Source organism: Kogia breviceps, chromosome 9 (assembly GCF_026419965.1).
Source record: "Kogia breviceps isolate mKogBre1 chromosome 9, mKogBre1 haplotype 1, whole genome shotgun sequence".
In the NCBI taxonomy this organism is placed as follows: Eukaryota; Metazoa; Chordata; class Mammalia; order Artiodactyla; family Physeteridae; genus Kogia; species Kogia breviceps.
Genome location: NC_081318.1, coordinates 55,154,736 through 55,219,864, shown reverse-complemented (window position 1 = coordinate 55,219,864; position 65,129 = coordinate 55,154,736). Strand labels below are relative to the sequence as shown.

The following is a 65,129-nucleotide window of genomic DNA, read 5'->3' as shown; positions in this document are numbered from 1 at the left end:
AAGAGAGACATACTTGTTATCTAAATCCAAACATTAGCATGGACTGCACTCTTGTTTTTTCTGGGGACCCAAACCGTCTATAAAGGAAGCTTCTGATACACAACATGACAACTTGCTTCACCTTCTTCATTCTCAGCCCCAATTAGGTAAGAGTGAGCAGAACTTAAAGAAAAATCCATTGCACCCTCACAACCACCTTTTAAAAGAAGTAAGGTGGGGCTTCCCTGGTGGCGCAGTGGTTGAGAATCCGCCTGCTAATGCGGGGAACACAGGTTTGAGCCCTGGTCTGGGAAGATCCCACGTGCCGTGGAGCAACTAGGCCCACGCGCCACAACTACTGAGCCTGCGCGTCTGGAGTCTGTGCTCCGCAACAAGAGAGGCTGCGACAGTGAGAGGCCCGTGCACCGTGATGAAGAGTGGCCCCCGCTCTCTGCAACTAGAGAAAGCCCTCGCACAGAAACGAAGACCCAACACAGCCATAAATAAAAAATAATAATAATAAATAAATAAATAAATAAGAAGTAAGGTGGATGTTACTGGTCTCAAAGTACAGATGTAGAAACTGAGAAACAGGAGCAGGGATTTTCACATGCCTGCACAAGGTTGCCCACTTAGTGAGACAAGACCTGGAACTATAGAGATCTCAGTGCTCCTGACTCCACATCCAATGCTCTCTCTGCTACATCCCACTGGAACAAATTAAGAATTTCAAGACAGCAACCAGACTATTAAACCAAGGGTAGAACCCTGCTGAGCACAGGGCCACAAGTGACTGCACAGGTCTCCACGTGACTGCGCAGGTCCCATGAAGCCAGTCCTGCCCTCATGGCACAATGCCTTCCAAAAGCACAGATCCAGCGGGAGCTGGGGGAGCGCAGGGGGGTGCTTCTTATATGTCCTTGGTATAACTTGTCTCTATGCCACAGTAAAAGCATTGCTAATTTCTCTTGGCAGTGAGAGTGACTTTGCTTCTAACAAAAAATTCAGAGGCATCTGTAGAAACAAAAACAAATATATAAACACAGGGAAAAAAAGGCTGCCAGTCTCTTGATAAGTGACTGACAATAGCAGGCTTTCTAAAGATTATTTTTCTTTTTTCTTTGTCATTTTTCTCTTTGGAACATCTTAAACTTTGATTCTTTTACTTCCTTAACAATCACATACTTTTGTTCTGTGAATAAACTGAATTTCTGTTCATCATTCTTTCATGGTATCACTTCTAAAAGCAAGAATTTCACTTGAGCTGAACTATAGATAATTCTCATTTACCACAAGGTGTTAGGTCTTTCTTAATTCTTGCTCTGTTCCCTGTCAAAGCTAGTTTAATTCCACTGGCATTGCGGTTCCACCCCGGGGTGGGGGTGGGGGTGGGGGGGTGGGGAGTGGGGGGGAATTTACTAGTCTCTCCCTACTCCACTTTAGCATTAATGGCTTTCTCCACCTTAGTGCCTGACAAGTTGTACAGGCTGGGTGTGGAGAGAAGCAACCTAAAAAGAGTAGGGAAAGTTGGCTTCTGATGCTTTCCATTGCTGAGCCATCCACTGCCACCTGCCACTCCCGTCCAGGGTCACATTTTCTGCTATGAATCTCTTTTATTCCCCAACCAAGGAGCTCAGTGTCCTTAGGCTGCTGCCCTCTGGGCATCCTAAGCCACCTAGCTTGCCCCCTACAGGCCAAGTGTTAGGAAAGCAACCAGATTAACTTTACTGCACTGTAATATGAATACAATTCAGCTTCCCTCTCCCAACGCTTATCTCACAATTGCTGCCACAGGCTTTTATCTTATTTGTTCTACCAAAGGGAGGTATTGCTTATCAACTCAACAGCCTAAAGAGTCTCAGAATCAGCTATTTCCTCATCTACCTAGGAAACTATCAGTTTTATTTTCTTCCTGAAGGGCTGACCCCAGAAATAATTGGATGGCTAGATAAAAACAAATGATTTTTTTAAAGGTATGGTTTAGCTGTTCCTGGTAACCAGAGAACAACATAACCACTATGTATATCAGATTGACTGTAAATGCATTTAACATCTATTCCAAACTCCATGAACTCTTCAGTTTATTTCCCTGACAACAAAGGCAGTCACTTATAACCTAACCAGAATTAGAGAGAACTCTGCTCCCAACCTAAGCTCAGATCTTTCTCACCTCCCACCCCCAACATACACACTTCAGATTAGGCTTTTACCACATTTTGGCAAGAAATATTCAGCACTTTCCAAGGGAATCTGGGATCATGAGAGAGATTTTTTTCTGACATGGAGCAAGGAAATCTCACAATACCTCTTCGTAGTATAAAAACAAATATTCCTCAAGATTGCCCCCCTTCATTTGCTTTATGCTCTTTGTATTAGTCATTTATTGCTGTAGAACAAATTGCCCCCAAACACAGCATCTTAAAACAACAATAAGCATTATTTCACACAGGGTGTGTGGGTCCGGAAGTTGGGGGTAGTTTGGCTGGGTGATTCTGGCTTGGGATCTTTCAATCAGGTTGCAATCAAGATGTTGGCCAGGGCTGCAGTGATCTGAAATCTGCTTCCAACATGGCTTTCTTACATGGCTGGCAAATTGGTACTGGCTGTTGGTAGGAGGCCTTGGTTCTTCCTAAATTAACCATAGGGCTGTGTATGTCCTCACAACATGGCAGCTGGCTTCCCCTCAGAGCAAGTGATCCAAGATAGAGAGGCAGAAGCTACAACATCTTTTATGACCTATAAGCTCAGAAGTCACAGGCTATCATTTCTGCAAAATTTTATTGGTAACACGTCAGCCCTGTTCAGTGTGGGATAGGACTGCATAAGGATATGAATACCAGGAAGCACAGGGATCATTGGGGGCCATCTTAAAGGTTAGCTATCACATTCATCATGCCATACAGGAAACATAAATTCCTTGAATAAGGTATGTAACCAACCTAGAGGTCCCTGAGAAGGGATATTCCCTATTATTTATTCTTGAATTTGCATTGTTACACATTAGACTTGTGAGATAGTGTCAATAATTGCTAAAAGTCTGATCAGCTGTGTACACAGTGAAAAAAATCTTTCTAGATAACTTGTGTGGCTGTGCTATGCCAGGCAGTTTGTTTTTCCTGGCTTTATATTCTTTGATGTACTCTTATCTGTTCTACTGCACAAGACCTACCATTCAAACTTAAAACAAGAGTTTAGACTCTGTTCTGAGAGGTAATTGCTGAATTATTTTAAGTAGAGGAGAGACTAGGTCATACTTGCATTCATTAGCTTCCTTCTGTTGTCTGTGTACAGGATGGGTTGGTGGTCGGGAGGGACATAGAGCAATACTAGAGGTAGAGAGACCCATTAAAAGTCTATTTCAGAGAGTCCCTTTATCACAGATAAGGTTTTACAGCTCTCAGCACTTGCTATAATTCCCAGTTTCCCAGGGGAGGAGGGAGGAGGGGAGGGAGGGAGGGAGGGAGGAGGGGAGGGAGGGAGGAAGGGAGGGAGGGAGGAAGGGAGGGAGGGAGGGGAGAAAAAAAAAAGGAAAAAAAAAACCCAAACTCTAACTTGTAGCATTTGTCAATTTCTGCAGCATCAATACTTCCACCATGGCCAATTTCAAACTACCAACATGATGTCACTGGGCAAGGAGTTGGGAAGAAATGTGCACAACAGGCCAGTACCAACGGGTTCCAGCATCCACTGCTACCTTGGAGCTGTTAAAGCAGAAGCAGCCAGGAGCAGGTTAGCAGGTCAGAACAAGAGCCAAAGCCCTCATTCACATGGCCAGCAAGGGGAAAGACAGGCTTCCTAGGCACCTGCTCACCCCAGAGGGGTACTGCCAGGACCCGGGGTCCCCACTATCTGCAGAAACCTCCTGGTGCTATAACCTCCCTACCTGGACTGACCAGAACACAGGATTAGCCTGAGAGTGAGGACAAGAAAAGGGACATGGGGAGAGAGGCAAAAATTATTTTTAAATTTAAATGAATTATCTGGATTTATTCACTAGAAGTACCCTTTCAAACTTAAAGAGTGAATCTTGGAGCGAGGCCACTATATATAAAGCAGTTGAAGTATCAATAATGCCTTTTCTCTCAATGAGAAGCTGTTAACTTTTTTCTATAAAGCAAAACCCTGGAGACATGAATCTATATTTTTTTCTATAGAGGATTTTAATGAACAAGGACCACTCAAAATCATGATTACTACATTCCTGCTAACAGGACTCAGTCATACTGGGTTTTTCATACAAAATAAGAAAAAATTTCTCTCCTCATTCACCATCTCATTTTCTTCGTCAAAATTTGCTGAAGGATTTGTTTCACATAACAGTCTGGAAAGCTGGCGTATATCCAAACTAACACAAACCCCAATTTCCTGTTAATAGCAGATTTGGATATGACTACTAGGCAGGCTATAGTTGTGCTTTTTCTCTCTGAGTTCCACAGTCCTGCAGTGAGGTTTTAAAGTGCTCTGGCATGCTATGTCACTGACAGAGAACTTCCTGGGCTGGAGGGTGGTGAGACACCCACCAGGGACAGGGAGAATGACCTTCTCCTAGAAAGGTTACTCCAGTGTGGGGGAGGGGAAAGAAGGGGAGATAGCCCTTAGGCTAACCTATCAGTATACTTCAGGATCGAAGATACTGCTAAGCAATGACATGGGACAGCTAATTAAGATCCCATGAGTCCTGTGGTTCTGTCACTTTGATTTACATCTCTTCTGCAAGGACCTTTCCTTTTTATTTTTCCCAGAGAAACCTGACACAAGCTCTTCAAATTCTCTCCTAAAAGAGTTACTGTAGGAAATATTTTAGAGACAACTTAGACTGTAAGGTTTTATGCTTTTCTATTAAAATGAAGAGGTGTGAGATCAGGAGAGGTAGAGAAGGAGGCAAAAAGTAAAAGTGGAACTGACAAACTGCACATTTCCTCAAGATTAGTCTCAAGCTATGTATTTTTAATGGAAACACCACAAAAGCAATGATCTGACCTTCTCGTTGCATCATATTAGAAGGTGCACGGTGTTGGTTTGTTGTATTGGTGATAAATTTAATCACTTGGTTAAGGCTGTGTCTGCCAAGTTTATCCACTAATAAAGTTACTTTTCCCTCCGATGTTAGTAATTTGTGGAGCAGTATTTTGAGACAACGTAAATATCCTCTTTCTCATCAAACTTTCATCAACTAGTTTCAATTCTATTGATGTTTTCCCAAGTCCCTCTGTTTTTCCATACTTATTATTTGGTATTTTACTGTAAGAAACAACTTTTCTTTCTTCCTATTTGTATCAGTAGGGATGCATGGATTTTTGCTTTATTCAATGCATTATAACCCATTACTATTATTTATTTTGATGCTCAGACTGTCCCAGATTTGGCCGGTGGGAACCTCTTTAAGCCAGCTTCTGTGTAATTGGATAAGTCCCCATCATTCTTTGACCATTTCCTTTACGGAAGACGATTTGCTGGGCTCATCTTGTACTTTCCCTACCCCAGGAGTGGAATCTCTCTTTTCTCCAAGGAGCTCTGTGTAGGGTGTATTTTTAAAACACTGGTCTTGGATAGTGGTTGCAAGGCATCTGTATTTCTCACTTCTGGTTGGTAAATCAGACTCTTGTGAATTTGGTTAGCATGAAGAGTTTCTCTAGCATTTCAGCCACCCTCAGTGAGACTGTGTAACCAAGGGGCAGACTCCGGACTGTGGTGAGTTAGTATAATCAGCTATGGGGATGGCCAGCTTGAAGCAGCTTTGGATTTCCAGTGCAACGTACGGCTCTGGCATCTAATGTCCCACCAGAGAGCCTTGGGTTCAGTGAGGAATGCTTGTGAATGCTCTCACCAGGAGGAAGAAAACTAAGAGCTCATTCCAGGCTCCAGAAATTGAGGTGACTTACCTGTTAGGACTGCTTTTCCTGTTAACCTCGAGTTCTGAAGAATAAGGAAAGATCCTCCCACTTAACCATTTGAGAACTCCCAATCTCCAAGATCACAGACCGCTGAAATACTCCACTGATGAGGCAAGTCTGGCACATTTGACTTTATTTGGTGGGTTTTTTTTTTTTTGTGGAATGTTGAAATAGTCCAGTGAACTCCTAAGATCACTCTTAGAAATGAAGGGTCCTGATGCTTCTGAAATAATAATGCCAAGTTTTCCAATTCTGTTCCAACTGCTATTCTACAGGGCTTTAAAGGTGCTGTGTCTTTTTCAATTTGCACATATTTGAGAAACGTTTCTCGAAATATTTCAACTTAAAGCACTGACGAAATGAGGATAGAAACAGAAACTTGTAAAAATACATCTTTTAATAAACATCAAGTACAGTGCAGTTTTATCGAGGTTTTACATTGCAGTTTACAGCAAACATAATATCTATTATAGTGTATATTTATTTACAAGTAAAGTAAGCTCAGGGTTTATTTTCTCCCATGGTTGGATAAACCAGATCTGGTGGATCATACTACATTTAAGGTTTTCCAAGCTTCTGTAAAAGGCCTTTAACATTAAGAGACTTGTAACAACAAAAAAAGATACCCCCCATCACAATGATAGACTGATGAATGCTCAAAAGTTATTAAAAAGAATTATAAATACTTGATTTCCTTTGATGGCTTTGAAGAATAGCTCCTGATAGCAAATCTGAAATATTAACGACAAGGGAAACAACTGTTCCTTTTGCCAAGTGAATCTATAATAAATACTAATTAGAGGCTACAAATTATGAAAAGAATCCGAAAGATTCTCACAGGAAAAGTTTAACATTTTATATACATGATCCCATGGACTAAAAACTGTCTAGAATATTAATGGCTGAGTCTGCTTTTACCATTGTTTATACAAAGAATGATGGAATTCTTGACACTTCTGGACAATTTCAGTGAGAGAGGGGACAGAAATTAATTAGCAAAGGGGGAAATTAATATTAATCTCAAAATTCTACCTGCCGCTGTCTTGGAACGATCAAGACTCAGCTATATCTGAGAAGAATTAAAAGAACTGAAGAAATCAGAAGCTATAGCTAAGAAAACCATAGTTTTGCATGCTTTCAACTGATGGCATTTAAAAATTATACAACTGTATTTACTTGCTATATACATAAACTAGTGCTTGGAATTAGAAACAAAAGTACCATTTACATCCACAGAAGTACCAGAAGCATACTCAGATTTGCAAAAGAGGCACAATAATCTGTTAGCCATGCAACTAGCTGTCTGTGAATTTTGTGATGGGTAACAGAACAAAATCCCCATGAACATACTACTAACGTGTAGCAAATTACATCAAATAAACAGCTCAAATTCATAAGGGTAAACACCCAATATCCCTGAATTTCTAAGCATTCATCTCGGTGTTAACATGGTTTCCTCTAAATGTTACCCCATTAGAAGAGAGACTTTAAATATTCCTCCCTCTTTAATACATCGTCATACTTTCAGAGGTGAAAAGGGAACTATTTAATCTTTACCACTTTTGCCCATCCATTCTTATGAATCTGATATCATGTTATTACAGTGTCTAGGCTAATGTAGGTGCTCTAAAGGATCCAACAAACTGAATTTCTGGGTTCTAAATATTGCTGGTATTGTACAATAAGCCTGTCTGCCAGAAAGCCATGTCTCTGGGTGAAATATATTCCTAGATCAATGACTGAGAAGACCAGCTGTCACTGAAGTCAGACTGTTCCCTAATTGTCAGATAACAGTTTGATCTTCTCTATTAAATTAAAATTTCTTAGTAGATGGGACCAGATCTCATACTTTGCATGTATCCTCTATAGCACCTAGTAAAATGTTGGGCAAAGATATATCCTCAAGGAAATAATCAGTGATGGGGGCAGGGACTGAATCAAGGGTGAATGCGGTCATGCTGAAGCCATGCCTCACTTCACCCATCACCCAAAAGGCACTCGCCAGAATGAATCTCTGATGTTGTCACTGAAGAACAGATGCTTGTCCTCTACCACTGTCTAAAGGAGAACTAACCACTCAGGCCTCTTTATTTCTTTCTCTTAGTCACTAAGAGATTATACGTGGGCATGAGTACCACATGGTGGATCATATCTGGAGAAAAGTTTTTCTGCCTCAGAGAAAGCACCAATCCATCACATGGCACATTTTAATAATACAACTTATAGAACTATTATCTTTTAAAATTATGTTAACTGTTATCCATACTAATAGATATTTTAAATGTTAGGCTTATTCTCTCTGATATCACTTAAAATACATTTTATTTTTAAACACAGGCATGAGGTAGAAGATAAGAACTCACAAAAGAAAGTCATCTTCAAAATACCGAACTCTGTTCAATACAATTAGCCCCGAGAAAAAAGTAAGAAAAGTTACAGCCTAAGCTGGTAGACTGGCTACTGTTAAAATATTACCCTTACCTGAAAAAAAATTTTTAAGTTGAAATTGCCCTTTTTTCCCAATTTAAGGTATTATAGCAAAAGGACAATACACATTCTGAAATACTCATAAGGATCGCTTATAAGAGCTTCTCTTAGCAATCATTTTTACTATGTTGCTCTAAATCACCTCAATTGAGACACAGGTCCTTTCCACCCAAGTAACTGATCAGATATCAACCTGGAGGTTAAAAATCCTTCTAGCATAAGAAGATAAAAGGAATGATTCACATTTAAATATTGTACTTTTCATAAAAACTAGCAGCACTTCATCCTACTAAGACATACTAATTTGGCTTCACTGACTGATCAGAAACAAAGGAAAATGTATATAGGTCCAAAATAGCTCCTTGCACAAGGGAAATGTGAGGCTACAAGTTTTCTTTAGCAACTATTTCCCCACTAGGTGGTGTGTGAAACTACTGGGATGTCGATTTCTATGGCAGAGAGGCGGGAGCGTGCTGAATAGGGCTGTGAATATGTATGCATACTGGGAGGATGGGAGTACAGTGGTTGCCAGAAAGGAGAAGGCAAAGATTTGCATGCACAGTACCAAATAAACAGTAGAAGGGAAGTCGTAAACAAGCCCCCAGCACTAGCAATAGTGACATACACTGCATAGTCAAACATAAAGACTGGCTCGAACTTCTTGTTCAGATGGATGTTATAAAAGATGACCCAGATGGATGGGGAGAGGCTCACAGTACCTGCCAGGAAAAACAGCAGCCCGGCCACCAGATGGCAGCCGGCACTATTGACCAGACACTTGGCCAGTTTGATGTTAGGCACCGAGGACCTGAAGGCAGTGTTACACATTCCAATCAGGCAGAGCAGCAGGGCCCCCGTTGCAATCAGGATGCTGAGGGGCAGGGCAAACTGGAGGACCCGCAGGTCCAGCTGGTCAACTGATGAGTACCAAGTAGTGTCGTACATCAGGCAGTCATTGCCCCCGTCGTACCGGGCACACTTCACCCACAGGCCTGTGTAAACAGTCAGGTTCTTCTCATTTCTGTTGAACGTGATCAGTCGTAATTTTCTCCAGTTGGGAAGCAGAGTCCCCGCAAAGAGGCCTGCTACCGAGGCGATTCCACACAGGAAGGAGAGGACCGTGGCTGCATGGACATCCCGACAGCCCATGGCAGGCAGGCTTGTGCAGTACTGCCAGTCAGACTAGGGGGTGACACACAAGAGGACAAATCATGAGGGGACAATAGGAGAGCATGGTGCTGACTGGAAACACAACCAATGACATCAATGCAAACAGGGAAATTCTGTCCCTTGTCTCCTCTCCATGTACAATATGAATGTATATAAGCACACATGCATGTGACCTCAGAGCACAGCTGCACACACACACACGATTGCTTATTACTGCCTGGGTCATATAGCAACTAAAGTCTTCACACATGAGTATTTTTCTACACAGTGAATCAGAGGAACAACGAAAATAATTTCAGATTCTCTTAACATCACATCAGAAATTCTCTCAGTTGTCCAAAATCACTCATTCAACAACTACATATCAAGCACTTTGATGCGTCAGACACTCAAATATATAGGGTCAAAGCACTCATCAACCGTCAACTACAAACAACACAAATGTGGCTTCAAATGCTCACGCAAATGTAAAATGAGACCAGCATAAAAGACAGAGGCATAGGGAAAGAAGCACTACAGGGCAGCAGAGTGGTTGAGGGCAGACTCTCAGCCAGACTGCTTGGGTTCCAATCCCCAATTACTCACTTACTAGCCAAGTGACCAAAGTCACCTTGGGTCAACAACAATACTTCTGTGTGCCTCATTTTCCTCATCTGTAAAATGGGAAAAGTAACTGTGCCTACCTCACAGGGTTTTCTAAGTATTCAATGAGTTAATATAACGTCAAATGCTTAAAGTTACATCTGGCGCCTTATAAGTGTGATGCAAGCGTTAACTACTTCTCAGCACTCAGTGATCAGCTCAGTGCTTGCTATCCTGGAGCAGTTCAAAGAACATCTGTTGAATAAACGTTAAATTAAAAAAAAGCAAACATCTCATTCCTATATACCAGGCATACCAGAAAATCACAAAACGTAAATAAGACTCCTCTCCAATGAGTTACTCAAACGAAAAAGAGAGAACAAAGGTCCCTGAAATTATTCTACTCATCTACTTCCTGACTGGTTCAAGATGACGGGCATGCATTTCAGGTTATTAAACTATTGGTTATTAGTTATTATACTAATATACTATGACTGGTTAGTCTACTATTATTGCTCATATAAGATGAACACAAAGATTTCTGAAGAAATGACAGCCTATCTCTATTAATGCTATTATAAGGAAAAAGAAAAAAAGTAGCCAGGCCTTTCATCTCAAATTAAAAGGCTGTGTTCTTTTTCTGTATATGACAAATTATAAAAACCAGTATATTATTCAGCTTTATTTCTTCAAGAGTTTGAAACTCCCTCTCCAAACACCACTCCAATGTATTTTCTCTGCCTTCCATCATGCCTCCTATGAGACAACAGAACAGACTATTTTAATTTACTATATATTTAATGCAATCACATGAACTAGGAATAATTTTACTAGCAGAAAACATATACGTATGTGTACATACCTATACACACACATATATATAAGTGTACAATATAAAAATCAGAGTTTAATAAGCACAAGTGACCATTTTTTAAAGTCCTCAAGTTAAGCATAACTAGTTCTAAGTTTCTCTGTTCTTAGTTTAGTACTTGTTTATCATGTTGTCTTCTGTCAATATTACCAAAAGTAGTAACTGTTTAAGAAAATGTTATGGATGAAAATACTTCAAACAGAGGAATTATGGTCCTAATTTATTTTTTTCCTGCAAATTTTAAATGCTTAATTTTAGCAACCAACCAACCACCTTAGTCCAACAATGGAAACTCTGGTGCAAGTTTGAGGATGTTTACCCTGGAAAATGCCACTACTGTTGTCAGTCTCTAGAATCCAGCTTCCTGTTGGTTTCTGCTCATTCGCCTGTCCCCCCAGTATACTGTAAGTAACTTGCACAATGCCTGGCACAAGAGTCATTTTAGGAATATGTGAATAAATAAATAGTGGGCACCGACCCAAGGCCACAGCAACTCACAAAGGTAGGCTATTAATGACGTAGAACTGGACAAGAAGTAGCCATTACTAAGCAATCATTCATTCAACAGGTATTTACTGAGTTATCTAGCACATGCAAAACACTCTGTTAGGCCCTAAAGGGACAATGAGGCCATTAAGATCTGGACCTTGCCCCAGTGTGTTAACAGTCAGACTGAGGGAAAGAATATGCTGTTTTATAAGAACTCAAAATGCTGACAATGAAAGAGATGTCTGATTATTACATATCAAGTGATTATTGTTAGATATTAAGCAAAGTGACCCGATAAGATACCTGTTCATAAAAATGTATCATTCAGTGTTAGAGAAAAACTGAGCAATGAAAGAGAATGAAGATTTAATCAATGTTGTGAAGACGTAAGAAAAAGGTTCCCCCCCAGTTTCTTTCAAAGCTTCAGAGCTCCTTCAGATAACTCATGCAAAGTCCTAACCCAATCACAATTCCTTCCTGCTTTCAGAGGTAGGGGACAAATACTTGGGAGTATCAATGTAATTGAGATTTCTTCAACCAAGCTGCCCTGTACCCCTGATTCCTACAACGCAAATGGAATGAGAAACAAGATCAGTATGAATGACTCTGTTATTGATAAATAAATTTCTGTAGTTCTTAGCCTACAGACTATCAAATGACACTAATAAACAAAGGTGGGTCAATAGTCAATATCTATTTCAGTATCAAGTGTGTTCAAATTTATCCTGCATCAAATCAGTACAAGTGTTATATCAGTCCCCTGAATTTGCATCTGCTGAAGTATTCTTAGCTCAGATCCCAGAGACTAACAGTCCTATTTGAGAGAGCCAACAAATATACCATGGCATTTTTCAGAAGGGAAATACTACTAACCTCTATTTAACTAAATTTCAGTCTCAGTGCTGGAATTAATGTCCCTGCTCTTTGTAACTTTCTTTAGTTGCTTTACTTTTTATACCCTGCTCTTAACTCCACATATGTATGATTTGATGGTAAGTAGTATATCTCACTAGAGGGATGAAGTAACATTTTATAGGGATAGTTGGGAGAAGGAATATGTTTAGTGATTTAAAACTGAAAGATAATGCTGATTCTTAGAGCTATACCAATTAATTTTGAATCTGGAATAATTTTTTCAAAGGCAAATCTGATCATTTCACTACATTTCTTACCATTCAATAGCTTCCTATTGAATCGCTTCCTCAGAATGAAGTTTTAAATCCTTCCTATAGTTTCCAAAGTTTTAAATCTCACCATTTGGTTCCTGCCAGATTCTCAATCTCCTTATTGTGTCATTCTCCCACCTTACATATTACAGTCTATGTAGCCATACTGCTTTTCTTTTAACTTCTCAAATTTTGTTTTTCAATTTGGCTAAGGGCTTTTCTCATTGCTGTTTTTCCTCCTAGAACTTTCTTAATCCCATCCTATTCTTTGCTTAGCTAACTCGTACTCATCTTTCTGGTTTCCAGGGAGGCTGGCCCTAAACCTCCCCTCTCCTCCCCCACCCTTCACCTTCCCCTCGCCCCTAGTTACACGCTCTGGCTGCACCTTCGTACTTTTTTTTTGGTAGCAGTGATTATGCTTATATTCCCTGTTCAGTGTTTATCTTTCTCACCAGACTGTAAATTTCAGAAGGACAGAGAGCCTTCTGTTTTATTCACTGTGTCCAACACTGGCACATAGAAGACACTCAATTATTTGTTGAATGAATGCACGAACAAACAAATGGAAGGTCCATGTGAGTATGGTCAGGACACAGAAAGTTAAAAATTTGCTCTAGGATCAGTTCCACTCATTTCATTCATTCATACTCTGTGTTTTGAAGCCTTCAAACTGCTTCTAGAATGTGCCCCTGCTTTCCATTCTTTATTGGCCAAAGCCTCTCATTTTAAAAAATAAAGTTCATTTTCTTCCCCCAGAAACTTCCTAAGAAAGATGAGGCCATTCCCAGGTATTTATATAGAGCCTATGCTTCTAGAAACACATATCTAAGTTTGGCAACATTGGTTAACTTCCACAGTGGTTAGAGATTCGATCAATTATGGCTCTGTTGATTCTCGTGTTTTCAACTTAACAGGTATGTTACATACGGGATTCGCCCCTTGCCATTAAGACTGGTTCATATATCAAATTAATGTCTGGTTATCAAAGTTAGCAAAAATTTATTATATTTTTATTGATATTTCCTCTTTAAAATATTTCTCCCAATGAGGAAAAACCATCTTTTTGCCATATGAAAACCCCTTATTAGCGACTGCAGCAAATGTGCAAGGCTAAGAACACACTTTAACAATCTGAGGAGCACCCATGAACACTAGCTGGCTGACAGTCTTGAGCTGGGTTGTATATACAGATGTGTCGGCTGGCTGTTTCCATCTGGGAGGCAGCTCAGTATTGTAACCCAGGCAACCCCAAGACTCATATGCCAGTCATAAACTACCATTTGCAAACTGGGAAAGTCACCTATGTCCTTTGCATCTTAAATTTCTCAAATGTTCCCTAAGGTAGCTGTGAGATCACAAATAGTAAAGCCCTCTGTAAAGCAGAATAGGGTCAGGAATTTAAGTCTGTAATGATTATTGGTAGGTTTATCTGAGAGCATTCTCTCTGAGAGTAGTTACTGACTAAATCAGACAAGAACTCTGTTCAAAATACCCACTTCACATTTGTCATCTAACTGTTCCACAATGACTTGCAGAGAAGTAGATGGATAAATCTTTGTACAGCATTAAAGGTTATCAAAGATATTTCAAATAAAAATATTTTCAAAAGAATATCTTTCCTGTGGTTTGGAATAGAGTTCAAAGAAGTTTGGAGCAGGAACAGTGGCTAACAGCTTAAAGAATTACCGGATCCATTATTGTACTTTTTTCAGGAACAATTCTAAGGAATAGCTACATAAGAACACATCTGTAATAGCAGCTACATTAATCCTTGGTAGTAACATTAGCAGTCCCTTCTACCGTAATTTGGGTTTTCTTAGAAACTGGAGATCATCAACATAGCACTTGCAATGGAGGTCTGTTCTATAACTTTATTCTGTTAAACAACAGAAAAAAGTGTCATCTGATATGTGGTAGCAAAAGAAAGAGATATAATCAAGGAATGTACTTACTCTTTGAGGTACTTGATAGTTCTAAAACAACTTTAATCAACTTAGAAGAAATATATGCACATCTGAACACACAGCACAGATGATCTGGACCTAAAGAAATAGGAAAAGTACTCCAGTTAATATGGTACTAGTTTAAAAACTCAATTTGAATTCACAGGGCATTAGGAGAAATAATTAGCAATCATCTGAAACCAATGAAACGTTAAACCAAAAAAGGTGGTCAGTGAGTTAAAAAAAAAAAAAAAAAAGGCAGTTTATTCTTAAATTCACACAATATCTATATGTGAGATACAGAAGAAAAAAATTAACCCTCATTTTGTGATTCGAGAAGATAGGAAAAATAAGGATAAAAGTCACTTTACTGTCCTGGAAATAGATGATCAATATTTAATGAATTTTTTAGATCCTTTCATGACTATAGTGAAAGAATGGAGGGCCGATGAAACACTGATTAGTTGTCTTGGCATAAACGACATTCATGATGCTTCTTTTATACCTTTTAAAAGGATGCTGACAACAAAACTAGTCCAAGTTGATTCACACTGTGCCTCCTAAAATTTGCATCTAGAATCTTTTTTTGAGTTTATAGCTCCACCAATAGCTCAACCCACCATTTAAACGTTTCCATATATCTTTCTTAAGCATCTTCCTCTTCAAACACTATCTACCTCAAAGAGGAGGATGAGAAGGAAAACTTGTAAACACCTGAAAACTTCCTGGGTTAAGGCTGTATCACTAGCCCTACTACGATCATTAAGTAGAATGATGTTCCCAACAGTCTGCACAGAAGTGATTTCAATCAGGTGGTTTTTTTGCTTTTGCTTTTGTTTTTCTCTTTTCCAGATGTATGTGTAGGTTGGTTTCAAGCACAACTGCTCACTCCAAAGTTAAGTGAAATCATTTTTATAATAGAAAACACACAACAGGATCTCTGAGCAATCTTTTTTTTTTTTTTTTTTTTTTTTTTTTTGTGGTACGCGGGCCTCTCACTGTTGTGGCTTCTCCCGTTGCGGGGCACAGGCTCCGGACGCGCAGGCCCAGCGGCCATGGCTCACGGGCCCAGCCGCTTCGCGTCATGTGGGATCTTCCCGGACCGGGGCACGAACCCGTGTCCCCTGCATCGGCAGGCGGATTCTCAACCACTGCGCCACCAGGGAAGCCCTGAGCAATCATTTTTAAGTGGGGTCACCAAGTCTGGCTTTCTAATGTCGTGACTAGCCTCTTGCAAACCCTGTAACACAGAACTTGGGCTTCAGAGGAAAGCAAATCAAGCTTCCAGAGAAGCCTTCCCTCCCCGCCACCCTCCTCTCACTCCTTTTGAGCTGTGTCCTCAGGAGCACCAGAGCGAGCTGAAAAAAGGAGGAAAAAAAAAAAACTTTCCAGGTTAGAACCAATGGAAAGAGACGGCAACAGTGACTATGAACACTCTCAGAAAAACCCATCTCTGCAACACTGAGTGGGTTGAACAGTGAGCAGGTCATCATTACACAACCAGCATGAGCTGCTGATTCAAAAATAGCAACCTGCAGCTCCACACCACACACCGGCCAGGCCAGCCCCAAGCCCCTGGCTGCCCCGACCAGACACCTAGACATTTTCATAACTCCTGGGTCCAAAATAATTTTTTAGAGCTCTACCAAATACCTCCTCACTCAGTGTTCACGTCCGCAAATGTGGTCAGCATTTTTCAAGGCTAAATGACTCCCGTCGTTTAAGCAACCTTACACAAAATCCTCAGCTACTTATGCAAAAGACCCAGAAATTGGAACATTCTGGACCAGACCTACCTGTTTCTCACAGCCAGAGCATTTTACTCGCCCACACTGAGGAACCTCTTAGAGCGTCTCTTTCTCCGCGTCCCAGGAAGTGCGTTCCCAGTGAGCCACACCAGAGGCTTCTGGGACTCGTAGTCAGGTTCCCTAAACCAGAATGTCCTGGATGACTGGGAGACTACAATTCCCAAAATCCACTAGGCCGGCAGTCCCAGGCAATATCCTGGGACCACCTCCCGCCCTCTGCTCCGCTTCCCACCTCCACCATTCCTCTAGCACCTTCAGTTCCGGCCAGATTTCAGTTATAGGTCTAAAAAACAGTTAAAGGAAACAAAACTAAAAACAGTTTTGAGTTGGGTACCCAAGTAAATATTTCCCACTAAATGATTTATTTACCACTTTCAGTGGGAAAAGGGGATGGAGGGTCAGAGTGTTTTTTTGTTTTTATATCATTTTTTTTCCCATCTGCTGTTTCTCAAGTAACTTTAATTCAAAACAATCAATATGGCATTGAGGCATATTTGGAGGTGGCCTGCCCTGGGCAGATGCTTAAGTGTCATGATCACATATACACATAAATGGAGATAAAGTAAATGTGGCAAATATTGATAATCGTTAAATCTAGAGAGAGTTAAGTATGCGGGTGTTCATTGTACTATTCAAATTCTCTGTACCTTTGAACATTTTCAAAATAAAAAGCTTGAGAGGGGCTTCCCTGGTGGCACAGTGGTTGAGAGTCCGCCTGCCAATGCAGGGGACACTGCTTCGTGCCCCGGTCTGGGAAGATCCCACATGCCGCGGAGCGGCTGGGCCCGTGAGCCATGGCCGCTGCGCCTGCGCGTCCGGAGCCTGTGCTCCGCAGCGGGAGAGGCCACAACAGTGAGAGGCCCGCGTACCGCAAAAAAAGTTTGAGAAAAAAGCATCATAGTTTTAAATGAAAGTAAAGGATGGCATCCATCCCCATCCCACTCTGCCGCTGTATGACCTTGGGAAAGTTAAGTAACCTCTTTGTACCTCCGGATCTCATCTGTAATAATAATGTATTTATATCAGAAACTATGGTGAGGATTAAATGAGTTACTATACATAAGACAGTATACGTGTCTAACACACAATAAGGACTTTACATATTTGCTATTTCCATTTGACATTTTTGTGTTGCTCTAGTAACGGGACTATGTGTTAGTAATGAAAAAGGCTACTATCTGTGCACTGCTACCACTTTCTCATCTTCCGTACTGCTTCAGAGGATGTAAGGTGATTTAAGGCCGGAAACAATCAGATCCCAAAGCCAGACCTAGAGATGTAACAATGGGAAAGAGGGACAGCATTGGGTGGTAAAAGGATCTCTGAGTACAGAAAGGCTCTGGGCTCCAGGCCAGCTCTGGCAATAGCAGATGGATGATGACGATATGACACAGGATTCTTTGCTCTGAACTTCAGTTCCCTAATCTATAAAACTGAATTGAATCAAATAACTGTGTACAAAATCATTTTATAATTTATTTCCCAGTCATTGATGACTACCTTGTTAGCAGACCTTAGCTGAGATGTATATGTAGTTGATAATACGTGTTTTTAAAGCTATAAAAGGAAGGGAAGACAACCCTATTTTTAAGACTTATTGATCAAGTTCAGGTCTATGGTTAGCCTGCTTTTGGTATGGAAAAGATGAAATGAAATACTTACATGCCCTAGTGGGACTAGAATGTTGGAATATCATTCTCAGAAGTATTTAGGTAAGACTTTGAGCAATTAACAATCCTGGCTTCCAAGTTCACTGCAATATACCATTCATCTCCAAAATTCTACCAAGACTCTCATTTGGTTATTCTATTAGTTTCCTATTGCTGCTTCAACAAATTACCACAAACACAGTGGCTTAAAACACCACAAATTTATTACCTTACAGTTCTGGAGGTCAGAAATCTGACAGGGTCTCCCTGGGCTAGAATCAAGGTGTCAGCTGTGTTTTTTTCTGGAAGCTCCAAGGAAATCTCCTTTTCCTTCTACTTCTCCAGTTCCTGAGGACACCTTCATTCCTTAGCTTGTGGCCCCCTTCCATATTCAAACCCAGCAATGACTGGTTGAGTCTTTCAACATCTAAATCACTTCACCCTACATTCTTCTGCCTCCCTCTTCTAGCTTTTAAGAACCCTTGTGATTAAAATTGACCCACCTGGACTACCCAGGATACTTTTTCTATTTTATGGTCATCTTATTTGCAACCTTAATTCTGTAACAGAGCATATTCAGATTCCAGAGAGGAGAAGGACATCTTTAGGGGACTATTATTCTGCCTACTACAGTCACTAATAACCTCTTTCTGCTTGAATCCAAAGGCTTCTTTTTGGTCCTAATTCTCTTCCACCGGCTTCAGGTCCACATTACACAATTCAGACCACCTTTTTCCCCTAAACTTTTCTTCCTTGTATATGGAAACATCAGCATTTCTACCTTTCTTCTAGTTTATCTGATTAATTCACTGTCCACCAGCTGCTTTCACTTCTTCACATAAAGATATCTTAACTGTTTCCTTACATATATTATCAATTAAAAAAATAATAGATAACACTGAATATATACCAAGCACTTTTTCATGGGCTCTCTAATTTAATCATCATAACCTCATATTAATGACAAAGAAATTGAGATGCAGAAAGGTTAAATAATTTGCCCAAAGTCAAGAAGTGGTTAAGTGGTAGATCTTCCTAAAAGGTGGCTGTCGCTATTCAGAATTCTCCAGACTCAGGACAGTTTTCTATTTTTGGATTTCTGCCTCTAGGATCTTACTTAAATCGAAATGCTCATTGAAGCTATTCCTGAACTTGAAATGACCTCATACTATTCTCTTTGCTCACTCAAATCCTACCTACCTCCCCGCTGCTCTGAATATTTGTATCTTCTCTAAACTACATAGTAAACTACATAGTTCAACCTCAAATTGTAAATTAACTTGCACACACTGTTCCTTTTCCATGTGTTAGTCATATCTCACCATAGTATTTCTCCAACTCCATGACTGAAATTCAGCAAATTTAGATTAATGAAAAAACCCATAAACTTGTTTTTAGAGGAGACTGTCAAATAAAAATAATAGATAACATTATAATTGGGAAGTTGGCAAGTACAGTTGGGAAGTAAATTTTTACTATTAGTTGGGAAGTGTAGAAAGAAAAGAAGGGAAGGATTGTGGGTTGAATATGTCCCTCAAAAATTCATCTACTGAAGTCTTAACTCCCTCAGCGTACATCAGGATATAACGTTATTTGGAGATAGGGTCTTTACAGAGGTAATCAAGTTAAAAAGAGGTCCTTAGTATTAGCCTTAATCCAATATGACCGGTTTCCTTAGGAAGAGGGGAAATCTGAAGACAACCTCACACACAGAATGCCATGCAAAGATGAAGGCAGAAATTGGGGTGACGCTTCTATAGGCCAAGGCACGCCAAAGATTGCCAGCTAACCACTACACGCTAGGTGAATGGCATGGAAGATTCTCTCTCCACAGCTCTCTGAAGGAATTAACCCTGTTGGCACCTTTATCTCCAACTTCCAAATTCTAGAACTGTGAGACAGATTTCTGCTGTTTAACTCCTCAGTTTGTGGTACTTTGTTATGGCAGCCTTAGCAAGCTAATACAGGAAATAAGGGAAGAAGGTTCTGGATAAATCAAGCAGTGAGATGTCACTTTAAAAACTGTTAGGTCGGGCTTCCCTGGTGGCGCAGTGGTTGAGAATCCGCCTGCCGATGCAGGGGACACGGGTTCGTGCCCTGGTCCGGGAAGATCCCACATGCCGCGGAGCAACTAAGCCCGTGAGCCATGGCCGCTGAGCCTGTGCGCCCGGAGCCTGTGCTCCGCAACGGGAGAGGCCACAACAGTGAGAGGCCCGCATACCGCAAAAAAAAAAAAAAAAAAAAAAAAAAAAAAACTGTTAGGTGAGCGAGCAAGGGCACCTGTTTCTTGTTTTCGGTTCCTCGTGCTGCAGCACACAGAACAAGCTCCCTCTTGCTTGAAAAAACAAACTGTTAGGAATGTGTCCTCTACTATAACATAGGTAGGAAAACAGCACTTGTTCCTGATCTTTAATGAAGTTACTAGTGAAGAGTGGAGGGAGCCAGGAGGGGACAGGATTGTACAACAGAATTGGTTTAAAGTACAATAATTGAAGGCTTTTTCCTGGAATTGCTTGCAGGTGTTTTAAATCTTTTGTCTTTTACCATGCCTATTACCCCTCCTCCCACCACCACTATTTTATGTATGGATTTTTTTTAACATCTTTATTGGAGTATAATTGCTTTACAATGGTGTGTTAGTTTCTGCTTTATACCCCGTTTTTAAAGAGAAACCTGTATGTTAAACATTTGATGAATGTGTTAACAAATTTGGGATTGTGACATTAATGGTTCTTTTGTGAGTTTTCTGGTTCATATTTTTATAGGAAAGGCCAGGTGTGCTCAATATTGTTCTTATTATTTCTCTTGACCCTGGGAGTAGTACCAGTTCACAGAAAGATTTGTTTTTGAAGCTGACGCTCAATTATTATGCAGTACTCTTATTCCCCCCCATTAGGATTTGGTTGACCAGGGGCTTTTATTTACTGTATCATTTAATCATGCTTCAAATCCATCCAAAGCCATAAGCTTTTACTCAATGTCGGCTCTTGATTTAAGATATTCAATCTCCCTCAATTTGTAGCAAACCATATACAAATAAAACTGAAGGTATGTTTTAGCTTTATAATCATATCCTTTTTCTCAATATAAGAATATTACACCATGGCCTTTCTAAAGCCTTTTATATAGAAATAATACCAATAACAATGTTTGACAACAAATAAGAAAATGAAGGCACTGGTTAGAAGATACTGACAATTTCAGAAAAATATATTGAAATATGTGCCATGAACAAAGGAAGCTCTTGTCCTTTGCTTTCAACTTTCAATGCACTCAGAGTTTACAAAATAAATAGGAAAAAACTGCCTTGTTATATTTGCTCCAGAATTAGTTGTAATATAAATTGCATATCCTGTTCTTCAAATTCCAAGTATTTCAAAGTAAAGGACACGATTCAGATAACACCTATGCTTCACATAGCTTGGTATCTGGGTACCCCAAAAGATTTCACTTCTATTATGAACACATTAATAATACACACAAAGGAGATTACTTCCTTTGAAGTCTTCCAAATACCCAACAACTATTAATTAAGCAACTGTCTTACAATGAGAAACAAAAAAATTTTTTTAAATTAGGACAGCCTAAAATTAGTGGTTAGTTATAGTCAGAAAAGGTAGCTGAGATTGCCACTGGCTTCTCATCCAACTGAGGCAATGAGCCCACCTTTTACTCCTAAGTTATCCTCAAGGAAATACTCCAACTTTCCAACATACATACTTTTCTTTCTTTTTTTCCTCCTTTTCTCATTTCTATTACCTATTTGATTTTGCTTTTCCTTCAGCTGGCTTGTGACACTCACTCAAAGCTAAAAAGAGTCCTCTGATACTTGCCCTCTACTTGCTACCTCCGATCACAAAACAGAAAATAAATAGAACGCTTCCCTGAAATATCTCTTTAAGAAAAAAAAAAAAGATATTTTTCATTATTAAACTCTGCAGTAAAGATTGTAGAATGTTGTCTGCCAATATTTATCAACTATGTTTACCTCTTAATTCCCAAGGTATATAAACTTTTGTAAGGCAAATACTTTTTTGTAATTATAAAATATTTTAGATCACGAAAAGGTTAAAAAAAAAAACCAAAACAGGGCTTCCCTGGTGGCGCAGTGGTTGAGAGTCCGCCTGCCAATGCAGGGGACACGGGTTCGTGCCCCGGTCCGGGAGGATCCCACATGCCGCGGAGCGGCTGGGCCCGTGAGCCATGGCCGCTGAGCCTGCGCGTCCGGAGCCTGTGCTTCGCAATGGGGGAGGCCACAACAGTGAGAGGCCCGCGTACTGAAAAAAAAAAAAAGAAAGAAAAAAAAAAAAAAAAAAAAAACCAAAACAGTCATGTACCTACCATCCAACTTAACAATCTGGACTTATGTTGCCATATTTTTGAAATTGTCTTTTGTATAAAGTTTACCAATTTATATTATTCCTCATTTTCATTTTGTTTTTTAAGCTATAACTTGTAAGTATATTTCTATGCTGTTGCTTTGAAACATTATTTTTAATGTACCTTAATGGTATACAAATTTCTTGATGGAACTTAACTTTGTTAACTGAATATTTTATCTGAACTTTGCAAAAACCCTGTGAAACTACTTGGAAAATTCTCCACATCTTTGTGTACATTTTTAGCAAGAAAAACAAATCTGTAGCTTTCATTAACTTTCTCTGACCTCTATCCTCACAAAGCAAATGAACACTGAGCTAAAAGAAAACATAACTTTACAGGAAAACATAACTTTATAGGAAAACTAACTGGATAAATCCTGAAATAAAATACCCTTGACCTAATTTTGCCCATTATGAAAGCAGGTTTTTCCCCTTGATTATATAATACATGTTTACCACTTAAAAGAAAACATTTATTTTACAAAAAGGTCATTTCGCTATGATAAATAATATGGATATATATTACAAAAAGAAAAATAGGTTTCTGAATTTTTTTTTTCATAGGTGAAATCTTCAGAGCACAGATCCAACCTCACAGTACGGTATACTTAATACTTAACAGTGTCTGGTAGCATAAATTTGTAATTTACGATGGTAAATGACTCTGAAATAGCAAGCTCTGCAAGAATGACTGGGACTTGCTAAAAATTTGTTAAATACAGTGTATTGATACCCTGGCCATTCAGTACTATAACAATTAAGGATCCAATTAAGGATTCAGTACTATAACAATACTTTTTAACAAAAAAGTATTAAGGACAAAATAAATGGCAGTTAAAATATTAATTTCAAAATAAATCTTTAAGTGTTTAAAATTTACTTTTTATAAAATAAAAAAGGAATTCAGATTTTCTTCTTTCATATACAATAAAAATCAACCATCAGATAAAGGTACATAGAGTACACTTTTGGTAAGAAGAAAATACAAATAATGGAACATTTTAGTGAGTTACATAAAATGTTTCAGTTAGTTGTGGAGTAGTAACCTGGGCAATACAGACACAACAAATAAGCTACAATTCGTCTTAGTCCTCAACACACATCTACTATCCTTTGCCACAGCAAAAAATAAGATTATGGTGTCAGAAGTTCAGAAATTCACCTGATCAAACTGTCATCACACTGCTACTTGTTCATACTTAGGAAATAATAGAAGTGAAAAAGAGAAAAATGACACTCAAGTTATAAATGTAAAACATACCCAATATGAAACATGGTCACTATGATCAGTAAAGATGTTCAAATTCCAAACGCTTTCCTCACTCCTACTCCTTTGCTGTAAAGTGCTCTAATCCTCTGCAGCTTCTGATGTTGAACGTGAGATCCATGAGGGCAGCAGGTCCTGTCTATTCTCCTTAACACTGTACATGCAGAGCCTCGCACAGTGCCTGGCACAGGGGAGACACTCAATAAATAGCCATGCAATGAAAAGAAACACAAGAAAAGCCAGTGCTGGGGACTGGGATGGGAGGTGGGAGTGGGGAATAGAAAACAGAACAAATAAAAGTGAAATAACACTTGTAAGAAGTCACTCACATTGTCATATCAGAAGAAATTTAAGTAGAATGATAGTGCCATTTTTAGTTAATACTTATAGCCACATGTTAAGGCTTCACTTAGCCTTAAATTCCAAAACAATTCCTAATAGTTTAAAAGTAGCACTGAAGAATAGTTTTTAGAAGCTCATTAACTTGCTACTATTTTGTAAAAGCCAAAAAACCTTGGAAAGTCTTATATGATGAACTCATTTAGGCAGAAAGATATATGCATTAAAAAATTCTGCAAGAACACGTGGTTTTCTCTGAGAACTGGAGAGCCTGATGCAGAAAGATGGGAACTCTATATGCTTTTGCACTGTTTAAATTTTATTTTATTTTACAGTTAACATGTATATTTTATAATAAGATGCATTAAGAGAAAATGTATAATATGGTATTTTTGAAAGTCAGGCAGAAATTTAGAAATTATAATCTCCTGAGAATATACTGATGATGGATAATACTGTTTAATATTGTACTTCCTATTAACTCTCCTTACTAAAATATGAAAGTAGACAGTGAAACAGACTAGGACACAATAAAATGAGACATACATCAGTGCGTCCAAAGCAAGAAAAAAATACTCTTATACTTAAGAAAAATTTCCAAAAGCTGAAATCACTAAGATTTATCTACTGATTATCAATGGTCTTTATTATCACTGAATATGTTCAAATTTAGGGTTTGAGGTTTTCCAAAAAAAGAGAACTATTATATATTTAGTAGAACCAGGTAATGACAGACTTAAAGACAAACAAACAAAACCTAGTTGCTCATAAGGAATCCTTTATATAATTAAAAAAATGATCTCACTAGAGACATATGTACAGGAATACTATAAGATTTTTATTATAGGTGAATTGGCCATAAAATTATAAACTGTCATTTTTAACCCTCAGTTACTTTTTTTTACTGTTGATAGACTTAAGTACAAAACATCTTTAAAAAGTATGGTTCTTGAATGATGGCATATACACCAGGTTAGTAACAACTAACCTTCTAAAAAATATGTCTGTGGAAAAGCTTCCAAATGAATGCAATTTCAATATCACTTTTAACAGATTTAAGTTATATCTATTCTGGCACTAGTAACAGCATTCTTTGATGGTAGCTCACTATAAGATATTGTATTAGAAATACGTAAATTAAGCAACTGCTTCTTATGATATGCATCATTTTCCTGGTTGGTGTGTTCATCCAGAGATTTCCTTATACAGTCCTTTAGTTCATCAATTCCTTCCCCAGTAACTGCAGAGATGGGGATGATGTGTTGGAACTCCACGGTCCTCTCTGGAATCATGTTTTTTTCAAATAAATGCAAAAAATCTGAAACATAAAACACAAAACTATGCTGATTTTCACTGTCTTTGAAAGTAAGTCAAAACTATGCTAGAGGTTTGATTTGTGAACCAGTGAACCGAAAACTAAGCATTTTAAATTTCTTTTTTCCTTCTCTTTCTAATAAGGTCTCAGAACCTTTGGTTTTTACTAGTGACAATGGTAAGGTTCTTGGCACATGACAGGTACTTAATAAGTATTTGTTGCATGAATATATTTTAAACAAAATTAAGTTTAAGTAAAAGATGAATCACAGAAGATGATTTACTTAAAGAAGCAATAAATTTTGTTTTGGGGGCAGTTCAATAAAGTAAGACAACATAGATTTTCTGAAAGAACTTTCCTATAACATAACATCATTTGTGATTTGGGATATTCTAGCTTGCTTCAGCACACAGGTGGCCTTTAATTGTCCTAATGGCTTATCATCACTGGTGCTATGAGCCATACTAAAATTGAAAAGAGTTCAAGGAGTTCTATTCATCATTTTAGATGAATCCAATCTATCTCCCCACAGGGGCTGACAGCGATTATATAACTTTTCCTTCTTCCCTGCCACCAAGGCAACAGAAGTAGGGATGCCATACTGATGGGATGGATCAACACTGACATGAACTGGAAAGGCTGCCTAAAAGAGGTTAGCCAAACCAACACAGAGCTTGGATTCTGAGATTCATTTACCCCCAAGGAAGTCTGAGAGGCTAACTTGGGAATTATCACTGAGGGGACTACATTGTTTTATGATGGTCCAAAATAGCCACAAACTCCTGAATTACCCTCCCTTCTGGTACCTCCTCTGAAAATTCCCTTTTCTGCAAGATCAGCCAGCAAATAGATCTAATGACCTAATAAAGCAAACGACATTAGAGAATAAAGGTTTATTTATAAACATTCCAGAGAATATTTATATCCCAAAGTAACTTATTAACTCAAGGACAGCCCAATATGTAAATTATATGGGGTGGGGGGTAGATTTTGAGAGGGGAGAGAGGATATTCTGGTGCTGCCTGATAGTCCTAGTACATTCTAATTTAGTTTCCCCAATTTTTATCCCAAGGATAATAAGAGAGATTAGGTCTATTTAAAAACATGTTAACTACTTACCTTCCACCCTACTTTCCTCATTTGTGCAAAAGGTCCTCTACTAGACTCAGAAAAATGAAAGCATCATCACTGTAGGATAGAGAGTGTTCTGCAAAGGTCTATACTCAAAACTATGGAGAATCCCTTTAAATTTCTTTACACATAATGGTCCATTTAGGAACAAATTTCAAACAAATCCTTTTGGAGTAACAGCATCTATTATTCTGTACCACACATACATAGTGACTCAAGTTCTTCAGAGATCTACAGACCTGGCACTGCAAAGATACATACCTCTTTTTAGAACTACTAGCTCTGTTTTAAAATTCATGATGTACTAGGGGAATGAAGTTCTAGAACTGGTGAAATATGTTAACAGACTTCACAGGTAGATGCTGACTTTATTCTCTTCTGATCCAAATCCCATTAACTCTTTAAGAGTCCACTTTAACTTTTAGTTCTTGATGATGCCTGACATTTTCAGCTCAGATTAATCTTTCTTTCCTTCTGTCTCCTCTAACTTATTGTCCATATCACACATTCTGAAATGGGATATTATTTTTTACAGTGTTATTTAGAAGTTTCATATGGTATGTGTTCTTTCTTCAAACATACTTTTTTTTTAAGAGTAGCAACTTTCAGTTTTCTCTTCCACTGATTATAGTACCTAGCACTCTCTGCAAATAGCAGGTATTCATTAAATTGGCACTAAATGAATGAATGGGTTTACCTTTAGGATTCTGGAGTTGGTTCATCAGTACATGGAATTTATCTTGGGCATCTGGCAAGTCCATTTTATTAACTGCCAGGAGCGCAGGTTTTGTCTGAAGTTCCTCTCTGTACAACTCCAATTCCTTTAAATCAAAGAGAAAAACCAAATAATTTTATTAAAATATCTATACAGATGACCTATTTGGTAATGTCTTTATTTACTTTATAGGCCTGGGTAATCTAGGGCCCATTCTCACCTCTGAAATGCAGTAAGTCCCACTAACCACAAAACTAATTAACAAAGGAAATGCAGAAAATGCTTACTAGTTAAGTCATGTGTTAGTACATTTTAACTCACATGACATCCTAGAGACAGTTGTGATTTTGTGCCTAGAGCCAAATACAGATATCTGGATGTCTAGTAAGCACATAAATAAAATTCAGAACTAGATAGTGAAGCACATAAATAAAATTCAGAACTAGATAGTGACAGCTTAATGCTATACCTGCATTATTCTTGGAAAAAGTTAAGTATGCTTAGAAGTAAATTTTTGTGACTATGGATTAGGCAGTGGTTTCATATATCTGACACTAAAAGCATGAGCAAAAGAAAAAATAGACAAAGGGGACTTCATTAAAATTTAAAATTCCGTACTTCAAAAGACAACCTAAAGAAAGTGAAAAGACAACTGAAATAGGAGAAAATATTTGCAAATCATATATCTGATAAGGGATCTGTATCTAAATTACAAAGATCTCCTACAACTCAAGAATTAAAAGACAACCCATTTTAAAAATGGGCAAAGAATGTGAATAGACATTTCTCCAAAGACATACAAATGGCTATGAGCACATAAAAAGATGCTCAACATCATTAGTCACATTTCTCAACATCATTTCTCATTAAAGAAATGCAAATCACAAGCACAATGAAATACCACTTCATCCCTACTAGGAAGGCTAAAATAAAAAGACAATAATGAGTGTTGACATTAATGTGGAAAAATTGGAACCTTCATACATTGGTAGTAAGATTGTAAAATGGTGTAATGCTGCAGTCACTCTGGAAAACAGTTTGGCAGTTCCCCAAAATGTTAAACATAGAATAACTATATTATCCAGCAATCCCACTCCTAGGTATATACCCGAGAAATGAAAACATATCCACACAAAAACCTGTACACAAATGTTCACAGCAGTGTTATCAATAACAGGCAAAAAGTAGCAAATGAAATAGGATATAAAAGTCCTGAAGATAAACAACATCATGTTGTGTTAGAGAGAAATCATTGGCTGGATACAGAATTTATGGGGTGTGGCCAGGGGTGGGGGGAGGGAGGAGAACAATAGAGATACAGTGCTTGGTAAGAACCCAACTTTGCCAGACCTCATAAACCATGTTCATGTTAGACTTTAACCTAACAGCGATGGGAGACCATTGAAGTGTTTTAAGCAGGGAACAAACATCTGCTTGGTTCTTTAACAAAGATCACTCTAGCTGTCATATAAAACATGGCCTGGAGAGAACTAAGACTGGAAGCAGGGAGATAAGCTGGAGGGACTTAAAACATTCTAGTAAGAGGGGTTGATGATTATAACAGTGTGGGTGAAGATAAGTAGCTGCATTTCAGAGAAATTTAGGATATAAAACTGTCAGGGCTTGATACAGGTGGTAAGAAAGAATCACTACCACCCAGGTTTCTGGCTTACATATTCAGTAAAGTTCTGGGGGAAGCTGGAGAATTAAAAAAAAAAAAAAAAAGAGTTCAGTTCTATACATATTAAATTTGAGAAGTTAATGGGACATCCAATCAAAGATGTCCAATTGGTAGCTGATCTAAAACATAACCAAAATATCTGAGTATCAGAGAACCTAAAAAGTAGGTTCTTAGACTATTTCTCAGTAAATAGTCTAAGAAGTAGGAATAAAAGTTAAGCAAGATACAGTCTGAGAAGTATGTAACAGGGATTTGGAATCAAGGAAGGTTTTATTGATTACAACAGTTTGAGGAGCAGGTGAATATCACAAAACTGGAGACAGAAAGTTTAGATAATTCTTTAATTGACATCAAAGCTTTAAAAAGTAGAGTCAGGGGCTTCCCCGGTGGCGCAGTGGTTGGGAGTCCACCTGCCAATGCAGGGGACACGGGTTCGTGCCCTGGTTTGGGAGGATCCCACATGCCACAGAGCGGCTGGTCCCGTGAGCCATGGCCACTGGGCCTGCACGTCCGGAGCCTGTGCTCCGCAACAGGAGAAGCCACAGCAGTGAGAGGGCTGCGTACCGCAAAAGTAGAGGCAGACTATATATTTATTCGAATTATCATACGTTATTCCATACAGTCCTATGTGCCTACGTATTAGACCAGATATAAAACAGAAAACCTACTTTTGAAAGCAGTAGTATGGTTTCAAAGGCAGTTCTGTATTGAGTTTGGGAAGAAAGCTGAAATCCAGAAACATCAACCTAAAAAAAAAGGGGGGGGGAGATTGCTTTTAACATAAGAACAACAGCTGTACAATTCTGTTTTGAAATGTTTTACTCACTCAAGCTAAAAATAATTTCTCAATCTATACTGGTAATTTAGTAATTTGAAATCAGAGAAATTGATGTTTTAAAATAATTATAATTATTCTGATAAAACCACAATCATTAATGAGAAACTAGTACAGATTAAACCATTTATACCAATATAGACAACCTCATATATAACTCAACACCAGAAATGAAGTAGGAAATTGATCCTATATAATTTAGTAGTATATTGAAAATCTTAATGAATTAAAGCTGACAAGTATGGCCAAACTTTCATCTGACATAGTAAACAATGCCACTTCCATCCCTATATTATAAATAAAGATTACTAACTGTATCTGACCCCTATCTAAATAGATTTAGTGGAATAATATATGCTGCTACTTTATCTTTAAATGTTATTATTATAAAAAATATCTAGGAAAACTAAATTCACTGGTTCTCATATTCATTTAAACATTACATTGATATGCATATGACTTACAACAAAAAGTAGTTGTTTAGTTCTTTCTATATGCTTGAGGAATTTGTGGCCCATCCCTTTGTTCATATGTGCTCCTTCTATTAAACCAGTTGCTGTGATAAAAAAGAAAAATTAAATTAAAAAACCAGCGAGAAGTAGTGAGACACAAAACTAAGGGGCTTTCTCCTGGCACACTCCATTCTAATTTACAACCTAGAACACGACTTCCATGGAGGCTCTGTTGCCTCAGTAAGCTGATTTGGTAAAGGAGAACTGCTGCCGCCTTGTGGCCGTTTCTCAAAACAGCAGCTTTTAACCCGGCGCTGATGGTCACTTGATGTTCCACATAATTGCAGGCCTGTAAAGGGCACCTGCCCCCAAAACAAATCCTTGGGTCGTGAATCGAGGAAAAATCTCAAAAGAGTTGCACCTTTCAAAACGACAATTTCAAAAGGCATAATTTATGCACACTTTGTCTTCTCTTTATTTTTTTCTTGTGTGAAATAAAAGGGCATGGAAAAATGCTCCACATCAGGAATGAATAAAGCCATGCCAATCCAGTCTACAGAAACGTTCACCCACAGCCGTCAGAATGACCATCAGCAACAAAGTCTACAAAGAGTAAATGCTGAAGGGGTTTTAGAGAACTCTGTACCCTCTAGCTGCTCGTGGGATGTAACCCGGTAACAGCAAGTAGTGTGAACAGAATGGAGGTGCGTTTAAAGGTACAAATTGAGCTACCATGTGATCGGATAGGCCCACTAATGGGCCTAACCCCTTAGTAGCACAAAATCAAAAAGACACAGGCTGGCCATCCTGCACTGCATCAACATGTACCGTAGGCAAGGCTTGGACGAAACCAAAATGTCCATCCACAGAACAATGCACAAAGAAGAAGTGGTCCATGTACACAATGGAATAGTACTGCGATGAAAAATATAAATTCGATTTTAAAACCAAATGTAAGTAAGGAGACATCAGCCTTGGGGGATTTCCCCAGACACATTCCACTGTAATTTAGAACCGAGGAACGCCACTGGCAGGAAGGTCTGTTTCACTAGTTACCAGAGTGGAGACGCAGAAATGCTGCCGCCCTCTCACCGCTACCTGCAACAGCAGCTTGCAAACCTGTGCTAATGGTCACTTCATATGAACAAGTAGTGGGGGGCTCGAAATGAAACCTGCCCTCAACATGTCTTGAGAGAGGTATTGGCCAAAATATTTCAAAATGTGACACATATTTCAAGAAAAGAATTTGATGAGGTAAGCTGTACACGCAGTTTGAAGAAAAAAAGGACATCCCTAAAAGCTCAACTTCAACGGTTTCGGAGACGCATGCAAGTCCAACCACAAAAACGTATCAGCTCACACCACTCAGAGGAACCATCAGCAACAAAACTACAAGCAATAAATGCTGAAGGGCTTGTGGAGAAGTGCATACCCTCAACCTAAAGTGGCACTTAACCTGGTAAGAGCCACTAATGAGAACAGAATGGAGGTGCCTTTACAAGGTAAACATTGAAGGACGAGATGATCCAGCAGGCCCACTCCTGGACCTGTAACCTAAGAAGACACAATTGGAAAGACACGGGGAGGCAAATCTGCACTGCAGCAGTATTGCAACAGCGAAGACATGGAAGCACCCAAAAAGTCCATCACCATATGACTGGACAAAGAAGAACTGGGACATGTACAGATAGAATATTGGCCAAGGAAAAACATGAAACAATGGCATTAGCAGCACCACAGGTGAGGCTAGAGTTAAACACGGAACTTGCAGTAAGTCAGAAAGCAAAAGACACATATCCTATGATAGCACTTGTAGGTGTTACCTACAAATTGATATCACTGAAGATATTTCCACAGAAAAACGCAATCACAGATTCAATAGACAGACTTGTGGTTCACCAATGGAAAGGTGTGAGGGTTGTATACATCCACAAATCGGGTTTAACCGAGCTATACAAACACAGGTGAAAGGTATAATCACCAAAACCCTATGGAATACCAAGGGAAGAGTACTCAACATTGTGTCATAGGCTACATGGGAGAAGGATCCAAAGAATAATAGATGTATGTTTCTGTGTAAAAGAGCCACACCTTTCACACCCACAACAAGCAAAACATTGTTATCAAACTTGCTGTGATAAAAAAGAAAAATTAAATTAAAAAACCAGCAAGGAGTAGTGAGACACAAACCTAAGGGGCTTTCTCCTGGCACACTCCATTCTAATTTACAACCTAGAACACGACTTCCATGGAGGCTCTGTTGCCTTCGTAATCATATTTGGTAAAGGAGAACTGCTGCCGCCTTGTGGCTTTTTCTCAAAACAGCAGCTTTTAACCCGGCGGTGATGGTCACTTGATGTTCCTCATAATTGCAGGCCTGTAAAGGACACCTGCCTTCAAAACAAATCCTTGGGTCGTTAATCGAGGAAAAAACTCAAAAGACGTGCCCCTTTCAAAATGACAATTTCAAGAGGCATATTTTATGCACACTTTGTCTTCTCTTTCTTTCTTTTTCTTGTGTGAAATAAAAGGGCATGGAAAAATGTTCAACATCAGGAATTAATAAAGCCATGCCAATCCAGTCTACAGAAACCTTCACCCTCAGCCGTCAGAATGATCATCAGCAACAAAGTCTACAAAGAGTAAATGCTGAAGGGGTTTTAGAGAACTCTGTACCCTCTAGCTGCTCGTGGGATGTAACCCGGTAACAGCCAGTAGTGTGAACCGAATGGAGGTGCGTTTAAGGGTACAAATTGAGCTACCATATGATCGGATAGGCCCACTAATGGGCCTATCACCTTAGTAGCACAAAATCAAAAAGACACAGGCTGGCCATCCTGCACTGCAGCAACGTGTACCGTAGGCAAGGCTTGGACGAAACCAAAATGTCCATCCACAGAACAATGCACCAAGAAGAAGGGGTCCATGTACACAATGGAATATTAGCCACGGAAAAGCATGGAAGAGTGCCGTTGGCACCACCATAGAAGGATCTAGAGATAATCACCCAAAATGAAGTAGCAAAGAAAGCAAAAGAAAGATATCCTATTACATCATTTATAGTTGTTCCCTAAAATTTGATACCCATGAAATCATTTCCAAGGAAAGGCCGCGCATAGATTCAGAAAAGGAACTTATGTTTAACCAAATGGAATGGTGTAAGGAATGTATGAATTTGGATATGGGGCTTAATAGACATGTACTGATACATATGTAATATTTAATCACAGAATACCTAAGGAACATCAAGACAGGTTTACTCAACACTCAGTAATAACCTACAAGGGAAAGGATCCAAAGATGAATAGATCACAATATAGATATAATGAACCTGATTCTGTACACCTAGAACACACACAACATTTTTTATCAAATTTGCTCTGATAATAAGTAACAATTAAATTTCAAAAAACACACAGAAAGTAAGGAGATATAAGCTCTTGGGGGTTTTCCCTGGCACACTGAACTCTAATCTGCAGCCTACTAACACAATTTCCAGGAACGCTCTGTTGCAGAAAAACGCAGAGTTGGAAATGGGGAAATGCTGCCGCCTTGTGGGCTTTTCCCGTAAGAGCGGCTTTAAACACATAGCTATGGGTCACTTAGCATTCACAAGGACTCAGGGCTCTAAAAGACACCTGCCCTCAAAAAATGTCCTGAGCAAGCAATGGCCCAAAAAATTCAAAGCAGGCAAATATTTCAAAGAGGTAGTATGAAGAGGTAAGTTTTAGTCACTCTTTTTCAAAAAAAAAGAAAATGGATAAAAGCACAACATCAGGGATTATTAGTCGCATCTAACCTACAAAAAGGTTTCAACTCACACAAGTCAACTGCCATCAGCAAATAGTCTACAAACAATAAATGCTGAAGGGGTTTAAGAGAATTCTGTACCCTCTAGCTGCTGGTGAGATGTAAAGTGGTAACAGCCAATAATGAGAACCGAAAGGAGCTGCGATTAAAAGTGAAAACTGAGCGACCATTCCATCCAGCCGGCACACTGCTCAGCCTCTCACCTGAGAAGACCAGAGTCGAGAAGACACGGGCTGCAACAGCTGCACTGCCCGATTATTCACAATCGACAAGACACGGAAGCAACCAAAATGTCCATCAACAGATGAATGGATAAGAACTGGTCCAGGTACACAGTGGAATATTAGCCATGGAAAACAATGTAACACTGCTCTTTGAGGCACCATAGATAAGCATAGAGATAAACACAGAACATGACGTAAGTCGGAAAGCAAAAGACATATCGTATGACATCACTTATAGGCGTTATCTAACAATTGACACAAGTAAACATATTTCCACAAAAAAACACACTCACAGACTTAGAAAACAAACTAATCTTATGTAAAATGAAAGGTGGGGGGAATTGGATAAATTAAGATTAGGGTCACTATATGTGTACAAATACATATTAAATACATATATCAAACAGACCGACCATATAGCAAGGGAGCTCACCGGATCACTCTGCAATAATTTACATGGGAAGAGGATCTGTACAAGAATATATATATATATATATATATATATATATATATATATATATATATATATATAACGTACAAATGAACCAGATTGTGTACACCTAGGACAAACAATATTCTAATCATTACCTGGATTAAAAAAATTAAAACAGCAAACAAGAAATAATGTGGCATAAACTTCTGGGTTTTTTTCCTGGCACATTTCATTCTAATTTACAACCTGAGAACACCAAATCCAGAAGGGCTCTGCTGCCCTAGTAACCAGATGTGGGAATGTAGTAGTGCTGATGCCTTGTAGCCGTTTCTCAAAACAGCAGCTTTAAACTCATTGCTAATGGTCACTAAATATTCACACACATTGCAGGCCTGTAAATCACACGTGCCCTCCAAAAAAAACTTTGGGGTCGAAAATCGACCAAAAAATTCAAAAGAGGGCAACCTTCCAAGAAGACAATTTCAAGAGGTTTATTGTACTCACAGTTTCTTCCATTTTTGTTTAACAGAATAAAAAAAGGTGTGGAAAAATGCTGAAAATTAGGAATTATTAAAGACATGCAAATAAAAATTATAAAAACCCATCAGCTCACACCTGTCAGAATGGCCATCAGCCAAAATTCTGCAAACAATAAATGCTGAAGGGTTGTGAAGAAATGCGTACCCCTGGTTCTACGTGGCACATGGTAAGAGCCGCAGATGAAAACACAATGGAGGTGCTTTGATAAGGTAAACATTGAGTTACCATTAAAACAAGCATAACAATTGTTGGGCCTATCGCCTGTGTCAAAAAGACACAGGCTGACAATCCTGCACTCCAGCAATATTTACCACAGCCAACACTTGGAAGCAACGAAAATGTCCATCAACAGAGGAATGCACAAAGAAGAAGTGGTCCATGTACACAATGGAATATTACTCCAATAAAAAATATAAATTCAATTTAAAAAACAGACATAAGTAAGGAGACTTCAGCTTTGGGGGGTTTATCCAGGCACATTTTTCTCTAATTGATAACCAAGGAACACCACTGGCAGGAAGGTCTGTTTCACTAGTTACCAGAGTGGGGACGCAGAAATGCTGCCGCCCTCTGGCCGTTACCTGCAACAGCAGCTTGCAAACCTGTGTTAATGGTCACTTCATATGCACAAGTAGTGGAGGGCTGTACATGAAACCTGCCCTCAACATGTCTTGAGGGAGGTATTGGCCAAAATATTTCAAAATGTGACACATACTTCAAGAAAAGTATTTGAAGAGGTAAGCTGTACTCACAGTTTGAAGAAAACAAGGATATGCCTGAAAGCTCAATTTCAAGGGATTATGAGACGCATGCAAATCCAACCACAAAGAGGTATCAGTTCACACCAGTCAGAAGAACCATCAGCAACAAAACTGCAAACAATAAATGCTGAAGGGGCTGTGGAGAAGTGCATACCCTCAACGTTAAGTGGGACTTAACCTGGTAAGAGCCACTAATGAGAACAGAATGGAGGCGCCTTTACAAGGTAAACATTGAGCTACGAGATGATCCAGCAGACCCACTCCTGGGCCTATTACCTAAGAAGACAGAATTGGAAACACATAGGCAGGCAAATCTGCATTGCAGCAGTATTACAACAGCCAAGACATGGAGGAAACCAAAAAGTCCATCAACAGATGAGTGGACAAAGAAGAACTGGTACATGTACAGGTGGAATATTAGCCAAGGAAAAAATGGCACAATGCCATTTGCAGCACTATAGATGAGTCTAGAAGTAATCACGCAACTTGTAGTAAGTCACAAATTGAAAGACACATGTCCTATGATATAACTTATAGGTGTTACCTAGAGTTGACACCAGTGATAATATTTCCACAGAGAAAGGCAATCACAGATTCATTAAACAAACTTATGGTTCACCAATGGAAATGTGTGAGGATTGTATACATTAGGATATTGTGTTTCACAGAGATATACAAACACAGGTGAAATATATAATCACCAAAGATCTACGGAATACCAAGAGAAGACTACTCAACATTGTGTCATAACCTACATGGAAAAAGGATTCAAATAAAAACAGATATATGTATATGTGTAAAAGAACCATATCTTGCAAACGTAGAATAAGCCAAACACTGTAATCAAATGTTCTGTGATAAAAAATAAATATTAAATTAAAAAACGAACAAGAAGTAGTGAGATATACACTTAAGGGTATTTTTTTCTGGCACATTCCATTCTAATTTACCATCTAGAACACGACTTCCATTGCGGCTCTGTTGCCCTAGTCACAAGACTTGGTAAAGGAGAACTCCTGCCACCTCTTGGACATTGCTCAAAACAGCAGATTTAAACCCAGAGCTAATGGTCACTTGATATTCAACAATTTCAGACCTGTAAATGACACCTGCCCTCATAACAAATTCTCGGGTCATAAATTGAGCAAAAAACTCAAAAACACGTGCAAATTTCGAAAGGACAATTTCAAGAGGCATATTTTATGCACATTTTGTCTTCTCTTTTTTTCTTTCTTTTTTTGTTAAAAAAAGGGCATGATAAAATACTCAACATCAGGAATTCATAAAGCCATGCAAATCCAGTCTACAAAAACGTTCACCTCAGAGCCGTCAGAATGATCATCAGCAAAAAAGTCTACAAATAATAAATGCTGAAAGTGTTTTAGAGAACTCCGTACCCTCTAGCTGCTTGTGAGATGTAAAGTGGTAACAGCAAACACTGAGAACAGAAAGGAGCTGCGTTTAAAAATAAAAATTGAGGGCTTCCCTGGTGGCGCAGTGGTTGAGAATCTGCCTGCCGATGCAGGGGATATGGGTTCGTGCCCCGGTCTGGGAAGATCCCACATGCCGCAGAGCGGCTGGGCCCGTGAGCCATGGCCGCTGAGCCTGTGCGTCTGGAGCCTGTACTCCGCAACGGGAGAGGCCACAACAGTGAGAGGCCCGCGTACCACAAAAAATAAATAAATAAATAAAGATAAAAATAAAAATTGATCCACCATTCCATCCAGCAGCCTCCACTGAGAGCCTGCTGTGGAGCCAGAGGAGCCAGAGGCTCCACTGAGCCTCTCACCTCAGAAGACCAGAGTCAAGAAGATACAGGCTGCAACAGCTGCAGTGCAGGAATTTTAACAATATCCAAGACACGGAAGGAGCAAAATGTCCATTAACAGATGGATGGATAAGAAGAACTGGTCCATGAATATAGTGGAATATTAGCCATGGAAAACAATGAAACACTGCCCTTTGAGGCACCATAGATGAGCCTAGAGAAAATCACAGAACATGAGGTAAGTCGGAAAGCAAAGACTATCTTATAATATCACTTATAGGCGTTATTTAACAACGGACACATATGAACATATTTCCACAGAGAAAAAACACTCACAGACTTAGAAAACAAACTATGCTTATCTAAAATGAAAGATTGGGGGAATGGATAACTTAAGACTAGGGTTACCATTTGTGTACAAATACATGTTAAATACATATATCAAAAAGACCGACCATAAAGCAAGAGAGGTGCATGGAACACTGAAATAATTTACATGGGAAGAGGATCTGTACATGAATATATATTATACAAATGAACCAGATTGTGTACACCTAGGACAAACAATATTCTAATCATTACCCTGATTAAAAAAGTTAAAGCAACCAACAAGAAGTAATGTGACATAAACTTATGAGGGTTTCTCCTGGTACATTCCATTCTAATTTACAACCTTGGAACAGGACTTCCATTGAGGCTCTGCTGCCCTAGTAACCAGATTTGGGAATGGAGCAATGCTGTCACCTTGTGGCCGTTTCCCACAACAGCAGTTTTATACCCAGTGCTAATGGTCACTAAATATTCACACTAATTGCAGGCCTGTAAATTACACCTGCCCTCAAAAAAAAAGCCTGGGGTTGTAAATCAACCAAGAAATCAAAAGACGTCCACATTTGAAGAACACAGTTTCAAGAGGCATATTTAATGCCCCATTTGTCATTTTCTTCTTTTTTGTTTAAAAAAAAGAGGGTATGAAAAAATTCTGAAAATCAAGAATAAATATAGCCATGCATATCCAGTCTACAAAAACGTTCACCTCACAGCCATCAGAATTATCTTCAGGAAAAAGTCTACAAAGAATAAATGCTGAAGGGGTTTTAGTGAACTGTGTACACTCTACCTTCTGGAGGGATGTAAACTGATAACAGTTAGTAGTGAGAACATAATAGAGCTGCGTTTAAAGGTAAAAATTGAGCTACCATGTGATTGGGTAGGCCCACTGATGGGCCTATCATTTGAGTAGACAAGAATAAAGAAGACACAGGCTGAAAACCCTTCACTTCAGCAACATGTACCACAGCCAAGACTTGGAAGAAACCAAAATGTCCATCAACAGAAAAATGCACAACGAAGAAGTGGTCCATGTACACATGGAATATTAGCCACGGAAAAGAATGAAACAGTGCCGTTTGCACCACCATAGAAGGACCTAGAGATAAACACCCAATTTGAAGTAGGGAGGAAACCGAAAAACAGATATCTAATAATATCACTTATAGGTGTTACCTAAAAATTAATACCCATGAAATTATTTCCAAGAGAAGGACACACATAGATTAAGAAAACAAAATCATGTTCAACCAAATGGAAAAGTGTAAGGAATGGATGAATTAGGATATGGAGGTTAACAGACATGCATTAATACATATGAAATATATATCACAAAATACCTATGCAATACCAAGAGAGGTCTACTCAGCACCCTGTAATAACCTACACGGGAAAGGATCCAAAGATGAATAGTTAGATACATAGATATAATGAATCAGATTCTGTACACCTAAAACAAACAATATTTTTATCAAATATGCTCTGATAATAAATAAAAATTAAATTTAAAAAGCAAGAAGAAGTAAGGACATATAAGCTCTTGGGGGTTTGCCCTGCCACATTCCACTCTACCTTGCAGCCTACTAACACGATTTCCAGGAAGGCTCTGTTGCCCCAAAACCCAGAGCTGGAAATGGAGAAATGCTGCTGCCTTGTTGCTGTTTCCTGGAAGAGCAGCTTTAAACCCACAGCTAACGGTCACTTAATATTCACAAAGGGCTTCCCTGGTGGCGCAATCGTTGAGAGTCCGCCTGCCAGTGCAGGGGACAAGGGTTCGTGCCCCGGTACAGGAAGATCCCACATGCTGCGGAGCGGCTGGGCCCATGAGCCATGGTCACTGAGCCTGCGTGTCTGGAGCCTGTGCTCCACAACGGGAGAGGCCACAACAGTGAGAGGCCTGCGTATCGCAAAAAAAAAAACCAAAAAAACAAAAAAACATTCGCAAGGACTCAGGCCTGTAAATCACACCAGCCCTCAATAAATGTCCTGAGTTAAGGAATGGCCAAAAAAATTCACAACTAGCAAATTTTTCAAAAAGATAGTATGAAGAGGTAAGTTTTAGATACTTTTTTTTTTTAAAAAAGAGAAATGGATAAAAGCTCAACATCAGGAATTATTAGACTCATGCAAATCTAATCATCAAAAAGGTTTCAACTCACATCAGTTGAATGACCATTGGCAAAATGTCTACAAACAATAAATGCTGAAGGTGTTTTAGAGAACTGTGTACTCTCTAGCTGCTGGTGAGATGTAAAATGGTAAGAGCCAGTAATGAGAACAGAAAGGAGCTGCATTTAAAAGTAAAAATCCAGATGGCATTCGATCCAGCACTCTCACCACTGGGCCTACCACCTAAGAGCCAAATCAAGAAGACACAGACTGACAAAGTTGTACTGCAGCAATATTCATAATAGCCAAGACATGGAAGCAGCCAAAATGTCAATCAACAGATGAATGGACAAAGAAGTGTTACATGTACCTAATGGAAGATTAGCTTTCGAAAATAATGAACAACGCAGTTTTCATGACTACATGCGAGTCTAGAAATAATCATATTAAGTAAGTCAAAAGTTTATGATATATATCCTATGATATAATTTATAGATGTGTTCTTAAGTTTCCTACCAATGAACATATTTCCAAAGGAAAAGACACTCAGAAACGTATAAAACAAACGAATGGTTAACCAAAATGAAAGGTGGGAGGATGGATAAATTAGGATTATGGCTTTTACGTATACTAATTAATACATGTTATATGTATATAAACATATAACATATAAAATATATGAATTATATAATCACTAATACATATAAGTTATATAATCACCAAACAGCTACCAAGTACCAAGGGAGGTCTAATCAACACTCTGTAATAACTTACATGGTAACAGGATACAAAGATGAACAGATATATGTATGAAAAATTGATCAGAATCGGTACGCCCAGAGAATCACAATACTCTAATAAAATTTACTCCAATAAAAAACATAAAATAAATTTAATAAACAAACATAAGTAGGAGACATAAGCTTTTGGGAGTTTGTCCTGGAACATTCCACTACAATTTGCAACCCAGGAACACAACTTCCAGGATGGCTCTCCTGCCCTTGTAACCAAAGCTGGGAATGTAGAAATCTGCCGCCTTGTGGCCAATTCCCGCAACAGCAGCTTTAATCCCAGTGCTATTAGTCACTTAATATTCACAAGGACTGCAGGGCTGTAAATGACACCTGCCCTCAAAAAAATATCCTGTGATCAGGAATGGACATTAATATGCAAAACAGTAGAAAATCTGGAGAAGACAATTTCAAGAGGTAAATATCCTCACAGCGTTTTTTTTTAAAGGACATGAAAAAATGTTCAACATCAAGAATTATTAGGGACATGCAAATTTAAACTACAAAAAGGTATCACCTCACAATAGTCTGAATGGCCATCAGAAAAAAATGTCTGCAAACAATAAATGCTGAATGGGTTTCCGAGAATGGATACCCTCCTATGCTGTTGCTGGGATGTAAACTGGTAACAGCTACTAATCAGAACAGAATGAAGGTGCCTTTAGAAGGTAACAATTGAGCTACTATGTGAAACTGCCCAACCACCAATGGACCTGTAACCCGAGAACACCAAAATTCAGAAAGACACAGGTACCCAAAAGTACTCTTCAGCGATACTTACAATAGCCAGACATGGATGCAAGCAAAATGTCCATGTACAGATGAATGGAGAAAGAAGAAGTGGTACATGTACACAATCGAATATTAGCCATGGAAAAGATGAAACAATCCCTTCTGCAGCACCACTGACGAACTAGGGGTAATCGTACTACGTAAAGTAAATCACGAAAAGAAAGACAAATATCTGATGATATCATTTACTAGTGTTATCTAAAAATTGATACCCAAGAACATATTTCCACTGCAAAAAACCCATACAGACTTTGAAAAGGTGAAAGGAATTGAAAAATTAGGATGTTGCAGTTAACATGCATTTAATAATTCACATAAAATATATAATCAAGAAGGACCTACTAGATGCCAAGGGAGGTCTACTCAACTCTCTCTAATAACCAACATGGGAAAGAATCTAAACCTGATATATATATATATATATATATATATATATATTTTTTTTTTTTTTTTTTTTCATACCTATGAATGAACCAGATTCTGTACACCTAGAACAAACACAACATTGTAATCAAATTTACTCTGATAAGAAATAAAAATTAAATTAAACAAGAAGTAATGTGACACAAGATTTGGGGTTATTTGTCCGACACTTTACACTCTAATTTACAATCTAGGAAGAGGAGTTCCACTAAGCCTCTGTTTTCCCTAGCAATCGAGTTGAGTATAAATAAATTCTGCTGCCTTGTTGTCCTTTCCTGCAACTGCAACTTTAAAAACAATGCTTATGGGTACTTAATATTCACAAGGACTGGTGAGATGTAAATGACACCCACAATCAGGAAACGTCCAGGGGTAAGTAAGCAAAATAAATTCCAAAGGAACAGACTTTCCAGATCCTATTTCAATAGGTAAATTTTACACTGTTTAAAAGAAAAGCACTTGAAAAGATGCTCTAATTCCTGTATTATTAGCGTCATGGAAATCAAAACTATAATGAGGGATCACTTCCCATGAGTCAGAATAGCCATCATCGAAATGTCTACAAACAATAAATGCTTGAGAGGTTGTAGCAAAAGGGAACCCTCCTATGCTGATGTTGGGATCTAAAGTGGTAACAGCCACTATAAATAACAGTATGTAGGTGCCTTTACAAGGTAAAATTAGAGGTACCATATGATCCAGCAGTCCCACTCCCAGGCATATAACAGGAGAAAACCAGAATTGGAAAACACACGTGCACCCATATGTGTACCGCAGCACAATTTACAATGTCTAAGACATGGAAGCAACCGAAATATCCATCAGCAGATGGATGAAGAAGTGGTACATGTTCACAGTGAAATATTACTCCGAAATGAAAAAGAATGAAGGAATGCCATTTGCAGCATCATGGATAGAATTAGAGATAATCATACTAAGTGAAGTAAGTCCGAAAGAGAAAGTCAAATATCATATGATACTACTTATAGCTGAAATTTAAAACTTGATACCAATGAACTAATTTACAAAAGAGAAACAGGGACTTTCCAGGTGGTCCAATGGTTAAGAATCTGAGCTTCCAATTCAGGGGGCATGGGTTCTATCCCTGGTGTTGGGAGAACTAATATCACACATGCCTCGCAGTACAGCCAAAAATAATAAAATAAGAGAGAGAAACTAACTCACAGACTTAGAAAACAAACTTATGGTTACCCAGTGAGAAAGGTGCGTGGAAGGAATAAATCAGGAGGCTGGGAAAATATTTACACACTAATACATATAACATAGGTGATCAACAAGGACCTACTGTATAACAAAGGGAAGTCTACTCAACACTCTCTAATAGCCCCTATGGGAAAAGAATCTGAAGAGGAATAGACATATGAATATATATATAACTGAACTAGATTCTGTACACCTACCACAAACAGAATGTTTTAAATCAACTTTACTCCAATAAAAAAGAAGAATTAAATTAAAACAAAAAGAAGAAGTAACGAAACAGAAGATTTTGGATGTTTGTTCTGCCACAGCCCACACTAATTTACAATCCAGGAGCCCGTCTTCCACAGTGGGTCTGGTTACCCAGGTAACCAGAGAGGGACATGAAGGAAATCTTATTGCATGTGCCCATTCTAACAACAGCAACTTTAAAACATGTGTTTACAAGCACTTAATATTCACAAGGATTGCCAGGGTGTAAATGACACCTGCCCTTAACAAATGTCCTGTGGTAGTTATCGAACAGAAATTCAAAATAGTCCGACTTTCAAAAAGCCAATGTCAACTGTAACTTTTACTCAGTGTTTTAAAAAAACACATGCAAAGATGCTCAACATCTCGAATTATTAGACATATGCAAATCAAAACTACAACAAGGTTTCACCTCGCACAGTCAGAATGGCCATCATCAAAAAGTTTACATACCATAAATGCTAGAGAGGACATGGAGAAAAGGAAACCCTCCTATGCTGTTGGTGAGATGTAAGCTGGTAACAGCCACTATAAAGCACAGTATGGAGATGCCTTTAAAAGTAAAAATAGAGCTACCATATCATCCAGCAGTCCTACTTCTGGGCGTTCATCTGCAGAAAGCCAGAATTCAAAAAGACAAATGCACCCAAACCCAAACATGCACTGCAGCACTATTTACAATAGCCAAGACATGGAGGCTACCAAAATGTCCATCAACAGATGAATGGATAAGGAAGAAATGGTACATGTACACCATCAAATATTACTCAGAAGTGAAAAAGCATGATCATCTCTAGGTCCATTCCTGTTGCTGCAAATGGCATTATTTCATTCTAAGTGAAGTAAATCAGATAGAAAAAGACAAATATTATATGATATCACTTATAGGGGAATCTAAAAAATGATAGAAATGAACAAATTTATAAAACAGAAACAAACCAATAGATTTCAGATATAATTCAGGCAGAAAGATTTATAAATCTGTTACCAATCACTAAATGCCAACCTGAAAAATTTAAGCAATAAATAACATTGTAATGGTATTAATTCTCCCCCAAATTAACCTATACCAGGTATTAGCAAACTAAACCTGGAGATCACATCCAGCCTATCACCTTCTTTTGTAAATTAAATGGAATGAATGACCCACAAGAAAACCCATAATGAGACGTCACGTCACACCTCTCAACATGGCTATTATTCCAACGTCTACAAATATGAAATGTTGTTCATGACATGGAGAAGGGATTCCTAGTACATTGTTGATGAGATTGTAAATTAGTATACCCACTATGAAAAGAATATGGAGGTCCTGAAAAAAGCTAAAAGTAGAACTATCGTATTAGCCAACAATTCACTGCTTGGTATATGTCCAAAGAAAATGAAGGCACCAATTTGACAAGATACATGCATCCCAACGTTCATGGCAGCATGATTTGCAATTGCCAACATATGGAAGCAAACTAAATGTCCATCAACAGATGAGTGGATAAGGAAGATGTGGTATGTATACACAATAGACTATTACTCAGCCATTAAGAAGGATCAAATTCTGCCACTTGCAACAATGTGGATAGGCCTAGAATATTTATACCTCCTTAAATAAGTTAGAGAAAAACAAATACTCTATGTTCTCACTTCTCTGTAGAATCTAAAAATGCAAGAAAGGAATGTATATAACAAAACAGAAATAGATTCACAGAGAACAAATTAGTGGTTACTGGTGGGGCGAGTAAAGGGGAGAGGGAAAGACAGTAGTTGGTTTCTCTAAATCCAATAGCCCTACGGATGAAATAAACAAGCAAGGATATATAGTACACCACAGGGAAATATAGTCATTATTTTGTAATCACTTTAGTGGAGCATGATCTATAAAAATAGTCAATCCATATATTGTACCCCTGAGACTAATGTAATATTGTAAATCAACTATACTTCAATTTAAATAATCCACAGGGTGGCTGAATGGTTTAAAGAAAGTTCAACTATACTGTGTACAAGACATTCATGTTAACTTCTAATCCATATATAGCATAAAATTGAATGATTGGAAAAAATTACTCCATGAAAATGATACTTGCCAGACTAGTCTATAATCAGGCAAAAAGACTTGAAGTCAAACCTCTCAAAGTAAAGAAGGTTATCATATAATGATAAACGGATTAATTCATCAAGAAATCATGACATTTATAAATATGTATGTATCCAGCTTTGGAGCCTCTCAACATATAAATAATATATTAACCCACGTGAAGGGGAAAATGTGCAGAAATAAAATAATGGTAAGAAACATTGATACCCAACTTTCAACACCGTATAGATCATCCGGACAGAATATCAATCAGGAAACAATGAACGTGAACACACACTTGATATCAAATGAACCTAACATACATCTACAGTATATTCCACTCAACAGCAGCAAACTTTCCATTCTTCTGAAGTACACATAGAATATTGCCTAGGGTAGATCCTATGTTAAGCCACAAAACAAGTCTTCAAAAATCCAAGAATATTGAAATCATATCAAGGATCTTTTACAAACACAATGATATGAAACTGAAATTCAATATTAAAAAGAGTAATTGAAAATTCAAGAACACTTAGAAATTGAACAATAAGCTTCTGGGAGCTTCCCTGGTGGCACAGTGGTTGAGAATCCCCCTGTTAATGCAGGGGACATGGGTTCGAGCCCTGGTCTGGGAAGACCCCACATGCCACGGAGCAACTAAGGCCGTGCACAACAACTACTGAGCCTGTGCTCTAGAGCCCATGAGCCAGAACTACTGAGCCCATGTGCCACAACTATGGAAGCCCACACGTCTACAGCCCATGCTCCACAACGAGAGAAGCCGCTGCAATGAGAAGCCCGTGCACTGCAACAAAGAGTAGCCCCCGCTCTCCACAACTAGAGAAAGCCCATGCACAGAAATGAACACCCAACACAGCCAAAAATAAATAAATAAAATGAGTAAATGTATATTAAAAAATAAGCTCCTGAATAGCCAATGCATACAGGAATAAATCTAAAGGGAAATTTAAAAGAAATCTTAAAGCAAACAAAATTGGAAACACAAAGTACCTAAATTTATGGAATACAGGAAGAAGACTGCAATTCAAAGAGTTATGTTTACAGTAATAAATACATATATTTTCAAAGAATTCTTGAGAGGAGATGAAGATGATAGAGTAGGAAGATACTGAGCTCCCCTCCTGCCATGGACACACCCAAATTACAACAACTTACACGGAAATTATCCCTGAAGACTAGCAGGGAACATTTTCCACAACTGAAGATACAAGGAAGGAGAAACCACAAGGCAGGTAGGAGGACTGGAAACACAGTCTAACTGGAACCCACACGTGGAGCACAGTGACCCACAGCTGGAAGATATCACAATTGTATAGGTCCTCCACATGGACGGAAGGGTCTGAGGCTGGCATCAGTCTGCTTAGCCCAGGGTTCCTGCCCTGGAAGAAAAGAACACAAGAGGTCTGGCTTTGAAAACTTGCAGGGCTTAATTTCAGGAAAGCTGGAGACTAAAGAAAACTGAGAATTTGCTCTCATAAGGCACACACAAATCTCACATGTTCTCAGTCCCTGTGCAGAGCCAGTAGTGTGAAAGACACCTGTGTCAGACCCACTTGCTAATCTTGGAGAGCTTCTTGGAAAGGCAAGAGACAGCTGGGACTCTCGCTAGGAACTGAGACATTGGCAAGCAACATTTTAGAGTCTTCCCTGGAACTGATTAGAATCAGGGGCCTGCCCCATTTACCACCATGCCCATAGCACTCCTGCACCAGAAGGCCTCACAACCGGACACACTGGGGGCCTACTCTGTCCGCCTGTGCACCTGCAGCACCACACAGCCACCCATAATGGAGGACTGCCTTGGCTATCAGCACACCCACAGCAATCACATACTGCAGAGGCTCACAGCCATTTAGGTCAGTGTCCAACACCGCCTACCAGCTTGTCTACAGCAGTTGGCCCTGCTGTAAGAGAAAGGTGTGTGCAACCCACACAGGGGACACGCCTGGAGCATGTGGCTCTGCTAGCCAGAAGACAATGTGCTGCTGGGCCCTATCAGTCATCTCCTATATAAGGCCACTTCTCTGAGACCGGGGAATGTAACAACTTGAACCTAATGAATAGAAATGCACAGAGAATTAGGAAACATAAGGAAATAGAGGAATATGTTACAAATGAAATAACAAGACATGACATCAGAAAAAGAACTGAATAAAACAGGGATAAGCATTCTTCCCAATAAAAAAAGTGTTCACAGTAATGATTATAAAGATGCTCACCTAAGTCAGAAGAATAATAGATAGACATAGTGAGAACTTCAACAAAGAGTAATATGTCATAGGTCAAAAAGAACCAGAGTGAACAATACAATAAAAGACATTACACACACACACACACACACACACACACACACACACACACACACACACACGAGAGAAGCCACATTATATTATATGATACAGAAGAATAGGTCAGTGAAATGGAAAACAGAGTAATGAAAATCACCCAAACTAAATAGCACAAAGAAAACACAACTAAGACTATAGGTAAAGAGACCTCTGGAACAACATCAAGAATATTAACATGAACATTGCAGGGGGCCCAGAATGAGGAGAAGAGAGAAACGGGCAGAGAACTTATTAGAAAATATAGTAACTGATAACTTTCCTAATCTGGGGAAGGAAACACACTTCCAGGTCCAGGAAGCACAGAGTCCCAAACAAGATAAAGACAAACAGGTCCACATCAAGACATATAATAAAGCACCAATAATTTTAAAATTTAAAGAGAGATCACAGAAGCAGTGAAATAAAAGGGTCTAGTTATGTTCAAGGTATTCCCAGGAGACTTCTCAGCAGAATTTTCAGACTAGGAAGGAATGATAGGGTATATTCAGTGGGCTAAAAAGAAAAAGTCTACAACAGAAATATTCTACCAGCAAGATTATGATTCAGAATGGAAGGAGAGGGCTTCCCTGATGGCACAGTGGTTGAAAATCTGCCTGCCAATGCAGGGGACATGGGTTCAATCCCTTATCCAGGAAGATCTCACATGCCATAGAGCAACTAAGGCTGTGTGCCACAACTACTGAGCCTGTGCTCTAGAGCTCATGAACCACAACTACTGAGCCCACGAGCCACAACTACTGAAGCTTGAGCACCTAGTCCATGTTCCACGACAAGAAGAGCCACCGCAATGAGAAGCCTGTGTACCACAACGAAGAGTAGCCTCCACTTGTCACAACTAGAGAAAAGACCACGTACTGCAATGAACACCTAACGCAGCCAAAAATAAATAAATGAATAAACTTATGGAAAAAAAGGAATTGAAGGAGAGATCAAGTTTCCCAGATTAGCAAATCTAAAAGAGTTCATCACTAATAAACCAGCCTTATACGCAATGTTGAGGGAATTTACTTAAGCTTAAAAGAAGTCTCACTAATTATTGATAGTAACAAGAAAGCAAACAAAAGTAAAAATCTCACTGCAAAGTATACATAGTGTATGGGCAGTAGATCAAACATTTATTACGCTTCTGTAAAGAATATAAGACAATAGTAGTATGATTTTTTTTTTAAAGAGAGGGCCCAAATAAATTAGAAATGAAAGCAATGATGTTACAACAGACACCACAGAAATACAAAGTATCCTAAGATATACACAGGGTAACTCAGGGCTCAGACTGGACAGAGCTCACTCTCCATTCCCCTGTACACGAGTTACAGGAGCCTCAGGAACTGAGGAGGGGGTACTTGAGGGAAGGCACAAGATAGAAGATGTTAGGCATTAAAATAACTGTATTTATGTTAAACGTGCCTGAACTACATTCACATGAGATGGTTTTGTCCTGTATGTACATCGGCACCTTTAGTCTGCACTGCAGATCATTGGCTTCACCACCTCCACTGACACCATTAGCTTCACCTGCTGTGGACCGTCTCCTATAGGATTTCCATAACCACAAAGCATCGATGCTTCACAGGTCCCAGAGTCTGTGAGACTCCACTCAGAGTCTCAACTGCACTCAGAGCTGTAGTGTCACAACAGAGACTCCACTCTTGGAGGGCACACAATAGTACTGTTCACATCAGGACCCAAGGGAAGGAGCAGTGATGCCATAGGAGACTGAGCAGACCTACCTGCTAGTTTTAGAGGGTCTCCTGCTGAGGCGGGGGGGGGTGGATGTGGCTCACCGTGGGGACAAGGACACTGGGAGCAGAAGTTCTGGGAAGTCCTCCTTGGCGTGAGCCGTCCTACAGTCCAACATTAGCCCCACCAAAGAACCAGGTAGGCTCCAGTGCTGGGTCACCTCAGTCCAAACAACCAACAGAGAGGGAACTCAGCCCCATGCATCAGCAGACAAGTGGATTAAAGTTTTATTGAGCTCTGCCCACCAAAGCAACACCCAGCTCTACCCACCACCAGTCCCTCACATCAGAAATGTTTCACAAACCTCTAAGATAGGCTCATCCACCAGAGGGCAGACAGCAGAAGCAAGAAGAACTACAATTGTGTAGCCTGTGGAAGGAAAACCACACTCACAGAAAGACAGACAAAATGAAAAGGCAGAGGACTTTGTACCAGATGAAGGAACAAGATAAAACCCCAGAGAAACAACTAAATGAGGTGGAGATAGGCAACCTTCCAAAAAAGAATTCAGAATAATGATAGTGAAGATGATCCAAGACCTGGAAAAAGAATGGAGGCAAAGATCGAGAAGATGCAAGAAATGCTTAACAAAGACAGAAGAATTAAAGAACAAACAGAGATGAACAGTACAACAACTGAAATGAAAAATACACTAGAAGGAATCAATAGCAGAATAACTGAGGCAGAAGAACAGGTAAGTGACCTGGAAGACAGAAAGGTAGAATTCACTGCTGTGGAACAGAATAAAGAAAAAAGAATGAAAAGAAATGAAGATAGCCTAAGAGACCTCTGGGATAACATTAAATGCAACAACATTGGCATTATAGGGGTCCCAGAAGGAGGAGAGAGAGAGAAAGGACCCAAGAAAATATTTGAAGAGCTTATAGTTGAAATCTTCCCTAGCATGGGAAAGGAAATAGCCAACCAAGTCCAGGAAGCACAGAGAGTCCCAGGCAGGATAAACCCAAGGAGAAAAATGCTGAGACACATAGTAATCAAATTGACAAAAATTAAAGACAAAGAAAAATTACTGAAGGCAACAAGGGAAAAATGACAAATAACATACAAGGGACCTCCCATAAGGTTAATAGCTGGTTTCTCAGCAGAAAATCTACAAACCAGAAGGGAGTGGCATGATATATTTAAAGTGATGAAAGGGAAGAACCTACAACCAAGAGAACTCTAACCAGCAAGGATCTCAGTCAGATTCGATGGGGAAATTAAAAGCTTTACAGACAAGCAAAAGCTAAGAGATCAGCACCACCAAACCAGCTCTACAACAAATGCTAAAGGAACTTCTCTAAGTGGGAAACACAAGAGAAGAAAAGGATCTACCAAAACAAACCCATAACAATTAAGAAAATAGTAATAGGAACATACATATCAATATTTACCTTAAATGTGAATGGATTATATGCTCCAACCGAAAGACACAGGCTTGCTGAATGGATACAAAAAACAAGATCCATATATATGCTGTCTATAAGAGACCCATTTCAGACCTAGGGACACATACAGACTGAAAGTGAGGGGATGGAAAAGGATATTCCATGCAAATGAAAATAAAAAGAAAGCTGGAGTAGCAATACTCATATCAGATAAAATATACTTTAAAATAAAGACTGTTACAAGAGACAAGGAAGGCATTACATAATGATCAAGGGATCAATCCAAGAAGAAGATATAACAATTATAAATATATAGGTACCTAACATAGGAGCACCTCAATACATAAGGAAACTGCTAACAGCTGTAAAAGAGGAAATTGACAGTAACACAATAATAGCAGGGGACTTTAACAATTTACTTACACCAATGGAGATCATCCAGACAGAAAATTAATAAAGAAACACAAGCTTTAAATGACACAATAGACCAAATAGATTTTATTGATATTTATAGGACATTTCATCCAAAAACAGCAGATTACACATTCTTCTCAACTGCACACAGAACATTCTCCAGGATAGATCACATCTTGGATCACAAATAAAGGCTCAGTAAATATAAGACAACTGAAATCATATCAAGCATCTGTTCCAACTACAAGGCTATAAGATTAGAAATTAATTACAGGGAAAAAAACATTAAAAACCACAAACAGGGCTTCCCTGGTGGTGCAGTGGTTGAGAGCCTGCCTGCCGATGCAGGGGTCACGGGTTCGTGCCCCGGACCGGGAAGATCCCACATGCCGTGGAGCGGCTGGGCCCGTGAGCCATGGCCGCTGAGCCTGCGCGTCCGGAGCCTGTGCTCCGCAACGGGAGAGGCCACAACAGTGAGAGGCCCGCATACCGCAAAAAAAAAAAAAAAAAAAAAAAAACCCACAAACACATGGAGGCTAAACAATACGTTACTATATAACCAAGAGATCACTGAAGAAACACAAGAGGAAATGAAAAACTAACTAGAGACAAATGACAACAAAAACATGACGATCCAAAACCTATGGGATGCAGCAAAAGCAGTTCTAAGAGGGAAGATTACAGCACTACAAGCCTACCTCAAGAAACAAGAAAAATCTCAAATAAACAATCTAACCTTACACCTAAAAGAACTAGAGAAAGAAGAACAAAACCCAAAGTTAGTAAAAGGAAAGACATCATAAAGATCAGAGTAGAAATAAATGAAATAGAAACAAAGAAAACAACAGCAAAGATCAATAAAACTAAAAGCTGGTTCTTTGAGAAGATAAACAAAAATGATAAACCTTTAGCCAGAATCAAGAAAAAGAGGGCGAGGACTCAAATCAATAAAATTAGAAATGAGAAAGGAGAAGTTGCAACAGACACCACAGAAATACAAAGCATCCTAAGAGACTACTACAAGCAACTCTATGCCAATAAAGTGGACAACCTGGAAGAAATGGACAAATTCTTAGAAAGGTATAACCTTCCAAGACTGAACCAGGAAGAAATAGAAAATACGAACAGACCAATCACAAGTAATGAAATTGAAACTGTGATTAAAAATCTTCCAGCCAACAAAAGTCCAGAACCAGATAGCATCAGAGGTGAATTCTATCAAACATTTAGACAAGAGCTAACACCCAACCTTCTCAAATTCTTCAGAAATTTGCAGGGGAAGGAACACTTCCAAATTATTTCTATGAGGGCACCATCACCCTGATACCGAAACCAGACAACAATACTACAAAAAAGAAAATTATCGACCAATATCCCTGAAGAATATAGATGTAAAAATCCTCAACAAAATACTAGCAAACAGAATTAGACAAAACATTAAAAGGATCATACAGCATGTTCAGGTGGGGTTTATCCCGAGGATGCAGGGATTCTTCAATATACACAAATCAATCAATGTGACACACCATATTAACAAATTGTAGAATAAAAATATGATCACCTCAATAGATGCAGGAAAAGCTTTTGACAAAACCCAACATGGATTTATGATAAAAAGTCTCCAGAAAGTGAGCAGAGAGGGAATCTACCTCAACATATTAAAGGCCATATTTGACAAACTCACAGCAAACATCATTCTCAATGGTGAAAAACTAAAAGCATTTCCTCTAAGATCAGGAACAAGACAAGGATGTCCACTCTCACCACTATTGTTCAGCATAGTTTTGGAAGTCCTAGACACAGCAATCAGAGAAGAAAAATAAAAGGAATATAAATTGGAAAAGAAGAAGTAAAATTGTCACTGTTTGCAAATGACACGATACTATACATAGTGAATCCTAAAGATGCCACCAGAAAACCACTAGAGCTAATCAATGAATTTGGTAAAGTTGCAGGATACAAAATTAATGCACAGAAATCACTTGCTTTCCTATGCACTAACAATGAAAGATCAGAAAGAGAAATTAATGAAACAATCCCATTCACCACTGCAACAACAACAACAAAAAATACGTAGGAATGAACTTACCTAAGGAGGTAAAAGACCTGTACTCAGAAAACTATAAGACACTGCTGAATGAAATCAAAGATGATATAAACAGATGGAGGTATAAACCATGTTCTTGGTTTAGAAGAACCAATATTGTGAAAATGACTATACTACCCAAAGCAATCTACAGATTCAATGAAATCCCTATCCTAGAACAAAAAAAATCCTAAAATTTGTATGGAGATGCAAAAGACCCCGAATAGCCAAAGCAGTCTTGAGGGAAATTAAAAGAGCTGGAGGAATCAGACTTCCTGACTTCAGACTACACTGCAAAGCTACAGTAATCAAGACTTTATGGTACCGGCACAAAAACAGAAATATAGATCAATGGAACAGGATAGAAAGTCCAGAGATAAACCTACGTACCTATGGCTAACTCATCTATGACAAAGGAGGCAAGGATATACAATGGAGAAAAGACAGTCTCTTCAGTAATTGGTACTGGGAAAACTGGCCAGCTACATGTAAAAGAATGAAATTAGAAGACTCCCTAACACCATACACAAAAATAAACTCAAAATGGATTAGAGATGTAAATGCAAGACAAGACACTATAAAACTCTTAAAGGAAAACATAGGCAGAACACTCTATGCCATAAATCACAACAAGATCCTTTTTGACCCACCTCCTAGAGAAATGGAAATAAAAACAAAAATAAACAAGTGGGACCTAATGAAACTTAAAAGCTTTTGCACAGCAAAGGAAAACATAAACAAGATGAAAAGACAACCCTCAGATTGGGAGAAAATATTTTCAAATGAAGCAAAAGACAAAGGATTAATCTCCAAAACGTACAAGCAGCTCATGTAGCTCAACATCACAAAAACAAAGAACCCAATCCAAAAATGGGCAGAAGACTTAAATAGACATTTCTCCAAAGAAGGTATACAGATTGCCAAAAAACATGTGAAAGGATGCTGAACATCACTAATCATTAGAGAAATGCAAATCAAAACTACAGTGAGGTATCACCTCACAACAGTCAGAATGGCAATCATCAAAGAAAGTACAAACAATAAATGCTGGAGAGGCATTTATTGGAGAAAAGAGAACTCTCTTGCACTGTTGGTGGGAATGTAAATTGTTATAGCCACTATGGAGAACAGTATGGAGGTTCCTTAAAAAACTAAAAATAGAAGTACCATATGACCCAGCAATCTAAGTACTGGGCATTTACCCTGAGAAAACCACAATTCAAAAAGAGTCATGTACAACAATGTTCATTGCAGCTCTATTTACAATAGCCAGGACATGGAAGCAACCTAAGTGTCCATTGGCAGATGAATGGATAAAGAAAATCTGGCACATATATAAAATGGACTATTACTCAGCCATAAAAAGAAACGAAACTGAGTTATCTGTGGTGAGGTGGATGGATTTAGAGTCTGTCCTACACAGTGAAGTAAGTCAGAAAGAGGAAAACAAGTACCATATGCTAACGCAGATATATGAAATCTAAAGGAGAAGCAAGTTTATGAAGAACCTAGGGGAAGAACAGGGTTAAGGACACAGACGTAGAGAAAGGACTTGAGGACACAGGCAGGGGGAAGGGTAAGCTGGGACAAAGTGAGAGAGTGACAAGGACATATATACATTACCAAATGTAACATCGATAGCTACTGGGAAGCAGCCACATAGCACACGGAGACCAGCTCGATGTTTTGTGACCACCTAAAGGGGTGGGATACGGAGGGTGGGAGGGAGATGCAAGAGGGAGGAGATATGGTGATATATGTATATGTAGAGCTGATTCACTTTGTTATACAGAACAAACTAACACACAATAGTAAAACAATTATACTCCAATAAAGATGTAAATGAAAAAAGAGAAAGCCCAGAGATAAACCTACACAGCTATGGTCCACTAATCTATGACAAAGGAGGCAAGGAAATACAATGGAGAAAAGACAGTCTCTTCAATAAGTGGTGCTGGGAAAAATGGACAGCTACATGGAAAAGAATGAAATTAGAACACTGCATAATACCATACACAAAAATAAATTCAAAATGGATTAGAGACCTTAATTTAAGACCAGAGAGTATAAAACTCTTAGAGGAAAACATAGGAAGAATTTTCTGACATAAATCACAGCAAGATCTTTTTTGTTCCACCTCCTAGAGTAATGTGATAAAAAAGAAAAATAAACAAATGAGACTTAATGAAATGTAAAAGCTTTTGCAAAGCAAAGGAAACTACAAACAAGATGAAAAGACAACCCTCAGAATGGGATAAAATATTTGCAAATGAATCAACGGACAAAGGATTAACCTCCAATATATATAAACAGCTCATGCAGCTCAATATTTAAAAGAAACAACCCAATACAAAAATGGGCAGAAGGTCTAAATAGACATTTCTTCCAAGAAGACACAGAGATGGCCAAGAAGCACATGAAAAGCTGCTCAACATCACTAATTATTAGAGAAATGCAAATGAAAACTACAATGAGGTATCACCACACACCTGTTAGAAGGGGCATCATCAGAAAATCTACAAACAACAAATGCTGGAGAGGGTGTGGGGAAAAGGAACCCTCTTCCACTATTGGTGGGAACGTAAATTGATACAGTCACTATGGAGAACAGTATGGAGGTTCCTTAAAAAACTAAAAATAGAATTACCATATGATCCAGCAATCCCACTACTGAGCATATACCCAGAGAAAACCATAAATCAAAAAGACACATTCACCAAAATGTTCCTTGAAGCACTGTTTACAATAGCCAGGTAATGGAAGCAACCTAAATGCCCACAGACAGACCAATGTTTAAAGATGTGGTACATATATACAATGGAATATTACTCAGCCATAAAAAGGAATGAAGGGCTTCCCTGGTGGCGCAGTGGTGGAGAATCCGCCTGCCAATGCAGGAGACACGGGTTCGTGCCCTGGTCCGGGAAGATCCCACATGCCGCGGAGCGGCTAGGCCCGTGAGCTATGGCCGCTGGGCCTGTGCGTTCGGAGCCTGTGCTCCGCAACGGGAGAGGCCACAACAGTGAGAGGCCCGCATACCGCAAAAAAAAAAAAAAAAAAAAAAAGGAATGAAATTGGATCATTTGTGGAGACGTCAATGGATCTAGAGACTGTCGTACAGTGTGAAGTAAGTCAGAAAGGGGAAAACAAATATTGTATACTAATGCATATATGTGGAACCTAGAAAAATAATACAGATGAAATGGTTTGCAGGGCAGAAATAGAGACACAGATGTAGAGAACAAGCGTATAGACACCAAGGGGGGAAAGCCGTGGGGGTGGTGGTGGTGGGAGTAATTGGGAGATTGGGGTTGACATGTATACACTTTTATGTATAAAATACATAACCAATAAGAACCTGCTGTATAAAAAAATAAAGTAAAATTCAAAAAATTAAATAAAATTATAAAAATAAAATAGAAAAAAGTTCTTTCCTTCCCATAGATGTATTTATATAAATGAATCATTTCCATGCTTATATCTATAAATACAAAAAAGAGGAATAAAACCTACCTCGAACTAAAAAAGAAAAAAGAACAGAACCCACCAGTTACACAGAGGAAAACCCTATCAGGGCACTTGCTCCAGTGGTAAACAATTCTGAAGTTGGTCAGAGGTGGGGAATCGTTTCCCATGCAGCCAGCAGCCCCCTCACAAGCAGCGTCCTCATTGCAAAGCTGGGGGACCGTGCCGAGGCGTCCCTGAGTAAACGTGAGCTGACCCCCAGGCCAGCTGCTGCTGAACTGTTCCCACCCTTCCCAGGTAAAACACCTGAATGTATGCAAGGACTTGAAAACCTAGAGGAAGGTCCGTGGAGCCACACCAGCCACAGCACGCAGGCCGACTTGGGGCCTGCAGGCCAGCCAGGATGGTCCTGGCCCCGGGCGCTCTTCTGGAAGCTTTCCATCTCCCTGACTGACGTACCCCTCCTGTCCCGGCCCCCACTGCTTTTTTCCTTCCTCACCTCTGCCCGGGGAGAAATTCCAGCGGCAGGTATGTGTGACACATCTCTTCTTTAGCAGGTGGCAGCCCGGCAACTCCTGCAGAAAGTCCAGCAGAGCTCCACTCACACCGGGCCACTCACAGAGCCGTGGGCCCTACTCCCTCCCACCAGCCCAGCCCCGAGACTGCTGACGGGACAGAGAATATGGCGTCAGGCACAGCTGCAGGTGCTCTTGCTGCCTGGAGTGGTGTTTATACTGACCTCAGCCCAGGCACACCTGGGGAGGGCTGGCCGGCCGGGTCAGGCTGCTCAGGTCAGCCAATCCTCGCCCCTCAGGGGCTCACAGTTGCAGAAAATGGGCCTTGCTGCACCGGCCAGTTACAAGGAACAGGTGTAGGTCCTGAGGGTCAGGATAGGCAAGGAGCTGCATCTCTTGCTTGTTTTCTAATCATTTTGTCTAGTCCATGAGTGGGAAACAACTTCAAGAAGACCCTCTCCTAATGAGAGGAACCCAGGAGTCAGGGAGAGGAGCGGTGATGGGTGAAAACAGAGACCTGGTGCCCCAGCTGCAGTGGAAGCCTCTGGAAGACCCAGTGGAAGGAGGCCACAGAGTGAAGCCCAGGGTCACAGACCTGTCCCGGAGCTGCTGTTTGTTAATTCACGTCCTGCTCTGAGGTGCTTTGTGTCAGCTCTGACCAACAGGTAAGCTGGAGGTGCTCTGAAGTGAGGGCTATGTGCACAGTTCCTGTGTGCCCAGCCTTGCCGGGGTGCCTGCCCAGGTGAGCTCCATATCCTGGGAGGGGCCTGACCACGAGAGCCCTGTGGGATGCTGGGTACCAGCTCAGCTGAGCTCCATATCCTGGGAGGGGCCTGACCACGAGAGCCCCGTGGGCTGCTGGGTACCTGCTCAGCTGAGCTCCATATCCTGGGAGGGGCCTGACCACGAGAGCCCCATGGGCTGCTGGGTACCTGCTCAACTGAGCTCTGAGCGCCCCGCGTGCTGGGAGGGGGCCGTGTGTATGAGCGTCCTCTCTGTGCAGCCGGCACAGAGTTGCTTAGCAACTTCCCTGTGGGCAGTGCGGGGATGGAATGAGGACAACGAGATGCCACGGACCCCCTGAACCCCTGTCCATCCTGAGTGATGAGGTGAGTAGGCGGGTGCTGGTCACTGGGCTGCGTGAGGGAGGCCCCACGGGTATCTCTTGTGCCTTCCACCTGACACCACAGAAGCCTCCCCAGGACAGAGCAGACAGCCTGCCTGGGGCAGGTGGGAGCTCCTGGTGACCCTGCAGGGGACATGAGAGGGACGGACCAGGCAGGAGGGGAAGGGAGGCCAGGCAGAGCCTTGGGACCGAGGGGTCCTTTCTGGGTCTGAGCTGGGAGTGGACGTGCAGGTGGTGAGTGTGATCCAGGAAAGCTGCCCTGGTGACGTGAAGCTGAACGTGCTTCAGTGACAAGCTTTCCGGATGATCCCAGAACAGGATAGTGAGACGGATCCTGTTAGAAGAAGGTGAGTGAGTCCCCCCCAGGAGGAGGCTCTGTGAGCTGGCCCCGGGAGGGGGTGAAGGGAATAGGTGTGGAACCTGCGGGGAGTGGGCAGTCCCCCTGGGCGGGCGGCAGGTGCAGACCCCACTCCGTGGTCCCACAGCTGTACTTCCGGCTGGATTACTTGGCTTCTCGGAGCCTCAGCTTCCTGGTCTTCTCGTGGGGTGATGGTAGCACGGACTGACTAGTAATTTGCTCAGAACAGGGTAGGAAGGGGTCTAATGGAAATTCCACAGAACACCGTCAGTATGGGAATCACGGGCCCTGTTTCCCGCAGGTCTGTCTTCAGGATCAGGTGAGCAATTCTGAGCAGACTTGCAGCAGAGCCTGGGGATGGGCTCCGTTTGGTGGGTCTCCCTGTTTCCTGAATCTCGGAAGGAGCAACTCCAGGGGGCAGTGGCAGCTTCATCCCACACATGGAAGCATCCAGACCTCAAGGCCCAGCAGCCCCAGAGCCCTGTGTCTGGGCCCCCGGGAGGCAGACGGGACAGGCCGGTGTCCTCCTTGCCCTCTTCCTGCCCAGAACATTCGAGGTCCAGGCCGTCATTAGGGAGAAGCAGGGATGGGGGTGTCCCATGTGGGAAGAGGACACGGAGCAGAGTGTGTGCGTGGAAGTCCACACCGGGAATGTGGGTCGGTGGGCCGCGGGCTCTGGGAGGTGCAGACGGGGGGCCTGAGGAAGCAGGGTGGGGCCGGCTGTCCTGGAGGTGGGGGTGCGAGCTGTGCCTGTGCCGGGCCTCAGACTCCACAGGGCTTCCATCCCCTGGTCACTGGGGAGGAGGGACCGAGCAGCGTTGGTGGAATGACCACTTGCGTCCCAGGCCCTGGCAGCCTCGGCCCTTCAGGCTCTGGGTCGGGGAGCCTGAGGACTGCAGGTCCAGCTGTGCCCACAGGGAAGCCTGCAGGGGTCGAGCAGGAAGCACTGGGTGGTCTCGCCTGTGCGGAAGCTTCCGAGCCAGTGTCCGGGTGGAGCTCTCACCTCGCACCTGGGTTTCAAGTCCACAGCTCAGATCACCTTCTAGCCACTTGCTTTGTTTTCTAGACACAAAGTCCTAATATCTCCTATGTCCCCTGCCCGTGAAAAGGCACATCTGATCTGACACCAGGTGCTGCCTCTGGTCCCTCCTGACTGGAGGCCCAACAGCCAGTGTCACTGCGTCGTGACTGTCAGGGGGTGTCAGGCATGGGGGGATGAGAGCACACGGTCCAGGCCCACGAGGGGCCGTGCCATCCACGGAGCCGCTGTTTTGGCTGTACGTGTTCCCTCCCCCACCCTGCGGGCAGAGACAACTGCCCCCTTCCAGACTGTTACCAAGTGAAGTCATGTGGACCCTGCTCGGGCCCTCGCCTGGCGAGGTGCTCTGCCTCAGTGGGGAAGGTTTCCTTTTTCCATGGGGGTGCAAGTAGGCAAATAACAAAACCAAAGCTGAGACCACCACAGCACAGGCTCTGTTCAGTGGCCAAAGAATGGAGAAGCGGGAACTAAGTTCACAGATCACCTTCTCACCCTCCTGGAGAGAGTGGCTTAATTTTAAAGAGTAAAGATAAAGGGAGGAGGAGTGAGGGTGATGATGGCGGTGAAGAAGCCTTCCGGGGAAGGGGCAGGGCTTCTTCCAAGAGAGTGGGGCACCACCTCCTTTTACCCGTCTTTGGTCATTCATGTCCAGTCATGGCCGCCAGTAAGTGTGTCACTGAATATGCTGATATAGTAAATTCAACACGTGATGAGACTCAGGGTCTGTTGGAGGTCACATTCTTTGCCATCTTGGTCCCAGCTGGTTCCATCTGTTTGTTTGTTTGTAGCTTCCTTTCTTATCTCTGGACCCCTTAACTTAAATGCTTAGGTAAACTCGCTGAAGGTGGGGGTGGAGGACAGCCCTGTGGAAGGTGGGAGCACGAGTTTTGAGCAGGGCCTGGAGCAGCTCTGACAACAGAGGAGGAGGCTGAGACTGGAGGTCAGTCTGATGCCCGCACTGGAGCCTGTGGTCGGCTTGCGGAGGTGGTCAGCTGGGGCACATGTCAGGGAAGGTTCTCGGTCTTTACACAGAAGATGCGAACGCGGGCCCAGATGCAGAGCTGCCTGTGGACGCTGCTACAGAAACCCCTGATTCTTTCCTGAGAAAAGTGGTGGGGGGCATTCAGGCAACAGAGCATACTGCTTGCTCTGGATGTTCTTGTGGGGAAGTGGGTGCATAGCAACAGAGGCTCAGCCTGCATAACCCCAGAAGCCCTCCCAGGACAGCTCCAGAACCGCTTCTGAAATGGCAAGAAGTGGGTCTTCCACCCACTAGACGTGGAGGAGCGGGTTGGGGTCTGCAGGCCCGCCTTCACCTTCAGGGACCGGCTGGGAGGCTCACAGGACTCAGCACATGCTCGTGGCTTGTGTGCTCACAGCTGAGATGGGTCACACACAGCACGCAGTAGCGATGCAGGGAGGGAGGGTCCCTGCTCCCATCACCTCCTGACCCTCCATATCCCCTCCTTCCCTTGAGGGCCTCTAGGGTGTCTCTTCCCCCAGCCACAAAGGGCAGAACCACGACAGCTACCTGCACCCCCGTGTCCCCAGGAAGCTCATTAGAGGCTTGGCACCCGGCTGGGGGATGGTCACGTGGTGTTCTCTGCCCTCACTCTCCAAAATGCTGGTGCCCAGAAGGGGAACCGTGGTTCAGCATGAACCACATGGTCTGTGCACACAGCACAGGCACAAGGGCCTGCCCCTAACGGAAGGTGGGAAGGCTTAGATCAGGGCAGGGACCTGCTCACCAGCTGCATTAGCTTCCCAGGGCAGCTGTGACAAATGACCACAAACAGAGGCTCAGAGCAACAGAAACCTGTCCTCTCTCAGTCCTGGAGACAAGACGTCTGAGATTAAGGTGTCCCAGGGCCGCGCTCCCTCTGGAGGCTCCAGGGGAGGGTCCTGCCTGCCTCTTCCAGCTCCTGGGGGCTCCAGGCATCCGTGAGCTTGTGGCTGCATCCCTCCCATCTCTGCCTCTGTCTTCAGATGGTGTCTTCTGTGTGTCTGTGTCTCTCATCTGGTCTCTTAGAAGGACACTGTCACGGATTTAGGGCCACCCTGATCCAAGATGACCTCATCTTCAGATCCGCAACTAATTATACCTGCAAAGACCTACTTCCAAATAAGGTTCCATTCTCAGATTCTGGGGGGCATGATGTAGACAAAACTTCTGGGGGGCCCCCATCCAACCCACTGTAGTACCCAGTTCCCAGATGCCAGCCGACCTTCCTCAGAACAGCATCAGCCTGGTGATGTTCTGTGTTTCTGCACCGAGTTGTCTCTTGTTTCTTGTGGTAACAGTGAGGTTGGGTGGGAGGCGCTTCTGGCTGACCTCCCAGTCATTCCAGGGACCACGCTGACGTGTCCTTCCCGTGAGGGTGCGAGCATGGCCAGGGCTCCCTGGGAATACTCCACACTGACCGCTCGGTGGTCAGACACCTGCATGGACTGGACCGGGCCCCGAAACTCTGTACCTTCTACCACATCCACAGCCTGGTGGACTCTGTGCGGGCCTCTGACCAGGAGGTGTGGACCGGCAGGATCGACGCGAGCCCTCCTGCCTGCCAGGTGGCCTCCAGCCCACCACAGACCCTCCGGTCCTGCCATGGACACCCCCATCGCATTAGCCCCCAAGCGGGCTTCTGGGAGGGGTGAGAACTTGACCATGAAGAAGACAAGGCAGGCACTAACTGCAGCAGGTGAAGGCAAGGACTGGGGGTGCTTGGCTCTTTGTCCCCCAAAGACCCCGAATGTGGGCTCTGACTTGATGGGTCCACCTCTACCTGAGCTCACCTGGGGGGTCGCTGCAGGGAGAGCGCATCCTTGGGTGATTTTCCAACTCTCCCCACCCCCAGTTTCACTCGCTGGGCCCCCCTGGCCCAATAATAGTCTTTAAATAGTGTCTCTCACCCATCAGGTCTGCGTGGGAGATTTTAGTACTGTGTGGGAGTCCAGCGCCCAGCGCCCATGTGTCCTGGGTGTCTTGGGAGGGGAGGGAGACTCTCTCTCTCACGTTCCTGCCCCAGTGCACCTGGGGTCAGGGCAGCAGACCAGGCTCTGTTCTGGCAGAAGCTCCCTCTCTGTGAACAAGTCTTCCCCCGCTCCCGTTATCCTCACTGGAGGCTCAGGAGGCCACAGCATCGGGGCACCTCCAGCACCAGGACCCCACCCTAGGGAACTTCTCAAGAGCAGAGACCAGGCCTGGGGGTGGAGGAGAGGAGGGCGCCGGCCTCTTCAGGATCCCTGGGGCTAGGATGCCTGCTACACAGGAGGGCCTTGGACTCAGCTTAACTACCACCCGGGTCTCCTACCCCTCCCTGGTAGGGGGGCCCTTCAGATTCCAGGGCCCCAAGATCCTCCCCACTGACCTCTGACCCCAACTGCAGAGTCGGGGACCCAGAGACCCCCTCCCCGTCTTCTTTTTTCTTGGAGGCCCCCCAGAATTCCCTGAAGCTGTTATATCCAGGGTTTATTGTAGTGAAGGATGCAAGTTAAAATCAGCGAGGACAGAGGGGATAAGCAGGGTCCAGCCTCCTCGGCTGTGGCCGCCCAGGGAAGCCCACCTGAGTCCTGAAGTGCAGGGTATATTGGGGTCTGTGACGTCAATGTGGGGACAGCCGTGTGCCGAACCTCGGCCTCCAGCCCCCGGGGGCGACTCAGGAAGCCCCACTGTGCATCAGGCCGCCAGCACAGACAAGCCTGGAGCGAGGCCCACGGAGCACAGACACCCCCGTCAGACTCAAGGTGACCTCTGGAGCCAGGACAGAGGCCCGGCCTCCCTGTGGGCAGGTGAACCCACACCACCCAGGCCCTGGTGCAGTGCCCGTTCCGCGTGGTCAGCTGGGTGCACGCGGGTCAGCCAGTGTTTGTGTCTCAGCCTGTGATCCCTGACCACACTGTCCTGCTCTGCTCACAAGAGCGAGGCCAATGGAGGGACAACGGGGGTGGGAACAAAGCCGGGTCAGGGTCAGGCTGAGTGAGAAAGGGTCCAAGGAGCGAGAACAATGCTGCCCTTGCCTGGTGAGCCGAGAGCTGACGTCCGCCCTGTGGGCAGCCCCTCTCCCCACATCCCGAGGTAAGGCTGCCTTTCCTGCACCCTGGGGCAGGGTCATGCCTATTCATACAGCAGGACGCACAGCAGTGCATGCAGCAGTCCCGATGCCTGCCCTTGGCATGTACTTGGGAGCTTGGTGAGGGTGCACCATCCTGACAGGACCTGGGCCGAGCCCAGGGAGGATGGAGGGGAGAAGCGTTAGGGAGCCCCTACAGGGGTTACTCACCTGTCTGCACAGGAGGACTGAGGACACCGATCGGGGATGGGCAGGCGAGAAGCCAAGTCCTGGGTCATCCCTGAGGTTGACGAGGGGTGTGGAGGGGCTGATCCCAGGACCCTGTGGAGAAAGAGGACCCGAGGCAGCGGGGAAGGTGGAGACAGTGCCCGAGGCAGGACGGAGAGGCCAGCAGGCGGCGCTGCAGGTGTGGAATCAGGGCTGCTCCCTGCACGGCGACCCCCGAGCCCCTCACCACTGGAAGCCCTGCGGCATACGGACAGAACCTCAGAGGATCAGGGGCCGGAGGAGTGGGAAGAGTTTGGAAAAGTTACCCCAACTCCACATGTCCGGCGGGAGGGTTCACCGCTCCAGACTCATTCCTTAGACTTTTCCCACATGCGGAAGTCCCCACAATCAACAGCCAGTCATGAAAGGCTTGTAATTTGCGAGAGGATGAGAGGGAAGTGGGAAAAGGAATGAAAAACAAGTTCTACGTGCTTGCATAGCACATGCCACTCAAACTTCCAATCAGGAAGAGGAATTTTCCAAAGGCTCACGCTGCCCCGGTAACCACAATGGGGCTTAAAGCAATCCTGCCACTTTGTGTCCCATCCCAGAAACAAGTTGAAAACAGTCGCTCGGGAGCGCTGCACTTCACAACGCTGCAGAGCTCTAAAT

The 65,129-nt window shown here is 41.3% G+C and overlaps 1 protein-coding gene and 2 long non-coding RNA genes across 3 annotated transcripts; 1 reads left to right on the top strand and 2 right to left on the bottom strand.

Moving 5' to 3' along the window:
* Window positions 1-6,252: 6,252 nt before the first annotated feature.
* Window positions 6,253-16,460, bottom strand: CLDN12 (claudin 12). The gene is made up of 3 exons (XM_059074262.2): window positions 16,378-16,460; window positions 14,591-14,680; window positions 6,253-9,542 (listed from the first exon to the last, which is right to left on the bottom strand). The coding sequence occupies exon 3, from the start codon at window positions 9,507-9,509 to the stop codon at window positions 8,775-8,777; it is 735 nt and encodes a 244-aa protein (XP_058930245.1). The 5' UTR covers window positions 9,510-9,542; window positions 14,591-14,680; window positions 16,378-16,460; the 3' UTR covers window positions 6,253-8,774.
* An 8,516-nt stretch (window positions 16,461-24,976) lies between these two features.
* On the bottom strand, window positions 24,977-30,250 carry LOC131763059 (uncharacterized). The gene is made up of 4 exons (XR_010842214.1): window positions 30,168-30,250; window positions 29,537-29,614; window positions 27,170-27,293; window positions 24,977-25,344 (listed from the first exon to the last, which is right to left on the bottom strand). It is a non-coding gene; the product is annotated as an uncharacterized lncRNA (long non-coding RNA).
* A 28,001-nt stretch (window positions 30,251-58,251) lies between these two features.
* LOC136794787 (uncharacterized) lies at window positions 58,252-59,043 on the top strand. The gene is made up of 3 exons (XR_010841996.1): window positions 58,252-58,322; window positions 58,698-58,766; window positions 59,015-59,043. It is a non-coding gene; the product is annotated as an uncharacterized lncRNA (long non-coding RNA).
* The last annotated feature ends 6,086 nt before the right edge of the window (window positions 59,044-65,129 follow it).

Coding starts and splice junctions, on each gene's coding strand:
- CLDN12 (XM_059074262.2), bottom strand. CDS start 9,509: ATGGGCTGTCGGGATGTCCATGCAGCCACGGTCCTCTCCTTCCTGTGT.